The sequence below is a fragment of the Pseudophryne corroboree genome, chromosome 5 (assembly GCF_028390025.1).
Source record: "Pseudophryne corroboree isolate aPseCor3 chromosome 5, aPseCor3.hap2, whole genome shotgun sequence".
NCBI lineage: Eukaryota > Metazoa > Chordata > Amphibia > Anura > Myobatrachidae > Pseudophryne > Pseudophryne corroboree.
The window spans coordinates 110508974-110581062 of NC_086448.1; positions in this window are offsets into that span (position 1 = coordinate 110508974).

Here is a 72089-nt window from a genome sequence, read left to right on the forward strand (position 1 = left end):
TGACAGATAAAGTCTGCTTGTGTTCGCTAGTGCGGATATGTGGAGGAAGGACGAGGCTCCAATTGATAAAGCTAAATATTTATCTTATAACATTCACTATATATTGGTAAGAGACTCAGTACGCACTTAGCGTAGCAGATGCTAGGCCGTGGTCGAGACGCACGAGCGGCACGTTCGCTCACGGCTTACGCTGGGTATCGAGCACGCTATAGGCGGTCCGAGTACCGTAATGCTACGCTACTAGCGTAGCGGACGCTGTGCCCACAAGAGGAACACGAGCGGCGCAGACGCTCACAGAATGACACACAGTAAACCTTGTATGCAACACAATGTAACACTGATTAACCTCTATTATATAAAAGCCGCTTGAGCGATTGAGACGCTCCGAGTACCCTTAGCAATGTAATGTTAAACACACAATACCTTGTAAGGTTCCAAAACCTTTATCTAGATGATTTTAGTATGTAAAAGAGGAAAACAGTTACAGCTTATACACTACAGCACTAACATAAACACCTAAACAGAATAACAGAAATTATACAATATACAACAGCGTAAAAATAACAGAGAGAGAGAGTATGGCAAATACAAACAGAGAATAAGTTGGTTACAGAGAAAAACTTACACACTGGGAATTACTTCACCGGCGCAACCTGGACCAGGGCTCTAGCCTTCAGCGTGAAAACCTTGCAGAGTCTTGTGTCACCAAGCCTATTGCAAGCTATATTTATTTACTAACTCAAGACATACTACAATAGATACTGTGTGCTCTCTTTCCATTGGTTAGGGGGTGGGACATGTACTGCACCTGGGATCATTGATCAGTTCAAGAAGTGGGCGATGGCTCGGACTTGTTAGTATTCTAAATTCCTCTTTGTCTGATTATATTGAGGAAAGCTATTGTTTTGGATCTTCCAAACAAACTCTCTCTGGGCTTTGTTTACCCCACCTTCAGTTGAGACAATTGACAACTCAGCACTCATTATTCTGGAGAGAAACCTGGTTCTATTCATAAACAAAGGTGTAAGCCCTCTTCATAGAATCTCAAAGCTTAGTGTAAATAAGGCTATTGTATTCAGTCTGTGGGAAAGAAATGACTGAATTCCATTCACCTACCCTGCACTATTGTGTAATTTATTCGGAATGCAATTAATCTTATTTTCTACTTCTGTGCATAACCATGAGCAGGAACTATGCGAATCCCTCCCAATTATCATAGGCACAACACCCCTTCAATACCTCACAGCTGGACACCATACACTACCCTCCAACCTTTGTCTGAGCCCTCCCAGCATACAAAGAGGAATCTCTCTGTCCCTGAACCAGTTACACTAATCATACTTACAGATATTATTAAAGGGAATATTACCTATAAAATACATTATTTGGATTAAATATGTAACGATCGAGTCGCCCACCAGACGCACACAAACTCTACCGTAAATACACATACCACGCGCCTGAGCGCACGACCATGGAGGCGCCGTCACGCAACTGCGAATATGCGCACGCACGGGAGAGAATGTGCACGTGCAGCGGGCAAGCGCATGGGGTTAGTACAAGGCATCATAGGTCGCTATATTTTTCGACTTTGACAGTGGCACAGGCGTTCACCCCCCTGGAGGTGCTGTCTCATCAGCCTCCAGGGGTAGGGGCACAATTAACTCCACACATGCTCGGCCTGCAGGGGGGGGCAGGGCCTGTCTCCTGGAGGTCATAATATGTCGGCCTCCAGGGGCTCATTCGCTCCCAGTAATGCTTGGGCCCTGTCTGCTGAGGGGTCCTTTGGGGGTCGCGCGGTACATGTGGGGGCTGCGGCACGTGCGCCCATCTCGTCACGCGGCGCCCGGGGAGGGCGTGCCGGGAGCCGTGCTGCTGCTGTGCACAGTCTAGGGGTTACCCCAGGGTATCATGCAGCTCGCTCTCCTGCTGTGGGTGCTCGGGTATCGTCTCCCTCTCTGGGTCGCCCTTACTTGGTACCCCCCCATCAGGCAACGAACCCCCCGGCACATGTTAGCCTGCAGCGGCCGAGCACTGGGCGCAGGACTATACGGCCAGCCTCAGGTCCTGCACATCCAGCAGGTCGTGCAGGGCCTTTGGCCAGCAGCGCCCCTTCAGCGAGCAGAAGCGTTCTCCCTATTGCACCTGTGACGAGACCCGCGCCTGCGGACGGGGACACGGCGGCTGTTTCCGCACTGCTGGTCTCTCTGGTAGGGATTTTTACTCCCCTATTGACGGCGCGGGCGTCGGTAGGTGCATCGGTGGGCCAGTTCGGTGACTTGCGGTCTGCGCTGACCCCACTTGTCGCTCAGCTGACGTCGATATGCGCCGCCCCCGGTTCGGCTGCGGGGCAGCAACCGTTCCTCACCGATGGGTCCTCTGCGAATGCGCCTGCACTTAACCAATTGCCGGCCTCTTCGCGGGCACCTTCTGTTCCCTCTCCCGTTGCAGATCCGGTGGACATGACGGAGAGTGATTCCGACAACAGCGACCAGTCTTTCGCATCGGCTGCCACGACACGGGATGCCCAGACCTCCTCGTCCGGCGAGACTTATGGTAATGGCGCGTTAGTTCAGCAGGGCGCCGTGGCCGAGGCTGCTAGTGGCAAAGACCAGACGGAGCTTGCCAAGGGAAAACGCCGGAGGCACGGACGTTCCCCAAAGCGCAGTAAGCGTTCGCGCCGGCATAGGCACAGGAGCAGTAGCAGCAGTCCGGAAGAGGGCAGCCCCAGCGACGTCGTGCGTTGCCCATACACCAAAGTTTTGTGGGGTCTCCGCCCACGGATACGAGATCGCATCACTAATGGTTCTTACGTCGATGTCTTCGCATTAACGTCCAAGTCCCGCAAGGCTTCGGTGGCGGCCAAGAAAAAGAGTGGGATAGGTGAGGACGCCTATAGGTCCTATGTTAACTGGCTCAAGGGGTTCTACACATTCTCAGCCTGTTACCTGGAGACTCGCCCGGAAGAGGCCATGAACATCGTGCGCTATCTGCACATGCTTCATGGTTTATTCCTTTCTAACAGGCCTCTCGCATGGCTTCGGTACGACACGGAGTTCAGGCGAAAACAGCACGGCCTGCATATCATGGCTTTCGGAGTCAAGGACGTTGAAGTTTGGCTTGAGGTTTCGGAGGGCTCTCTTGGGCTTCCGGAAGTCTCCCCGGCCAAGCCCGTTAGTATGTCCGCTAGGGGTTCCTTTCGGGCCAACGCGGGTCGAGGGTCCAAAGGTCGTTGTTTTGCCTTTAACAACGGCAATTGCGGATCTGGGCCCAAATGTCGTTTCCGGCACAGCTGCCTGCGCTGCGGAGCGGCCCACCCGGCTACGGAATGTCCCAAGCCTGCCAGTGCGGGTTCGGGAGGCAGATCCTCCGGCGTTACTAGTGCTCAGTAAAGCCCCTTCCCCTGTCCGGCTGGAAGCCATGCGCCAATGGCTTACTTGGTATCCGCTTCGCCCCCAGGCCCAATTTTTGTTGGATGGTTTGACTCAGGGATTTCGCCTTCCCATTAGCGGCGAGGTCCCTTGCTCAGCTCCTCGGAACTTACGTTCGGCCAGAGAGCTTCCCCACGTTCTGAAGGGTAAAGTGGCCAAGGAGGTGCAGCTGGGGCGCATGGCCGGCCCCTTTACTGCACCCCATTTTGGTGTTATCCCCTGTCGGAGTCGTCCCTAAGAAAACTCCTGGCAAATTTAGGCTAATCCAGCACCTGTCTTACCCTCATGGCGCGTCTGTTAACGATGCGATCCCCGAGGCGCTGTCCTCGGTTACGTATCAATCATTTGATGACGCTCTGAAATTAGTCAGAGCGGCGGGCCCCCATGCGTTGTTGGGTAAAGTTGATGTGGAATCTGCATTTCGTCTTTTGCCATTGCACCCTGATTCGTTTCGTTTCATGGGCCTTAGGCTGGACGACGGCTTTTACATCGACACATGCCTACCCATGGGTTGCTCAGTCTCCTGTGCTTTTTTCGAGGCTTTTAGTTCATTTCTTCATTGGTGCGTTTGCGCTGGGATGGGCGAACTGGGAGTCGCACACTATCTGGACGATTTCCTGTGCGTCGGGCCTTGTGGCTCAGACAGATGTGCTCGGCTGCTATTCTCCTTGAAAGCACTTTTTTCCGAGTTCGGGGTACCGATCGCTCCGGAAAAATGTGAGGGTCCCTGCACTCGCCTCTCGTATCTAGGCATTGAAATGGATACTGAGGCGGGATGCTGCCGGTTGCCCTTAGACAAAGTTGCCAAGTTGCGTGAGAGTATTGAGAGGGCATTGGCAGGTGGCAAGGTTACCTTGCGCCAGTGCCAATCCCTGCTCGGTCTTTTCAATTTTGCATGCAGGGTCATTCCCATGGGTAGGATCTTTTGTCGCAAATTGGAGCGGGCGACGGCTGGCGCACGCAGGCCGCATCACTTCGTTAGATTGTCATCCGAGATTTGCAGGGATCTGCGAGTTTGGAATGCCTTTCTGCAGGAGTTTAATGGTGTGGCCATTTGGCTGTCTGATGCGGTCCACAGCCCAAGTATCCAGTTGTTCACCGACGCGTCGGGTTCCTGGGGATACGGTGCGTACCTCGATGGTGCGTGGTCCGCTGCCCCTTGGCCGGATTCCTGGTTCCAGCTGGGCTTAACCCGCAACCTTTTGTTGCTGGAACTGTTTCCCATCGTCGTTGCATTGGAGCTGTGGGGGGACCGGATCAAAGACCAGCACGTGGTCTTCTGGTGTGACAATCTGGGCGTGGTTCAGGCGATCAATGGGCAGCGATCTTCCTCGCTTCCAGTTCTTCGCTTGTTGGCCCGCCTAGTATTGCGCTGTTTGCGTCTTAATGTTCACTTCGTTGCACGGTACGTCCCAGGGGTTGACAACAGCATTGCCGCTGCTCTTTCTAGACAACAGTGGGCTCGGTTTCGCGCGTTGGCTCCTGCTGCAGCGCTTACAGGTGACGTTTGCCCTTCTCATTGCTGGCGGTTTATATGGCTGGGCTAACTGGGGCGTGGGCGTTGGATTACCTTGCCTGCCTGCCCTAACATTAGCGTCTGTCCCTTCACCTTAGCACCCGTGTATGGTGACTCCCGGCCACGTGGTGGCGGAGCGTGGCTTGTCCACCTCGATGGGTCTCCTTTGCCATTTAACCAATTCTGGTGGGTATTTCAATACTGCATCCTTGTGTTGGGGTTGTCGCTATCACTGCCTGGCACACATTCCTTTCGGATTGGTGCGGTGACAACAGCCGATTTATTGGGTTTTTATGAGTCTGAGGTTAAATCGCTTGGTTAATGGAAATCCAATGCCTACTAGCGCTATGTCCGGTAATAGGATTTTTCCAGTTTCCGGCAGGCCTCCTTCTGGTTGCCTCCATTTTTTCTTGTTCTACTTTGGTTTATTTTCAGTTCACTCGAGGGACGATGGGATGGCGGGCCGGCAGGTCGGTGTTGGGGTGCCTTCGCTTGCCGCTACATTTTAGCGGTGTTCTGCGGGAGTGCCTCGGCTCTGCCTTGTTTCCCCGTCTTTTCGTCTCTCCTCGACTGGACTCGACCTGTAGCCTTTTTTGGCCACTCGTCACTGTTGGATTTTGCCCTGCTTTTCTCCTGAGAACCCGGAGGGTGCTATTGGCCTGCGCCCTCTGCGGCAGGTTTTGCAGGTTTTCACTTCGGGACAGGTCGTTCTCCTCCCCGCCCCTTCCTCGTTTTAGGACACCCATTTCCCTGGACCTGATGGCGTCCTTTTTGACTTATGAGGGCATTTGTTTAGGTTGGAGTGTAGTTTTCAGGTTAGTTTTAGTTAGTCAGCAGTTAGGCCGTTGTTAGTCAGGGTATGGTGGCGGCACCGGCTCCTTACAGGCCGGTGTGTGGCGGGAAAGAACGGCAGTTACAGTGGCTATTGCGCCGCTGTTTGTGGGTGCGCTTTTTGACCAATACATCGTTTACTCTGGCCCTCCTTACCGGGGGTCATTGGGGCTCGGCTGTCTGGTCGGCTCTATTATGGTGTATTGGGGAGAAAGTTGGAAACTCAGCACTTATTGGCGTAGCCAATGAGATAAAGCAAGTCATGTCGTGGACATGCGTAGCGGCAATAAGTCATAATGTCATTGTTGGTCTGGCCGTTCTTTCTTATTTGCCACCATACTTAGTTAAAATATATCATAATAAATAACGGTTGACCGATTTTAATGGCATTTCAGTGGTCTGTGCCGTTACTTCTCCGTGTCATTTATTTCTAGATAAGTTAAGTTAGTTCATATTTATTTGTAAGGTTATTGTGTAATGATGTCATGCGGTCCGACATCGGCCGATAGAAAGTTTATGTATCTGCTCCTTTTCTTCCAGACTCAGCTTGAGTAACAGACTCAGAAGTTGGAAAGGATCAGAGCAGAGGTCTAAGATAGGGGTCAGACCGCCACCTAGGCACAATATTATTGGCTGCCCACCCCCCAAAATAGTTTGGGCCCTCCATAGTATGATGTACCTCTCCCAGAGGCGTAGTGAGGGCGGCGCCGGTGGAGCTCATGCTCCAGGCGCCTGCCTCTAGCAAGAGCGCTGCAGTTCCGCCAGCAGCTAACACTGCGCTCCCAGCGGCATCAGTGTTCTGTCGCTGTGCTGCGGGAGGAGGAGGGACGGATGCTCTCAGCTCTCCCCGGCGTCGCCGACATCAGCACAATAAAGTTGTTTTTTTTTCTTTTGGGCACAGCGCACGACGTTATGACGTCCGTGCGCTGTGACTGAAGAACAGGAGGAGACGCCCACCGCCGCAGCGACGAGGAGCTCAGGACGAGGGCAGGAGAGGTAAGTGTATTTGCTGGAGAGAAATGGGGGGAGGAAGCCATGGGGAGACACGGGGAGTGGGTGCAAGCTGCCATACGTACGGAGACAAGACACAGGGGGGACAGCAGCCATGGAAAGACACAGGGGGGAAGGAAGCCATGGGGACACACAGGGGGAGGGGGGGAGGAAGCCATGAAGACACACAGGGGGAGAGGCAGCCATGGGGAGACACAGTGGGGAGGCAGCTTTGGGGAGATACAGGGGGGTGGCAGCCATGGAAAGACACCCCTTTAGTTTAACCCCACATATACACTTGGTGGGGCGGCATAGCACGGGTGTGCTCCGGGCGCCGCGGCTACACGCTACACCTCTGACCTCACCTCTCTCTATGTATAGCACATAATGTGCCTCCCCCCTCCCTCTAGCATACAATATAATGTGCCTTGCCCCTCCCCATAGTATAGAATGTAATGAGCTCCCCCTTATAGTATACAATGTAATCTGCCTCCGTCCTCCGTATAGTATAGAAAATATTGTGCCTCTCCCTCCCTATAGTATAGAATATACTGTACCTCTCCATAGAATCAAATGCAAGAGCCCCCCCCCCCTTAAAGTATAGACTATAATCTGCCTCCCCCCCTCCTAGTAGGTACTGTAATTTATCTGGCCTCTACTTGTCCTGTTACTTGGGCAGCTTACCCGACTCCTCACACAATCCAGCAGAATCGTGCAGAAACAAGTCTCTAGCGACCAACGGTGTCTACTAAAAAATATTAGTATAAAGAAAAAAAGGATACGTATATATAAAAAATAATATATTTATTTATACAATAAGAGGTATAAAAAATGGGGGTATAAATGAGAACCGGCTAAACAATTGCGGTATATGATAATATTAAAAAATCACATGCAATTTAAAAGCTGGAAACATTCATTAAATAATAAATACGTAAAAAAACTTAAGTTAAAAGAATAAAGCTTATCTTAAAATGGAGAGTCAATTGAGGAATATATATACTATACTTTAGAAATACAGTGGCACTGTATGTAGTGTACTGTACTATGGCTGTAGTTACATGGTTATTCATTGCTAGTACCAGACAAAACTAAATAGAAAGAAGGCTTAGCTGCATTAAACAATACAAATCTTACAGTATAATAGCAAAACAGAGAATATTAGCAAAATAATAAAAGTTTTATTATTTGGTTGACTAGCACAATGCTAAATGTGCCCATGGTGGGATTCTGGATGTTTTTGTACTTTAAAGACATTTAACTAGTGAGCAGAGAAGGGGCAGCTGTCAATCAGTCATCAGCTGCATGAATTGATGAAGCCTAAGGGATCAGTTAAAAGTTGTTTTTTTGTCTGTAAAATAGCATATCATATTGCATAGTATAGATGCAGTATAATGGCAGAGTTCATGTACTCTCACCACTTCAGCAAGATGAGACATGGAAGAGGGACCTTAGCAAACCACTGTATCATATCCAAAAGCAAAAATTTACCTTAGCGAGATTGAATGTCTTAATTGATGGGCATGCACAGTGGAACTGGGAAAGCGATAGATTGGGAGGAGGAGATATTGAAGTGACAGGTGTGAAGGAGATATGGAAGCGACAGTTTGGGAGGAGGAGATGGGGAAGTGAAATGTCGGTAGGAGGAGATAAGTACACTCAGTATTATATTATGGCCTCTGTGATGCTTTTTGCATATATGTCAGTCAATGCGATATTATATGCCATCTCTGTGATGCTCTTTGTATTATATAGAGGTCACTGTGATGCTTTTTGTATTACATGTGGGTCACTGTGTTGTTTTTACTATTATATGGCTGTCACTGGGACATACTTGCCTACCTGACCCTCTCCATGAGGGAGAAAATGCTCTGTTCCTGGACTTTCCTGGTAATGTATGATTGCCATCACCTGTGGTGAGCTAATTGATAAGAAGGGTGTTTCACCACAGGTGATGGCAATCATACATTACCAGGAAAGTCCAGGAACAGAGCATTTTCTCCCTCATGGAGAGGGTCAGGTAGGCAAGTATGCACTGGGATGCTCTGTGTGTCATATGTCTGTCATTCGGATAATCTCTGTGTTCTATGGCGGGCACTGTTATGCTATCTGTATTGCATTGTGGTTTCTGGGAAGTACTTCTTTGACATAACATTTATATCTTTCTTAAAAGACATTTCCTATTTAAGCCACAGCCGCATTATAAAATACATATCTATGTAGTTTTTTACACCACCCATTGTTCCATGGCAGTGCACCAGGGCCATTTGCTTCAGGTTGCTCCCCAGTCTGACGGTTGCCAGCCAGATACATACAGAGAGAGAACAGCTGGTTATATGCCCCGCCCTAGCTCCAGATCTGAAGAGTTGGGGAGCAAAGTAGGTAGCAATCAGTGAGGGGTTCTATGTGAGGCGGAATGAAATGTGCAGCTGCTGCTGGAGGCAAAGGCAGGTATGCACCAGGGATGTGCAGTGAGGTAAATGGCTCAGGAGGCACTGGCTACGTATCAGAGCCAGATTTACACACAATATATAATTATGAGCGCAAGGGTGCATGTGGGCATTATACACAGGTGCAGCAGTATTTACTGCTAAAAAAAATTTGATCAAAGATGTGCGGAAAGGATAGGCACTGCCTCACCTGCCATAGACTTTTTACTCCAGAGTTCTGACTATAAAAATTATTAGAATAATACAAATAAGATATTTATAATGTATTCTTTGTATTTTTTATATACCTTATATAGCAAAAACTCTGGTGTACATGTTAGTATGACAAAGGCTTTGCCTCATCTTCCCCACCCCACTGCACATCACTGGTATGTACATGGCAGCCTGGGCAGCACTAGCTGTGCCCATCATCACACTGCAACATAGTACATACCCCTTCACCAAGCTCATACTCACTCAACACTTCCATGCTAGTGCAGGGTCCCTGAAACCCCTTCAAAATAAAATTCTTTATTTTTCTTGTTGAGGGCAGGTATATTTTACTTGTTTTTCTGGTGGTGGCTAATGTGTTTTATTTCTTTCCTTTTGGGTATCATTGTGTTTGTTTTTTTCTTGTCTGGGCCAGTGTGTTTTATTTTTTCCTGTAGGGGTCAATAGGTTGTGATTTTCTGTGGGGACCAATGTATTTGATTTTTTTCCCTGTGGGGGCCAATGTATTTAATGTTTTCCTTTTAGAGTAATTGTTTGTGGTTTTTTACCTGTGGGCGGCCAATATTTTTGTCTTTGCCTATTAGGGACAATGTGTTTTATTTTTTGCTTGTGCGGGATATTATGTGTTTCTTCCTGTAGTGTGTTTGTTGTTTTGCTGTTTGGGCCACTTTGTTTTATTTTATTCTATAGTGATGTTTTTTGCCTGTGCATGTGTCGGAGTTACACTGCACGTGTTCCAATTGTGCTTGTACAGAGTGACAGTATAGATTCAGACACACATACAAAAAAGTGTATTAGAAATATGTTGGGTATTCCTGGGTGGCTATAGGGGGTTGTCTTATCAGGCGCAGATGTAGCTTAGTATGAGGGTGTTATTGGAATGACAGGGGCGTGTTACTGGAAGTGGTTGCATACAAAGATGCTGAATCACTCACATTGGATACCGTGTGAGTATTCAATCAGCATAGGCCACAGGTTTTTAAACTTGGTCCTCGGGACCCCACACGGTGCATGTTTTGCAGGTCTCCTCACAGAATCACAAGTGACATAATTAGCTCCACCTGTGGACCTTTTAAAATGTGTCAGTGAGTAATTAATACACCTGTGCACTTGCTGGGTTACCTGCAAAACATGCACTGTGTGGGGTCCTGAGGACCGAGTTTGAGAACCACTGGCATAGGCTGATGCAAGTTTCAAATATACAACTGATGGCAGCGTATAAAAACATACAAAGCGTGATTGCAGCATCTGTAGACACTGACAGTTGGCGTCTCAGTACTTGCTCAGTTGAATGCATGGATGTACACCAGGAAGGTCATTGTAACAGCAATATCTTAAAGTCGCAGACACAACTGAAGCAAAATACATAAGAAAGGCAGCAACTGCATCCAACTCAGAATCAGATCCCATAATGGGGGTTCTGCACCCCCTTGATAGACCCCATCCCCAACAGACCCTGCTCCCATTTGGAATGCTTCCAGAAATGTTGTGGGCTGGTTTTCCATCCCAATCTGCCCCTGAACATCAGTTTGATCTCACTGATTTTCCGCCCATCCTTTACTGCCCGCCCTAATCTCTACTTGTAAGGTTCAATTAAACATTTTAAGTGAAACAAGACTGTTATGTTGTACAGACAGGCGTAGTATGGTATGCCGGCGGCCGGGATCCCGGCGGCAAGCATACCGGCATCGGAATCCCGACCACCGGCATACCGGCAGCTGGGTGAGTGCAAATGAGCCCTTTGAGGGCTCGCTGCGCTCGACATGTTGTGCTCGCCACGCTATTTTTTTTCCCTCAATGGGAGTCGTGACTCCCCAAGAGGGAGAATAGTTGCCGGTATGGTGGGTGCCGGATTCCGGCGCCGGTATACTGAGCGCCGGGATCCCAACAGCCGGCATACTGAAAACCACCCGTACAGACAATAACACACAGCACAAATCTCTAATGGAATGTAGAGAAAATGTCAAATCCCACATTATGCCAAGAAGTTACAAATGCAAGAAGGGGCAGAACATTCACCTGGTAATAGCCACAAACATGTGTGGGCCAGATATACTAAGCAGTCAAAAGTGATAAATTTCATGGTGATAAAGGGGTCTATTCATAAAGCAGTGTAAGAGTGGAGAACTGAGCCTGTGGAGAAGTTGCCCATGGCAACCAATCAGCTGCTCCATACAATTGTATAGTATGCATATTATAAATGTTACTTCAATGCTGATTAGTTGCCATGGGTAACTTCTCCACTGGCTCACTTCTCCGCCCTTTTCACTGCTTCATGACCCTAAAGAACCATCCAATCAGCTCCTATCTGTCATTTTTCAAACCCAGCCTGTAACATAGCAGTTAGGAGCTGATTGGTTGGTACTTTATCACCGTTAAATATATCACTTTTCAAGGCTTAGTACATCTCCCCTGTGTATGTGTATTATACTGTACCAACTATACCAATACCTTTATTATTAATCCAGACCCGTTTCATTGATCAGTAATCCTTATTGTGCTTACATTATAGAATGCTGGGAATGCATAATATTCCAATGATGACCATGAGTGGCTGAGTGCCCACCTTGGTTACTTGGTTGATGCCAGTGCTTCTAGTCGCATGGCATATTTGCCATGTCTCGCTTTAATATAATTGTCAGAAACATGTTTTGTGGCTATAGTTCTCTGCAGCCTGTACTCCCAGCATTATTACTGAATTCAAGATCACTGGACACCTTGTTTATAGCCACGATATACTGTTCCCAGAAATTGTTGTAGCCACAAAAACCACTAAAGCAAAAAAAAAAAAAAAAAAAATCTAAAAAAAAATAAAACAAAAGGATAAGAATTAGACAGAAATAATAGGAAAGCATAATACATTAAATCATAGCGCTGAAAGAAAACTAGTCTTTTAAGGTGCCCATACTGTACATACTGAGAAAGTGTTGGCAAAGTCAGGCAGGTAAGCCACATTGCATTCCCCATACTTATAATGGGAAATGCAATCTGACCACATTTACTAAAAAAAAAAAAAAAGTGAAAAAATACCGCAGTGTGCCCTGTGATAATCTCGCCAGCTCAGGCAGAGAAAGCTGAGCAGGGACTGGGCTCCAGTGATCAGCTATGTGTGTCCGATGGACACACAGGCAGATCACAGTGTAAAAAACAAAAAACAAAACATACTCACCTGTCCAGGGAGCCGGTGTCCGCTGCTCCAGTGTGCGTTGCCAGACACCGGGTCCCCCATATGCTGAAGTGTGACCCCGGTGCAGTAAAGTGATGCTGCAAAATGGCTGCGCACTTTACATCACCGGTGGTCATAGCGCAGGAGAAGGACCCGTCGCCCAGCAGCCCTGCAGAAGCAGTGCGGACCGGCTCCCTGGACAGGTGAGTATATTTTCCTAAAACAAACAAAAACTGCTGAAAGCGCCTCGTAATAAATTGTTCTATATAATAAAAAAAAAATCCCCAATTTCAATGCGCTGCTGTGTAGGCACTGTGTATTTGCCTAATTAAAGGAAACTAGATTGAAAAAAGAACTCAGCTGCGCAATGAAATTGGAAACATGAACAAAAACTGACGTATGTTGAGATAAATTATAAAGAAAATTTAATATGACAATAAAATAAATTTCATACAATAAAACATATAGTCTGGACTTAATCCTTATAAGGAAAATCGTAAAATACCCTGTACTGGATATCAGATAAAACACGCACTTGTGGTGTGAGCAGTAACAATATGCAACATTTGTATCCAACAAGTAGAAACAGTATTGTATCCTGGATATGAATGAATTGTTAGAATGTGGCGTAATTCATAAGTTTTAAACTGGTAACTGCAGTCCCATGAATGTATTAATGGAGCTCCTTTATGTAGAAATGCTCCGATGTCAGATGAAGTCAAAATTACCTCTCCCGTGGGCTGGTTTCTAACCGAGCGTCCTCGGTTAGATTATCCTGCGTTGCCCACCACGTAGCTGTCACTGGGAGGGAGAGTGCAAAGCTTGCACCGGGCGGAGTCCTACACGGAGATGCTGATGGAGGTATAAAGGAGCCACTATGGAGACTGAGTTGCCAATGCTGCTCAGCAGGCCTTGATGTCAGCTGCGGCGTGCAGAGAATAATATGCCACTGCAGGGGCTGCAAGGCCAATATCGGTCTCTTAGTATAGATGAAAGTGCTTGTCGTGCAAAATGCTTGTTAGGCAGAGTGTAGAAGTCCAGTTGGTAAAAAAGAATTGAGGACTCCTCAATTCTTTTTTACTAACTGGACTTCTACACTCTGTAGAAACCAGCCCATGGGAGAGGTAATTTTGACTTTATCTGACATCGGAGCATTTCTACATAAAGGAGCCGCAGCTGTCAGCCAGACGTGAACGGACTCCTGCTGTGTGGCTGATACAATGCCGGCTATTTGCGGCTCCACCGCTACTCACCGCTACCGCCAGCCAAACTGACCACGTCCTCCGCTGTGAGGCTCCCAATGCAGTTTTATTCTGTGGTCATCCGACGGCTGCTTTGACGGAGATCTTGGATCTTCAGCGGGTTCGCTATACAACTGACATTGAGGCATCAAAGTTTCTTCTTTTACCATGTGCAGTTGCACACAGGACCCTGTAGTAAATTTCAGGAACCAGCACGAGGGTAATTATTATTGTCTGTATGCCTCAAATAATTTATTAGCCATTGTGGAGCCATCTGTGGATATTATTTAGGTTATTACATTGGGACGCCAGTGTTAAAATCAATTGACATTTTATTTAAAGAGAGCCTTCTTTTTATGTTTCAAAAATCCTTTATTCAGACACATTGTATGTTGCCTTAATCAGCACGTTCTCAGAGACAGATACAGTGTCTCTATCTATTGTGCATACAAGAGGTTGAAACTTCTGATATTTTTAATTGCAACATATATTAACTGTTTGTTTGTTTTGTGTGTCTTTAACATTTTGATATGATAAAATAATCTTTGTCTAAAAGTTGAGTTTCATTGAGTCAATTATTCTCCCTGCTAGACTGCACTTAATCAATGAATCAATTAATTTAAAGTGTTTTCTGGAGCACAGAGCAATCCTCTTTTTTGTTCAAAAAGGGTTGAGATTACCTAAAGCAGAGGTTCCCAAACTGTGTGCTGTGGCTCCCTGGGGTGCCTCGGGACACTTGCAGGGGTGCCCTGGGTTGGTGGTCAAGAACCAATTCAAATTATTCATGGTCAATATAATAGGCAAAACCAGTGCTGGTGGCTGCCAGTCATAAAATATGTGGCCAAACAGAAGCAAATCTTGTCCCTCACCACACAACTGACCCTAAGGATGACGGAAAAAGTAAACGCGCTCTACTTAATGTAATATTTCTTTCTAAATTTCTCAATAAGACATTTTTGGCCTAGGGGTGCCGTGAAAAAAATTCTGATATTCTAGGGCGCCGTGATTCAAAAAAGTTTGGAAACCACTGACCTAAAGGATAAAAAAAAGGGCAGACAAGCGGTTCTTATCTGCCATCAAATTCTATGTTTCTAACTCTCTATATGTTGATGTTTGTACTTGCCTGTGAAAAAATCCATTTATTTTAAACCAACTCAAAAAACATATTTTTCATATAAGAGTGCCCCCCCCCCCCAAAAAAAAAAATATATGAGACTTTCTTTTCTCTCCCCTTTCTAAAACTAATATAAAGCATAAGGTGGTTTATATAAGTGAGCGAGTGCTACTTGGGTAGCTGGGATTTCTGTGTCATAATTATAGAATCGCTAGGTTTATTGTTAATGATTAGTGGAGAAAGAGCTGGAGGCTGCATAGCAGGGTGAGCAGGTTAAAGACTTGTATTATCAAAGCAATATTCCCTCATTAAGAAAAAAAAACCCAGATGGAGACTCATAGCAAACAGAAAAATGAAACTCTAAAAAATAGTATGCACTTTGGGTAGAAAAACCTTTGTAAGCCCTTAAGATAGTGTAGATAGAGTTTCTGCTTCTACTATTAGGGGAATTAGAATATGCAGTCTGACATACTAGTTGAAATGTATTAGCTTGTATAATCCTCCTCATTGTTTTCTTGTCCCAGCAGTGTACGTGTTTACAGGCCGATGAGAGATTTTATACTCCATAAGCCTTTGGCACATTTCTCCGAATAAGAGGCCACTGCTTACAGAGAGCAATCCTGTACATCAAACGTTCCATCTGTTTAACAAAATAAAATAACAACATACACTGTACATTCTAATGTGCATACATATAAACCCACTATCACACACACACACACACACACACATGTACACACACATATATATATATATATATATACTTATACACACAGATGTATGTATTATACACACACATACAAGCATATATTGATATATAGATAGATATAGTGTCACAGGGATAGCATAAGCACACCTGACATAGATGTGGAGCAGCAGGGTGTGGAATTTAGTCCAGGTATTAAGTTTGATTGTGTCTGAGAAACAGCAAGCATTATTGCAGACACCTGTAACTTGCTGTTAAAATGGTTTCAGACACAAGAGACAGGGCACCTGATGGTGAACTAGTTGTCCAGGTGGTAGGCCAGAGGGATGGCTACTGTTAGGGGTCCTGAATCAATGGTCTCTGGAGAACTTACACTCTGTATGCTAAGAACTGCTATGAACTACTCTGTAACCTGTGACTTGCTGGCAACTGCTGTTCAGTTGTGAATTGCCTACATGTGGAAGAGCTGTGGAAAATAAATCTGCAGTGTGGTACATTGACCCGGTGTATATGATTCTTGTCACGATAGATATACAGTATATGAGGATGGTTCAATAAGCAAGGTAACAAGACCTCTATGCTTCATTCTAATTTCCTGCCAGGCCAGAGCAGGTAGGTGTCATGTCACAGAAACAATTTTGGGTTAGTGCACTGCACTGGGTTTGACAAAGGCAAGGATATGCAAAAAAAAAATAAAAAAAAAATCAACAGTTCTGGACACAACACATAGGCATGCATTTTTGTGTACGCAGTAACAAAATGTGTATTTTATGCACAAGACTCAACATCCATAGGCAAATGATCACCATATTCTCAAAATAACCTCAAATTATTAGCATAATGAGAGGCAAAATTGCCAAACATTATTGAATTTCTAATCAGAACTTATTCGGTCAAAATTTCACCTTTTTCATTCCATTGTCATTGAAAGTGAGAGCCACTTCCCTATACAGCAATTGTAGTGTCTGAATGCCATGTTCCTTTCAGTAAACATCTAAAACCTTCCCATACAGTTTAGTACACTCCCTGGTACTGCATTGCTGCCAAGGCATTAATATAATGTTTTAGGTGTTTATCATTCAGAACGCTGATACTAGGAAAAAAGGAGAAAGGAGACAAGGTGTGGAATAGAGCTCTAATGGATATCTGGATCCTCTGAGCAACCCACAACCATCAGAAGTCAGATAGAATAGACTCTAAGCTCACTCAGTGGCAGTGCTATGTGGAAGTATCAGTCAGGAGTTTACAGGTACCAGGTTCAGTATAAATGGCTGATATCAGAAGTACGAAATAATAAACTCATATTTCTCTTACGTCCTAGAGGATGCTGGGGACTCCGTAAGGACCATGGGGTATAGACGGGCTCCGCAGGAGATAGGGCACCTAAAAAGAACTTTTACTATGGGTGTGCACTGGCTCCTACCTCTATGCCCCTCCTCCAGACCTCAGTTAGATCTTGTGCCCAGAGGAGAATGGGTGCACTACAGAGAGCTCTCCAGAGTTTTCTGTTGAAAAAGAATTTTGTTAGGTTTTTTATTTTCAGGGAGTCCTGTTGGCAACAGGCTCCCTGCATCGTGGGACTGAGGGGAGAGAAGCAGGGCTGGCTTAACGGTTGGGCTCTGTTTCTAAGGCTACTGGACACCATTAGCTCCAGAGGGAGTAAGAACACAGGTCTCACCTGGGGTTCGTCCCGGAGCCGCGCTTCCGTCCTCCTCACAGATGCCGAAGATAGAAGCCGGGTGAGTATGAGAAGGCAGAAGACATCATAGGCGGCAGAAGACATCAGATCTTCATGAGGTAAGGCGCGCAGCGGTAAGCTGCGCGCCATTGCTCCCATTCACACACACAGAGCAGCACTGAAGGGTGCAGGGCACAGGGGGGGCGCCCTGGGCAGCAATAAACCTCACAATTGGGCACTGACAAGGTAGATTAGGCTGCTGGGCAGTAATTCTACGATCCCCCGCCATTTTCTATAAAAAAATCACCGGGACCGAAGCCCGCCGTCGGGTGGGCGGAGCTTGATCCCCAGCACTAACCAGCGCCATTTTCTCCACAGAAGCTGCATGAGGAAAACGCTGGCTCCCTGGTCTCTCCCCTGCTGAACATTCAGGCTGGAAAAAAGAGGAGGGGGCATTTTGAGCGCAGTGAGTGGGAATCTGGTCATTTTATATATATATAAAAGCGCTATCTGGTCATATCTTTCCAGTGTTATTAAGCGCTGGGTGTGTGCTGGCATACTCTCTCTCTGTCTCTCCTAAGGGCCTGGTTGGGGTTTTGTCCCCTTATAGGTTAATCCCTGTGTGTGTGGGGTGTCGGTACGTGGTGTCGACATGTCTGAAGCGGAAGGCTTTTCCAAGGAGGAGGTGGAGCAAATGAGTGGTGTGTCCCCGTCGGTTGTGCCGACTCAGGAATGGATGGACATGTGGCATATGTTGAATGCAAGTGCAGCATCCTTACATAAGAGGCTTGATAAGGCTGAATTAGGGGGGACATCAGGGGGTCAATCCTCGGATTGGACCGACTCACAGGGCCCGTCAGGGTCTCAACAGCGTCCCTTAACACAAGACACTACTATCGACACGGACTCTGATTCCAGTGTCGACTATGACGAAGTGAAATTGCACCCTAGGGTGACAAAAAGCATTCAGTATATAATTGTGGCAATAAGGGATGTGTTGCATATTGCGGATGAACCCTCGGTCCTCGACACAAGGGTGCACATGTTTAAGGGAAAGAAACAGATTATAAATTTTCCCACATCTCATGAACTAAATGATTTCTTTGAAAAAGCTTGGGAGACTCCGGAAAAGAGACCGCAGATACCCAAAAGAATTTATATGGCATACCCCTTCCCTAAACAGGACAGGGAGCGTTGGGAATCACCTCCCACTGTGGACAAGGCCCTGACGCGCTTGTCCAAGAAAGTGGCGCTACCGTCTCCTGACACAGCTGCCCTTAGGGACCCTGCAGATCGCAGGCAAGAGACTACCTTAAAGTGTATTTATTCTCATACTGGAGCAGTCCTTAGACCGACAATTGCGTCGGCATGGGTGTGTAGCGCGATTTCAGCTTGGACAGATGAGCTGACAGTTGATTTTGATAAGATGGATAAGGATACTATATTCTTAACTCTAGCCCATATTAAAGACGCAGTCTTATTTATGAGGGATGCTCAAAGGGACATTGGTTTGCTGGCTTCTAGGGCCAATGCCATGTCTATCTCTGCGAGAAGATCCTTATGGACTCGCCAATGAACGGGTGATGCAGATTCCAAAAAACATATGGACATTCTACCCTATAAGGGAGATGTATTGTTTGGGGATGGGCTGACGGACCTGGTTTCCACAGCTACAGCAGGTAAATCAAACTTTTTACCATTTATTCCCCAACAGCAAAAGAAAGTACCACCCTATCAGATGCAGTCCTTTCGGTCGCACAAGTCCAGAAGAGGTCGGGGATCCTCCTTCCTCGCCAGAGGTAAGGGCAGAGGCAAAAGAGCACCTGCTTCGGCAGGTGCCCAGGAACAAAAGTCCTCCCCGGCTACTCCAAAGCCCACAGCATGACGCTGGGGCTCCCCTGAGGGAGTCCGTACCGGTGGGGGCACGTCTTCGACTTTTCAGCCAGGCTTGGGTCAGCTCAGGCCTGAATCCCTGGGTGTTGGAAATAGTTTCCCAGGGTTACAAACTGGAATTCGAGGAGGTGCCCCCGCGCCGATTTTTCAAAGCGGCCCTACCAGCTTCCACATCGGAACGGGATGTAGTCTTAGCTGCAATTCAAACGCTGTGTCTACAGCAAGTAATAATCAGGGTTCCCTTGAACCAGCAGAGAAGAGGTTACTACTCAACCCTATTTGTGGTCCCGAAACCGGACGGTCCGGTCAGACCTATTTTGAATCTGAAGTCCCTAAACCTGTACATAAAAAGATTCAAATTCAAAATGGAATCACTCAGAGCGATAATTGCCAATATGGAGGAGGGGGAGTTTATGGTGTCTCTGGACATAAAGGATGCGTACCTTTATGTCCCCATATATTCCCCCCATCAGGAATACCTGAGATTCGCTGTACAGGATTGTCATTACCAATTTCAGACGTTGCCGTTTGGGCTTTCCACGGCCCCGAGGATTTTCACCAAGATAATGGCGGAAATGATGGTGGTCCTGCTCAAGCATGGAGTCACAATTATCCCATACTTGGACGATCTCCTAATAAAAGCGAGATCCAGAGAGAAATTGCTGAGCAGCGTGGCGCTCTCTCTGAGAGTGCTCCAGCAACACGGTTGGATTCTAAATCTACCGAAGTCACAGTTGAATCCGACAACTCGGCTAACGTTCCTAGGTATGATACTGGATACGGAACAAATGAAGGTCTTTCTCCCACTGGAGAAAGCCCAGGACATCCAGAACATGGTCAGAGACCTGCTAAAAACGAAAAGGGTGTCAGTTCACCAATGCACTCGAGTTCTGGGAAAAATGGTGGCGGCCTAAGAGGCCATTCCCTTCAGAAGGTTCCATGCAAGGACTTTTCAATGGGACCTTCTGGACAAGTGGTCCGGGTCCCATCTGCACTTACATCGGAAAATAACTCTGTCCCCAGGGGCCAGGGTGTCTCTGCTGTGGTGGTTGCAAAGTACTCACCTGCTGGAGGATCGCAGGTTCGGAATTCAGGATTGGATCCTGGTTACCACAGACGCGAGCCTCCGAGGATGGGGAGCAGTCACACAAGGAAGAAATTTTCAGGGACTGTGGTCAGACCAGGAGTTCTGTCTACACATCAATGTGTTGGAACTCAGGGCCATTTACAACGGCCTTCGACAAGCGGAGAGTCTTCTTCGAAACCTACTGGTTCTGATTCAATCAGACAATGTCACAGCAGTGGCTCATGTGAACCGCCAAGGCGGGACAAGAAGCAGAGTCGCGATGGCGGAAGCCACCAGGATTCTTCGCTGGGCGGAAAATCACGTAAGCGCTCTGTCGGCTGTCTTCATTCCGGGAGTGGACAACTGGGAAGCAGACTTCCTCAGCAGACACGATCTCCATCCAGGAGAGTGGGGACTTCATCAAGAAGTCTTTGCAGACGTAACGCGTCTTTGGGGAACTCCTCAAATAGACATGATGGCGTCATGCCTCAACAAAAAGCTTCGGAGGTATTGTGCCAGGTCTCGGGACCCTCAGGCAGTAGCAGTAGACGCTCTGGTAACACCGTGGGTGTTCAAATCGGTCTACGTGTTTCCTCTCATCACAAAAGTGTTGAGGATCATAAGACGAAGAAGAGTACAGTCGATACTCGTTGTCCCAGACTGGCCTCGAAGGGCCTGGTACTCGGATCTACAAGAGATGCTCACAGGAGATCCCTGGCCTCTTCCTCTGAGGGAAGACCTGTTGCAACAGCGGCCCTGTGTATTTCAAGACTTACCGCGGTTACGTTTGACGGCATGGCGGTTGAACGCCGAATCCTAGCGAAAAAGGGGATTCCGGAAGAGGTCATTCCTACTTTAATAAAGGCTAGGAAGGAGGTGAGGGTAAAACATTATCACCATATCTGGCGAAAGTATGTGTCTTGGTGTGAGACCAAGAATGCACCTACGGAAGATTTTCATCTGGGTCGTTTTCTCCACTTCCTACAGACAGGAGTGGATATGGGCCTGAAATTAGGCTCTGTTAAGGTACAGATTTCGGCCCTCTCGATTTTCTTTCAGAAGGAATTGGCTTCTCTTCCAGAAGTCCAGATGTTTGTAAAGGGAGTGCTGCACATCCAGCCCCCTTTTGTGCCTCCAGTGGCACCATGGGACCTGAACGCGGTGTTGCAGTTCCTAAAATCACACTGGTTTGAACCGCTTAACAAGGTTGAGTTTAAATTTCTTACCTGGAAGGTGGTCATGTTGTTGGCCTTAGCATCAGCAAGGCGAGTGTCAGAAATGGCAGCTTTGTCACACAAGAGCCCCTACTTGATTTTTCATGTGGATCGAGCAGAATTGAGGACACGTCCGCAATTTTTGCCTAAAGTGGTTTCTTCATTCCATATGAATCAACCTATTGTGGTGCCTGTGGCTACAAGTGACCTTGAGGATTCCAGATCCCTGGACGTAGTCAGGACCTTAAAGATTTATGTAGCCAGGACGGCTAGAATTAGGAAAACAGAGGCTCTGTTTGTCCTGTATGCTGCTAATAAGATTGGCGCACCTGCTTCGAAGCAGACTATTGCTCGCTGGAGCTGTAATACGATTCAGCAGGCTCATTCTACGGCTGGATTGCCGGTACCAAATTCGGTTAAGGCCCATTCCACTAGGAAGGTGGGCTCTTCTTGGGCGGCTGCCCGAGGCGTCTCGGCATTACAGCTTTGCCGAGCGGCGACTTGGTCGGGGTCAAACACTTTTGCTAAATTCTACAAGTTTGATACCCTGGCTGATGGGGACCTAGCGTTTGCTCAGTCGGTACTGCAGAGTCATCCGCACTCTCCCGCCCGATTGGATGCTTTGGTATAAACCCCATGGTCCTTACGGAGTCCCCAGCATCCTCTAGGACGTAAGAGAAAATAAGATTTTAAACCTACCGGTAAATCTATTTCTCCTAGTCCGTAGAGGATGCTGGGCGCCCGTCCCAGTGCGGAAACTCTGCAAGACTTGTATATAGTTGTTGCTTACATAAGGGTTCTGTTACAGTTGGAATCGGTCTTGGACCGTTACTGTTATTGTTCATATGGTTAACTGGTTATGTATGATCCAGGTTACATGGTATGATTGGTGTGGGCTGGTATGAATCTTGCCCTTGGATTTCTAAATCCTGCCTTGTATTGTCCATCTCCTCTGGGCACAGTTCTCTAACTGAGGTCTGGAGGAGGGGCATAGAGGGAGGAGCCAGTGCACACCCATAGTAAAAGTTATTTTTAGGTGCCCTATCTCCTGCGGAGCCCGTCTATACCCCATGGTCCTTACGGAGTCCCCAGCATCCTCTACGGACTAGGAGAAATAGATTTACCGGTAGGTTTAAAATCTTATTGTTAGTGCAGGTTGCAGGTTGCAGTAATTAGATACTGAGGTTAGGGCAGGCAGCTGGCGAGGTCAGTCATGTAACAGGTAGAAAGTCAAGGTGTGAAGAGTTCAAATGTGGAATCTGCTAATATCACACCAAGGATGGAAGAAGCTTGAACCTATAATGGGAAACAGCAAAGGGCCCCTGTTACAAAGGAAACATATTGTAGGACAATCTTGAGGCTTCGGTCATTCATCTGTACAATTGTCTAGTCCTGACACATCAGATCCACACTTAAAAAATAAAATTAAATACTTTGGGGCTTATGTATCATTTTGGCCTTATTTTTCAAAAACAATCCTATTATCGTGGAGTTTCACAATGCGTAAAACATTTTTATTGGTGGAATGTAAAAAAAGAATTATGAGAAACATCACATTGCGGAAACCACTGTGGGTTGCGAAACTAGCTTCAAGATGCAGTTATTTATACTTATTGCAAATTTGTTGACCAACACCCTGGAATCTAAAGCACTGTGCATGTCACAGGAATGAAGCAGAGCATGCAAATTCATCAAAGCCGCAAGCAATTCTCCCAAAAATATTTTGTTTAACCATTACCATATATGTGGTGGTGGATGGGGGAGGTACCTTGGAATGCACACCCTAATTCCAAACATAATAAGAGGTGCTATCATACTAAGACTTGTAGTTCCACAAAGAAAAAAAATAAAATACAGATGCACACTCTATAGTACTAAGCACTGCTAATCAAAATAATTACAATAAACTTGGCAATCTAACATAGAGAAAATTGAGGTGCTTAGCATAATTTATGGACAAAAATATGGGCCCACCAACAGCGACCAGGTGATTAACCATTACCAGTAATATAGGATTACAATTAATCAATTAAAATATATAAAAAATTGTGGATCCATTAACTTACATGTGGGAAATAATTGAAAGTTCAATTGAACTGGACTGTGATGAAGCGGTGCCGTAACTAGGCCTTTTAGCGCTGTGTGCAAGAAACAGCATTGGCACCCCCCCCATGCAAGAGAGGGGCAGTGCGTGGCGTAGGCGCGGGCAAAATATATAGGGGCGTGGCTTCATGGGAAAGGGGTGTGGCCACAAAATAATACCAATTCATACTACGGTGCACAGTAGTCTCCATTATTCAAATTACGCTGCACAGTAGCGCCACTACACCAGGTAGAGCCCCTTTTACACATTACAGGAGACAGTCCCCCTTTTTACACATTACAGCAGACAGTGTCCCCTTTTTACACATTACGGCAGACAGCGTCCCCTTTTTTACACATTACGGCAGACAGAGTCCCCTTTTTACACATTACTGCAGACAGAGTCCCCTTTTTACACATTACGGCAGACAGCATCTCCTTTTTACACATTACGGCAGACAGCGTCCCCTTTTTTACACATTACGGCAGAGTCCCCTTTTTACATATTACGGCAGACAGCGTCCCCTTTTTACACATTACGGCAGACAGCGTCCCCTTTTTTACACATTACGGCAGACAGCGTCCCCCTTTTTACACATTATGGCAGACAGTGTCCCCTTTTTACACATTACGGCAGACAGCGTCCCCTTTTTACACATTACGGCAGACAGCGTCCCCCTTTTTACACATTACGGCAGACAGCGTCCTCCTTTTTACACATTACGGCAGCCAGTCCCCCTTTTTACACATTACGGCAGACAGCGTCCCCTTTTTACACATTATGGCAGACAGCGTCCCCCTTTTTTTTTTTTTTTTTTTTGAAAATATGTTTATTAGTTTTTCCACATAGAGACATAAAGAGAGAAAAAGGCAGAGAAACAATGCAGTACAAAGTGCATGTAAAATGCTTATACTTATGGATTACATAATAGGCAACAAAGGTGTGGCATAGTATCAAACATCACCACTACCCCTGGTGGTGTGTATAGGAGCGAGCAGTGCAGAGGACCATATCAAAGCATCAGCAGTGATGATTATAAACAGCATTTTAGGCCTATAATATATTATTGAAGAAAAACTGCACATTGTCACATATGTGCCAAACCAAAATCAACTAGACAATCATAGAGAAAAAGAAAGAAGAAAGAAAGACAACAAAGACATGGATAAGAAGTGTGAGGGAGGAGGGGGGGGGGGGGGGGGTTGCAGATGCCTAACAAATATTCATCGTACATGATAAGGCACATTCCTAGGGACTGTGGGGATCAAATCGCTCAGTATCAAGGTACGAAAGCGAGCATCACCCTGATGCCGAAGGTGGATCATCACCAATAGGGATACCTAGTCTGCGGTAAGAATCCCAACTAAGGGAATCAAACAATTTCAGTATATGAGTTCGTTGTGGGGGTAGAAGAGAGTCAATGTATAGTCCCCATTTCTTATAAAAGCGCAAAGCGTTGCGGTCAAGGTCTGGGAGAGTTGATTGGCGTTCAAAGTATAGTGTATTAGTAAGTAAAGACTTGAGGTTACCTAGGGAGGGGGAGGTTCGATATATCCAATGATTCAGAATTAACTTTTTCCCCAGGGTCAATAGTACATATAAAAACGGAATGCAGTATGTCTGGGATGGATGTAAACGCCAGGTTGTAGTATTAAGGCCGAGGAGTGCCGCTGGGTCCATAGGGAGAGAGATCCGGAAGGTGGATTTTATATACCATACTACTTTATTCCAGAATCGTTTAATTTTCGGACAATGCCAAAAGTTATGCATAAAGAGAGCATTTGGTGCTTTACATTTGGGGCAACGACCAGAGTCTGTAGAGACCATATATTTGCGTTGTCCCGGGGCAATATATGCCCGATGTAAAAATTTGAAGTGGATTTCCTGAAGCTGGGCAGAATGCAGGGCTTTCAGTATAGCAGGAAGGGGGGAGAGGAAGCACTCCACCGATGGGTCCCAGGACCACTCACTCGACCATTTTGACAACATGGGGGGCCAGAATACCTCCGGCTTGCCGGGCAACAAGTCCCGGTATAACCAGCATATCTTATATGAAAAGGTAGGTAACGTGACCAGCAGGGCGGACAAGGGATCCTTTCTCCGCTCGTGCACAGGAGGGATGGGGAGAGTTTGCACAAAATGGCGTACTTGTAGGAACATGAAGAAATCAGATGAGGGCACACCGTGTCTCTCGGCTAGATCCGCGAATGACAATACATGGCCACCCGGGTCGAACACATCACGAATGAGGGCTATGCCCCTAGATTTCCATGTGAGGAATTTGGTATTGTCAAGGGGAGGAGTGAAGCAGGGGTTTCCGCACAATGGGATGAAAGGAGAGTATTCCGGGTTGCGATGTAGGGCCTTGTTAATGGCCCACCAGGAACGATAGGCGTCCCAGAAAAGAATATTAGGGCGTACCATTGGTGGGAGCAAAGCTTTCGGGGTATGTAGCAAAGCCCTTAAGTCGTAAGGGTGTACAAGGCTCTGTTCCATGTCATAATTAACATATGAGGAGGTGCCCCTTAGCCAATCCGAGATATACCTAAAGTTCGCGGCCTGGAAGAAAGCCAAGAGGTCTGGTACAGCCAAGCCACCCTGGGCACGGGGGAGTTTAAGTTTAGGTAAAGAAATCCGAGACCTCTTGTGATTCCACAGGAATTTGGAGAACATTCTATCACATTCTTTTAAGTCTTTAGTAGGGGGCTGGATAGGAATCATCTGGAGTAGATAAGAGATCTTGGGGAATACAATACTCTTCAAAATAGCTACTCTTCCTAGTAGGGACACAGGAAGAGATGACCAGGTGGATAGCAATTGGGAAACTTTGTTAAAAACAGCGGTATAGTTGACTGAGTATAGGTCTAAGATATTCACAGGGATATATATACCCAAGTATTTAAGGCCTAAGGTGTTTCTCTTAAATTGAGTGAGAACTGGCACCGGGGGGCGCTGACAGGCAATCGAGTTGAGTGGGAAGAGTTCAGACTTAGAGGCATTAACACGATATCCCGCAAAAGCACCAAACTCAGAAATAGCCAGCATGATCGACGGGACAGAGGTCTCAGGTCGTGAAATAAAGAGGAGCATGTCATCTGCAAACAAACTCACACGGAGCTCGTGGCCATGAACCAATACTCCGGAGTATTCTGGGAGATGCCGCAGTTTAATAGCCAGGGGCTCTATGGCGATAGCAAATAATAGTGGGGAAAGGGGGCAGCCCTGCCTTGTGCCTCGGTGAAGAGGAATAGGAGCCGACAGGTAGCCATTACACATGATGCGAGATGAGGAGGGGGAATACAAATTACGTATCATGTTGATCAGGTCCAGCGGAAACCCAAACTTATCCAGCGTCGTGTATAGGTGATCCCAACTGACAAGATCAAACGCTTTCTCCGCGTCCAGGGAGAGGATGTATTGAGGGTCAGGGTCTCCGCTGGAGTGTAACCAGGTGGCCGCGGCAAGAACTTTACGGATATTGTTAGTGGAGTGTCGGCCTGAGATGAAACCAGTTTGGTCAGGATGGATAATGGAGGGGAGTAATCCTTTTAACCTATCTGCAATAATTTTCGTAAAGAGTTTATAGTCGACGTTGAGCAAGGAGATGGGGCGGTATGAACCGGGGAGATGGGGATCCCTTCCCGGTTTGGGAAGGAGACGTATCAGGGCTTCGTTGAAGTACAGAGGGAGGGAATGGGAAGATAAAATGCTATTAAATACCAGGGTCAAAGGATCCAGCAATTTAAGTATGAGCATTTTGTAGAATTCCCCAGAGAAACCATCGGGTCCAGGTGCTTTCATGGGCTTAAGATGTTTAATTGCCGCTTCCACCTCCTGGGTAGTAATCGGCAAGCAAAGATCCCCCTTCACCGATGTTGATATTTGAGGCAAGGAAACAGAGTCCCAGAAAGAAGTTTTAGCTGCTTGATCGAGGGGAGGGGGGGAGTAAATATCAGTATAAAATTCTGAGAGGATCTGCGCCATGTCCACAGATCTGGTAGCCAACGAGCCATCGTCTCGTTTCAATGTCTGGATCACCGAGGACGGCACTGAACCCCGCAGAAGATTTGAAAGGAGACGGCCCGTTTTATTGCCGTACCTATGAAAACGGTGATTTCTGCTAAATGTATGGCGGTCGCCCATTAATGCCAGTACAGCACCAAACTGAGACTTGCAATCTAAATATACCTTCTTTGAGGCAGGAGACGGGGACTGTTTGAAGTGTTGGTAGGCATCAGTTAGGCAGCGTTGTGAGGTTTTAAATTCAGAAAGAAATTGTTTCTTTCTTGTGGAGGTGTATTCCACAAGCCTACCGCGTATAACCGCCTTTGAGGTCTGCCAGAACAATAAGGGATCGGTTTCAGCAATAGCTGCATTATCCAGTCTGAACTCCTCCCAAAATGCCTCCAACCTGTTCCGAAATTGTAGGGAAGAGGTAAAGGAAGTGGGGAAACGCCAGCATTTAAAGGAGCCATAGTCTAATGAGGTGGTAAGGGAAACCCAAACTAGGGCGTGATCAGAAAGAGAAATTGTTTCCATCTGTGCTTCAGCATTTTGGGGAATCAGGGAATCTGAGAGCAATAAGAAGTCTATTCTGGACAGTGTGCCGTGAGCAGCCGAGAGACACGAGTACTCCCTGTCAGTGGGATGAAGAAATCTCCAAGCATCAGTCAGATGCAGTTGTTGTGCAAAAAAGGTGACACCTAGGGTAGGAGGGGAGCGTGCACGAGCGGAGGAGTTCGAATCCATATAAGCGGAGGCCACAATATTGAAGTCTCCGCCCACAATCATTGGACATGGCATAAACGGGCACAGTGTTGTTATGAGACTCTTAAAAAAACCTTTTGAATAAGAGTTTGGAGCATACACAGAACATAAAACATACTTGGTATTATGAAGTAAAATTTCAAGTATTAGGAATCTACCAGCAGGATCGCACAGGGAAGTAATGACTTCAATGTGCAAGCTACTTTTAGCGAGGATCAATACACCCCTAGCCTTAGAAGAATAGGGAGCGTCTAAGAGTACCTGCCAGCCCAAAACACCCAATTTTTGGGCCTCTGGGGTGAGAAGGTGCGTCTCCTGTATAAACACCAAATCCATATGTAATCTATTTAAATAGAGTAGAATCTTCTTCCTCTTGATAGGGGAGTGGATACCCCCAACATTCCATGTGCCCACCTTAATAGAAGACATGGGGCTTTGAGTAGTGAGTAATCATACAGGAAGACATCTTACAAACCCATAAGCAGTGTAGGGTGGGAAAAGACACAAGAGGAAGGAGGGGAGGGGGAAGACACAAGGATAGTAGAGACATAGAGATGAGAAGAAAATATTAGACCCACCGGGGGGTTCCACAACAATATTCGTGTAAACAACTTCACGGTATTATAATTAAAGTAATAACCAAGAGCAGCAAGGAGGGCAGTGCTCCTAGCCAGCGACCACTATAATGAGCAGCATAGGGGATGGGGGGGGGGGGGGGGGAGAGAGAGAGGGAGAAGGGTAAGGGGAGTGGGGTATAGGGGAGGGAGAAATAGGGAGTGGAAGGGGGGAGGGGGGGGGGGAGAGGGATAGGGGATATGAGTGAGCGGTCAGGATGACATCAGCCTACCCCTAAATGGATGGGCAAAACAGGCATCCAAGCTTATAGAACTATATAAAACTAGAAACAGGCATATAGGTATACATTGCTTAGAGGAAGCTTATGTCACTTTAAGATTATATATACATCACCCAGAAGACCACTGAGGGATTAGCGAGAAGGTCCAAATAAGACTAACAGAGGAACTTATAGTCCATGGGGTGGGGATAAGAAATAAATGTATGTCGAGGGTGACTAAGTCCAGGCAACAATGAAGCAGGATAGTTACAGAGCAGTGTCTGTAAAAGACGGCTATTTCGGCACTTGGTCGGAGGCTTCGGTCTCCGAAAGATAAGCGGCAGCATCCTCCGGGGTGTGGAAGTCCTTAAAAGACGTGCCATCGAAAATCCTCAGGCGTGCAGGGTAGAGTAGAGCAAACTTTCGGCCCTCTTGGGCTAATTTTGAGCATGTGGGGGAGAACGCCTTTCGTAGCCTGGTAAGCTCCGGGGAGAAGTCCTGGAAAATTAATAATTTGGCATCTTCCCAAACAAGGTCTCTTATACGGCGGGAAGCAGACCACAGGGCCTCTTTATGGAGGTAGTTGAGACACCGAAATAGCACAGCTCGTGGTCGGTTGGATGCAGCGGAGCGACCAGGGCCTGTTCTGTGTGCACGTTCTACCACGAGATCCGAGCAAATATCTTGAATTCCAAGAAGATCAGGAAGTGTGTGTCGAAGGAAGTGATAAAGAGCTTGGCCCTTAATCGTCTCTGGGAGCCCAATGAGCCTGAGATTGTTTCTGCGCGATCTATTTTCTAGATCGTCGATCTTAGACCATACCAGGTTTTCTGATTTCTGCAGTTTAGCGGAGATGTCGGAGAGTTCAGCGATTTGCTGAAAGTTTTCACCAGCAGTATGTTCCACTTGTAAAACACGCTTGGACAGTTGTTTATACTGGCTTTTAATATCCAGGACAGCTTGCTGTAGTGCAGCAGCATGCAGCTGTGCTTGTTCTTGAAATAACGGCTGGACGGTCTCTTTCACCGCTCTAACAATGTCCTCATAGGACAAGGAATGCCCCGGGGTAGAGGAGGGCAGTAACGTGCCTAGGGCAGCGGACCCAGCAAGGGATGGAGAGACGCTGGGCACAGGGGCCGAGGGAGGAGCTGAGGTACCCGCCGTTCGAGCTCCGGTCTCCAGAGAAGCTGCGGCGGCCATCTTGGAAGCCGGGCCGCGGCTTTCAGATTTGGCCCGTGGAGGCTTTCCCTGCATCGTAGGAGCTAGGAATCGGTCCATAGAGGGGGGCCGGATGTGCAGGGAGCGGGCCGGTGTGAGTGACCGCTCAATGGACGCCCAAAATGGGCGATATGTTAGAGGTCAGTGGCCGCGGGCACCGGAGCTTCTAAGCAGCGTGTCACTCCATGCGGTGCCGGAACCGGAAGTCCCAGCGTCCCCCTTTTTACACATTATAGCAGACAGCGTCCCCTTTTTACACATTATGGCAGACAGCGTCCCCCTTTTTACACATTACGGCAGCCAGTCCCCCTTTTTTACACATTGCGGCTGACAGAGTAGATAGAGAAATAGAGAGAGAGAGAGATACTTACCATCTCTCCCCACTGGCAGTCAGGCTCCTCATGCTGGCAGATGATCAGATCCCTCGGTGCAGGCAGCGAAGAAGGAGGAGGAGGGAGGGGGACTGGGGCCGCAGCAGCGCTATGTAATTGGTAGTAGCGCCGCTGCAGCTGTCCCCTCTCCTTCCATATTGGCTGCCCGCCGCCGCTGTGAATGCTGGGATGAAGGAACTGCTTCACAGCAGCACCGGGCAGCCAATACGGAAGGAGAGGGGACTGCTGCAGCGGCGCTACTACCAATGACATAGCGCTGCTGCGGCTCCAGTCCAGTCCTTCCTCATCCTTCTCCGCTGCCTCCGGTGCTGCTCTCTCCTCCCCAGCGCGGTGCACACAGCAGAGGCGGCATGTAATGAGTCAATTTGACTCACTACATGCCGCTGGTCATTGCTTCCTCAAGGAAACTGCGCTGTGTGCCAGGCACACCTGGCACACACATAGTTACGGCCCTGTGATGAAGGCTCCTGCTCACTAGTAAGTAACAATTAGGCCAAGGAAAAGGAGGAGCTGGAAAACATGAGAGGTCTTCCCATACATGGGTGGGCTCTCGCATCCCTCTCTCCTAAACCTTTTTCTTATGAAAAAGCTATTTCTACACCATCTGAGGCATGCGATAAACATAAGCAATCTGATAAATATTTGCAAAATTTGAATGCTACATATAAAAATATTGCATTATCTTGCAATTGCAAGGCAGAGGTTTTGTGATCTTCAAGAAAAAGAAAATCATCTACCATGAAAAACCTTTCATTTCCTGCTTCATACATATGACTGATACTACATTTTCACATTTATTAGGCACTTAGGCAGTAATTAAATGAATTAGGGGGGTCATTCCGAGTTGTTCGCTCGGTAAAAATCTTCGCATCGCAGCGATTTTCCGCTATATGCGCATGTGCAATGTCCGCACTGCGACTGCGCCAAGTAAATTTGCTATGCAGTTAGGATTTTTACTCACGGCTTTTTCATCGTTCTGGCGATCGTAATGTGATTGACAGGAAATGGGTGTTACTGGGCGGAAACAGGCCGTTTTATGGGCGTGTGGGAAAAAACGCTACAGTTTCCGGAAAAAATAAGAATTTACTTACCGATAATTCTATTTCTCGTAGTCCGTAGTGGATGCTGGGGACTCCGTCAGGACCATGGGGAATAGCGGCTCCGCAGGAGACAGGGCACAAAAATAAAGCTTTAGGATTAGGTGGTGTGTACTGGCTCCTCCCCCTATGACCCTCCTCCAAGCCTCAGTTAGGATACTGTGCCCGGACGAGCGTACACAATAAGGAAGGATATTGAATCCCGGGTAAGACTCATACCAGCCACACCAATCACACCGTATAACTTGTGATCTGAACCCAGTTAACAGTATGACAAACGTAGGAGCCTCTAAACAGACGGCTCACAACAATAACAACCCGAATTTGTTTGTAACAATAACTATGTACAAGTATTGCAGACAATCCGCACTTGGGATGGGCGCCCAGCATCCACTACGGACTACGAGAAATAGAATTATCGGTAAGTAAATTCTTATTTTCTCTAACGTCCTAAGTGGATGCTGGGGACTCCGTCAGGACCATGGGGATTATACCAAAGCTCCCAAACGGGCGGGAGAGTGCGGATGACTCTGCAGCACCGAATGAGAGAACTCAAGGTCCTCCTCAGCCAGGGTATCAAATTTGTAGAATTTTGCAAACGTGTTTGCCCCTGACCAAGTAGCAGCTCGGCAGAGTTGTAATGCCGAGACCCTCCGGGCAGCCGCCCAGGATGAGCCCACTTTCCTTGTGGAATGGGCCTTGACAGATTTAGGTTGTGGCAAGCCTGCCACAGAATGTGCAAGTTGAATTGTGCTACAAATCCAACAAGCAATCGTCTGCTTAGAAGCAGGAGCACCCATCTTGTTGGGTGCATACAATATAAACAGTGAGTCAGACTTTCTGACTCCCGCCGTTCTTGAAATATATATTTTCAATGCCCGGACCACGTCCAACAACTTGGAATCCTCCAAATCGTTAGTAGCCGCAGGCACCACAATAGGCTGGTTCAGGTGAAACGCTGACACCACCTTAGGCAGAAAATGAGGACGCGTCCGCAGTTCTGCCCTGTCCGTATGGAAAATCAGATATGGGCTCTTATATGATAAAGCCGCCAATTCTGATACTCTCCTGGCTGAAGCCAGGGCCAGTAGCATGGTTACTTTCCATGTAAGATACTTCAACTCCACCGATTTGAGCGGCTCAAACCAATGGGATTTGAGAAAATCCAAGACTACATTAAGATCCCACGGTGCCACTGGGGGCACAACCGGGGGCTGTATATGTAGTACTCCTTTTACAAAAGTCTGGACTTCAGGAACTGAAGCCAATTCTTTCTGGAAGAAAATCGACAGGGCCGAAATTTGAACCTTAATGGACCCCAATTTGAGGCCCATAGACAATCCTGTTTGCAGGAAATGTAGGAATCGACCCAGTTGAAATTCCTCCGTGGGGGCCTTCCTGGCCTCACACCACGCAACATATTTTCTCCAAATGCGGTGATAATGTTGTGCAGTCACCTCCTTCCTGGCTTTTACCAGTGTAGGAATGACCTCTTCCGGAATGCCTTTTTCCCTTAGAATTCGGCGTTCAACCGCCATGCCGTCAAACGCAGCCGCGGTAAGTCTTGGAATAGACACGGTCCCTGCTGAAGCAGGTCCCGTCTTAGAGGTAGAGGCCACGGATCCTCCGTGAGCATCTCTTGAAGTTCCGGGTACCAAGTTCTTCTTGGCCAATCCGGAGCCACTAGTATCGTTCTTACTCCCTTTTGCCGTATAATTCTCAGTACTTTTGGTATGAGAGGCAGAGGAGGGAACACATACACTGACTGGAACACCCACGGTGTTACCAGAGCGTCCACAGCTATTGCCTGAGGGTCTCTTGACCTGGCGCAATACCTGTCCAGTTTTTTGTTGAGGCGGGACGCCATCATATCCACCATTGGTTTTTCCCAACGGTTCACAATCATGTGGAAGACTTCTGGATGAAGTCCCCACTCTCCCGGGTGTAGATTGTGTCTGCTGAGGAAGTCTGCTTCCCAGTTGTCCACTCCCGGAATGAATACTGCTGACAGTGCTATCACATGATCTTCCGCCCAGCGAAGAATCCTTGCAGCTTCTGCCATTGCTGTCCTGCTTCTTGTGCCGCCCTGTCTGTTTACGTGGGCGACTGCCGTGATGTTGTCCGACTGGATCAACACCGGCTGACCCTGAAGCAGGGGTTTTGCCAGACTTAGAGCATTGTAAATCGCTCTTAGCTCCAGTATATTTATGTGAAGAGACATCTCCAGGCTTGACCATACTCCCTGGAAGTTTCTTCCCTGTGTGACCGCTCCCCAGCCTCTCAGACTGGCATCCGTGGTCACCAGGACCCAGTCCTGTATGCCGAATCTGCGGCCCTCTAACAGATGAGCACTCTGCAACCACCACAGAAGAGACACCCTTGTCCGTGGCGATAAGGTTATCCGCTGATGCATCTGCAGATGCGATCCGGACCATTTGTCCAGCAGATCCCACTGAAAAGTTTGTGCGTGGAATCTGCCGAATGGAATCGCTTCGTAAGAAGCCACCATCTTTCCCAGGACTCTTGTGCATTGATGCACAGACACTGTCCCTGGTTTTAGGAGGTTCCTGACAAGTTCGGATAACTCCCTGGCTTTCTCCTCCGGAAGAAACACCTTTTTCTGAACCGTGTCCAGAATCATTCCCAGGAACAGCAGACGTGTCGTCGGGGTCAACTGAGATTTTGGAAAATTCAGAATCCACCCGTGTTGTTGCAGCACTAGTTGGGTTAGTGCTACTCCGTCCTCCAGCTGTTCTCTGGACCTTGCCCTTATCAGGAGATCGTCCAAGTAAGGGATAATTAATACGCCTCTTCTTCGCAGAAGGATCATCATTTCGGCCATTACCTTGGTAAAGACCCGAGGTGCCGTGGACAATCCAAACGGCAGCGTCTGAAACTGATAATGACAGTTTTGCACCACGAACCTGAGGTACCCTTGATGTGAAGGGCAAATTGGGACATGCAGGTAAGCATCCTTTATGTCCAGGGACACCATAAAGTCCCCTTCTTCCAGATTCGCTATCACTGCTCTGAGTGACTCCATCTTGAACTTGAATTTTTGTATGTACAGGTTCAAAGATTTCAGATTTAGAATAGGTCTTACCGAGCCGTCCGGCTTCGGTACCACAAATAGCGTGGAGTAATACCCCTTTCCCTGTTGTAGGAGGGGTACCTTGACTATCACCTGCTGAGAAAACAGCTTGTGAATGGCTTCCAATACCGTCGCCCTGTCTGAGGGAGACGTTGGCAAAGCAGACTTTAGGAACCGGCGAGGGGGAGACTTCTCGAATTCCAACCTGTAACCCTGAGATACTACCTGCAGAATCCAGGGGTCCACCTGTGAGCAAGCCCACTGTGCGCTGAAATTCTTGAGTCGACCCCCCACCGCTCCTGAGTCCGCTTGTAAGGCCCCAGCGTCATGCCGAGGGCTTTGCAGAACCCTGGGAGGGCTTCTGTTCCTGGGCAGGGGCTGCTTGCTGCCCTCTCTTACCCCTTCCTCTGCCCCGAGGCAGATATGACTGTCCTTTTGTCCGCTTGTTCTTATAGGACCGAAAGGACTGCGGCTGAAAAGACGGTGTCTTTTTCTGTTGGGAGGGGGTCTGAGGTAAAAAAGTGGATTTTCCGGCAGTTGCCGTGGCCACCAGATCCGATAGACCGACGCCAAATAATTCCTCCCCTTTATACGGCAATACTTCCATATGTCGTTTGGAATCCGCATCACCTGACCACTGTCGCGTCCATAAACTCCTTCTGGCAGATATGGACATCGCATTTACTCTCGATGCCAGAGTGCAAATATCTCTCTGCGCATCTCGCATATAAAGGAAAGCATCCTTTAATTGCTCTATAGTCAATAAAATACTGTCCCTATCCAGGGTATCAATATTTTCAGTCAGGGAATCCAACCAGACGACCCCAGCACTGCACATCCAGGCTGAGGCGATGGCTGGTCGCAGTATAACACCAGTATGTGTGTATATACTTTTTAGGGTAGTTTCCAGTCTCCTATCCGCTGGATCCCTGAGGGCGGCCGTATCAGGAGACGGTAACGCCACTTGTTTTGATAAGCGTGTGAGCGCCTTATTCACCCTAGGGGGTGTTTCCCAGCGCGCCCTAACCTCTGGCGGGAAAGGGTATAATGCTAATAACTTTTTTGAAATTAGCATTTTTCTATCTGGGTTAACCCACGCTTCATCACATACAACATTTAATTCCTCTGATTCAGGAAAAACTACAGGTAGTTTTTTCACCCCCCACATAATACCCCTTTTTGTGGTACTTGCAGTATCAGAGATATGCAAAGCCTCCTTCATTGCCGTGATCATATAACGTATGGCCCTACTTGAAAATACGTTTGTTTCATCACCGTCGACACTAGATTCAGTGTCTGTGTCTGGGTCTGTGTCGACCGACTGAGGTAAAGGGCGCTTTACAGCCCCTGACGGTGTCTGAGACGCCTGGGCAGGTACTAACTGGTTTGCCGGCCGTCTCATGTCGTCGACTGATTTTTGTAATGTGCTGACATTATCACGTAATTCCATAAACAAAGCCATCCATTCCGGTGTCGACTCCCTGGGGGGTGACATCACCATTATCGGCAATTGCTCTGCCTCCACGCCAACATCGTCCTCATACATGTCGACACACACGTACCGACACACAGCAGACACACAGGGAATGCTCTTATCGAAGACAGGACCCCACTAGCCCTTTGGGGAGACAGAGGGAGAGTTTGCCAGCACACACCCAAGCGCTATAATATATATGGGAACAACCTTATATAAGTGTTGTTCCTTATAGCAGCTTAAATATATCCAATATATCGCCAAAAAATGCCCCCCCTCTCTGTTTTACCCTGTTTCTGTAGTGCAGTGCAGGGGAGAGTCCTGGGAGCCTTCCTCACAGCGGAGCTGAGCAGGAAAATGGCGCTGTGTGCTGAGGAGAATAAGCCCCGCCCCCTATTTCGGCGGGCTTTCCTCCCGTAGTTTTAGATAACTGCCATGGGTTAAATACATACATATAGCCTCAATGGCTATATGTGATGTATTCTTTTGCCATAAGGTATTAAAATATTGCTGCCCAGGGCGCCCCCAGCAGCGCCCTGCACCCTCCGTGACCGCTTGGTGTGAAGTGTGTGACAACAATGGCGCACAGCTGCAGTGCTGTGCGCTACCTTCATGAAGACTGAAGAGCCTTCTGCCGCCTGTTTCCGGACCTTCAATCTTCAGCATCTGTAAGGGGGGTCGGCGGCGCGGCTCCGGGACGAACCCCAGGGTGAGACCTGTGTTCCGACTCCCTCTGGAGCTAATGGTGTCCAGTAGCCTAAGAATCCAATCCATCCTGCACGCAGGTGAGTTGAAATTCTCTCCCCTAAGTCCCTCGATGCAACTCTTTCTGGCAGAACTTGGGGACCTTCTCACCAGGGCCATGAATGATGACATTATCTCCAAGGAGGAATATAATTTCCTATATTGCACGCACCCGACAGTCCCCATTTATTATCACCTCCCTAAAATACACAAATCCCTCACTTCACCTCCAGGGCGTCCTATTATTTCTGGTATAGATTCTCTCACGTCTAATCTTTCATTTTATGTTGATTCTTTTTTACAACCACGGGTGTCAACACTGAGATCACATATCAAAGATACGTCACATTTTCTTAATTTAATCAAAGACATCAAGTGGAGGGAAACCTATGCGTTCCTCACACTTGATGTCCAAAGCCTTTACTCAAACATTCCACACGAATTGGGTATTCGCACTATAACAAACAGATTACACATGGATGGAGATCTCACTGATAAACACCAAAGTTTCATAACAGATTCAATCTTATTCATTCTACAACACAATTATTTTCTTTTTTTAGACACTTTTTATCTACAGGTGATGGGGACGGCCATGGGAACCAGGTTCGCGCCGAGTTACGCCAACCTCTACATGGGTGAGGTCGAGGACCGACTCGTGTGGGGGGGGCGGATTCGGCGCGAGCCTGGTTTTCTATGGCCGTTACATTGATGATCTTTTTATTATTTGGGATGGGGACCCCATTTCTGCACAAAAATGTGTTGATCACTTAAATTCAAATGATTATAATTTAGTATTCACTCACTCTTTTCAGACACAGTCCATTTCATTTTTAGACATCTCCCTGGAGATAAAAGATTCAAAAATATATACAAAAAACTTCTCTAAGGAGGTTGGCACTGATGCCTACCTACATTTCAAAAGTGCACATCACATGCCCTGGAAGAGGAGTATCCCCAAAAGCCAATTCCTACGAATTCGTAGGAACTGTTGTGAAGACAGTTTCTTTGAAATACAGGCAAAACAGATGTACGACTCTTTTATAATGAGAGGTTACCCAGAGTTAATTCTTAAAAACGCACTAGATGAATCAAGAAAATTAGATAGGAATCAATTGTTAGGTCCCACTAAAAAAGATAAGAAAGTTGACCTTAAACAAGAAGAAGTAGCCTTTATTTCCACCTATAATAATTGCTCTTCAGAAATTAAAAATATTGTTTCTAAAAACTTTAATATACTGAAACAAGATATTCATTTGTCTTCCCTTTTGCCAGAAAATCCACGGTTCATCTTTAAGAAGAACCAATCCTTAAAAAATCTGTTAGCACCAAGCCACCTAAAAGCCATCATGCCATGTGCAAATACAGGTGCTGGGAATGCTAATTGGCTAAATAATTTAAAGGGATGTTACAAATGTGGAAAAAATAGGTGTATTACTTGCGATTTTATTCAAAATAAAATTCACAAGATTCAGCTAGATGAGCCAAGAAAGTTCTATGAAATTAAACAATTCATTAATTGTGAGACCCCCTATGTGATCTATCTACTCAGTTGTAGTTGCAACAAAAAATATATAGGTCGCACGACACGGACTCTAAAAACACGATTCTTAGAACATCGCAGAAATATAATAAAAAAAGTGCAGACACACAGTGTATCTAAACACTTCAGTATATATCACCAGGGAAATCCAACAGGTTTAAAACTTCATGGTTTAGAACACATTTCAAAAACTTTACGAGGAGATAGATACAAAAAGTTATGTAAACAAGAGGCCCTATGGATGTTTAAAATGAACACCATATTCCCAGATGGACTCAATGAGTCGATAGAATTAAATATGATAATTTAATATATGATTTATATTCTGTTTTAAAAATTAATTCATCCTTCCATCCTACCCTCTTCCCCTCCCCCCCCCCACCCTCCCACTCCCCCTTCCCCCCTCCCCCTTCTCCCCTCCCCCCCCCCCCTTTTTTTGCTGATGTCTGTACTTTTACACTATATATAGGTCAATTAGTTTCCTAATTATATCCCTATTATAATTCATTAGAATTAGAATTATATAAACAGATCCTTAATACAGTGTCCTCTTAGTAATAGGGTTTAGATAGCCAATTGTCTTTATGGCTGTCTAGTTACGGATTGAGAGTAACCTCCGTAACCAGGAAGTGATGTGTTCCCCTTCTCTTTTGACATTTTTTATGCCTACAAATGGGGACTTCCCCAGTTTAAAATAAATATCATATTTCCAGATGTACTCAATGAGTTGATAGAACTAAATATGATAATTTAAAATGATCTATATTCCGTTTCAAAATAATTCATCCCTCTCCTCCCTCACCCCTCCTCTCTTATCCTTATAACAACAGGTTTCCTAATTATGTATATATATATTTTTATTATAATCCAACAGAAAGAGAATTATAAAGAGATCTTCATTACTGGGTCCTCTTAACAATAGAGTTGAGATATCCATTTGTTTATGGTTGCCTAGTTGTAGACTAAGAGTAACCTCCGTAACCAGGAAGTGATGTGTTTCACATGCCAAAAAATGGGGACTCCCCTAAGATGGTCCGTGATCTAGCAACAACCACTTGTTTATGGTTGCCTAGACACGGATCAGGTGTTTTTTGCCGTAACCGGAAGAGATGCAATTTATTCTCCATCCCTTCCGGCAATATACAGGCTTGAAAATAGAAATCCCCCACGACGGTCCGTGACCTAGCAACAGCCACTTGTATACGGTTGCCTAGACACGGACCGGGGATTTTCTCCGCGACCGGAAGTGACGCAATTTGTATACAAATGCGGTCGCCTCCCATAGATAGCAATCGCGGACGTGACCCCGGACTCCAGACATTTATATGAGTCGGGAGAGAGATCTGGAGGAATAACTGGAGATATTGCTTCAGCTAATAGTGTGGTATGAGCTTTTGTTATAACCGGAAGTGACGTTTTCTAAAGAGATAATGTATTCAGACAAAACGATACTACAAATACTGCCACAGTAGAGAATAAAAACAAGTAGTAAACAATAAAAAATAAGGATTAACTAAGATAAAACTAAACTTAGATGAAATATATATTATAAAGCTTAAGATCATTAAAGATGATAACATGTTTAATATGGTTGCTAGGCAACAGTGTGATATGACCTGGAATTAAACCACTGTTACAATAACCTGGATGTGATTTATATACACAAAAAGAACAAAAAATCACTATAAATCTGATTATAGAGATATAGAAATATGTAACCAATTATGTATTATGAAAATGTTCTGTTTTTAATACATTATGAACTCAAAATGTTTGTGTTTTGTGAATTGGAACAATTAATTGGAGATGAGTGGACTGAACAGGTGTGGACCAATCAGCAGCCATTTTAAGGTATAAATATGGCAACCTTGGGACTGACCAGATCACCTTTGAAAAAGCTGCAGGCTCTGCAGCGAAACGCGTTAGGCATTCCAGATCACCTACTATTGGGAAGCTGCATGAGACGTATCCGGACCTTTAGTGGACTACTACTACCAGATGATCAGATGATCCATTCCAGCACATTGATGACACCGCAATTACCAACTCAGCAGTGAGGGATCCGCAATCTGGTGAGGATTAAGGACCCCAAAGATCCCATCCATCTAAAGGGACGTTATTCAGAGGACTCCTTTTCCTCCAGCGGTAATTATTGTGGTAACTATCACCAACAGAACTGTGCCACCAGTTCCAATGTTTATTCTGATCCTATCATCTGACGTCCACACTAATTAAGGAACGGACATACACAAAATAGCTCCCCGGTGATCAGTATATTGATTTTATCATCATTTATCAATTTTATATTGCTTCGGCAATGCTGTGCACTTTTAATTATTCATGTCAATAAATAATTTGGTACCTTTTCTTTTCAGTCCATTCATCTCCATTTGTTCCTAGTGATATATATCGTTGTGTTGAATTCACATTTAATTTTTTTGATTCTAGCGCTGCTATTTTGTTTGTTATTTGTTGTTTCCTCGATGCAGTGAGCCTGTTGCCAGCAGGACTCACTGAAAATAAAAAACCTAAAAAACTTTTTCTAAGCAGCTCTTTAGGAGAGCCACCTAGATTGCACCCTGCTCGGACGGGCACAAAAACCTAACTGAGGCTTGGAGGAGGGTCATAAGGGGAGGAGCCAGTACACACCACCTAATCCTAAAGCTTTATTTTTGTGCCCTGTCTCCTGCGGAGCCGCTATTCCCCATGGTCCTGACGGAGTCCCCAGCATCCACTTAGGACGTTAGAGAAAACGCAGGAGTGGCTGGAGAAACGGGGGAGTGTCTGGGCGAACGCTGGGTGTGTTTGTGACGTCAAACCAGGAACGACAAGCACTGAAATGATCGCAGATGCCGAGTAAGTCTGAAGCTACTCAGAAACTGCTACGAGGTGTGTAATCGCAATATTGCGAATACATTGTTCGCAATTTTAAGATGCTAAGATTCACTCCCAGTAGGCGGCGGCTTAGCATGAGCAAATCTGCTAAAATCCGCTTGCGAGCGAACAACTCGGAATGACCCCCTAAATTTTTTATGCGAAATCCTGCATGATACATCAGCCTATTTGTCTGATCTTGAAACCAAAAGGGCCCCATACACTAGACCGATAATGCCCGATTTCAGCCCAATTTGGGCATTCGGCCCGATATATTGGTGAAATCGGGCATTTTCTGTGTGCTTTTCCCCCGATCCGATGCGCATTCTCGTGTGCATCGGATCAGATCCCCCTAGATCCAACATATCACGAGTGCTGCACTCGTAATATGTTGGATCCCGCAGTAATGGATGGGAAAGTAAAAGATACATTGTATGCAAAAAAAAATTGCGTACGATATATCTAATACTATCCTGCCAATGGGGAGGCGGCTGGGAGGTTGGAGGAAATCTTATATGACATGACGGACTGTCATGTTGTATAACCCATGTCTCTGAATACCATACCTCTTGCTTTATTTCTGACATTTTGATCAATTAAATCTATAACTTGATTAAAACTTTTAAAATAACTCCTCAGCCCAAGACCAGTGGTCCAAATGATTACTAATATACCCATATTGCACATTTTGTTCAGTGCAATATTACATGGAAAAAACATTGAATTAGACACTACCAGGAAGACGTTGTAGTCATCCCTCAAAAAGGGTCTAGCCTTACACCTACTGTATATCTCTCTTGAACATTGTTCTTAATCTTTTCACAAAGATTTTAGCAAGTAGATTGGCTTGTTTCAACCCATCTCTGGTTTCCCCAGGCTGTGGTCCATTTGATGATGTATCTGGGGTTCCATACCTGGTGCAGATGACTTGATTCCTGTGGTAGGCCCACTAGTATAGATCACAACCGGTCACCACCATTGCTCACCAGCTCAGAAACTCCACCCACAAACTGGATCTCTAGTGCAATGGGGCTTGCGTACCATTCAGGTCCATTATTCCCTCTGTCACTGACAGCGCTGTAAATATGGCGGTACGGCGTACCGGTAAGAAATTCCCAGCCAGTACGCTGTACCGCCGGGCTGTCCACCATACTTCATCCCGCTGGCTTCGTTCTGTATGAGGGGAGGAGAGCGCAGCGCAGCTCCTCTCCTGCCCCTCAATTCTCTTTGATGCCCGGTCTCACTCTCCAGCGGCGGTGGCAGCGGGGTTAATCTGAATAATGCACTGGTTTGCTAGCCAATCAGAGCTCGTGGACCGGCAGCTGTGGCTCCTGATTGGCTGACAGTCTGCGAGCTCTGATTGGCTAACAAACCGGCGCCTCACTTCAGATTGACCCCACCGCCGCCGCTGGAGAGACCGGGCATCAAAGAGAATTGAGGAGCAGGAGAGGAGCTGCGCTCTCCTCCCCTCACGCAGAAGAAACAGAGCCAGCGGTAAGGGGTGTGGGGGGGAATGAGTGCATAGTGGGGCATTGTATATCTGGCACAGGAAGGCATTGTATATCTGGCACAGTGGGGGCAATGTATATCTGGCACTGTGGGGGCATTGTATATCTGGCATAGGGGGGCAATGTATATCTGGCACTGTGGTGGCAGTGTATATCTGGCACAGGGGGGCAATGTATATCTGGCACTGTGGGGGTATTGTATATCTGGCACTGTGGGGGTATTGTATATCTGGCACTGTGGGGGCAATGTATATCTGGCACTGTGGGGGCATTGTATATCTGGCACAGGGTGGCAATGTATATCTGGCAATGTAGATCTGGCACTGTGGGGGCATTGTAGATCTGGCACAGTGGGCGCAATGTATATCTGGCACTGTGGGGGCATTGTATATCTGGTACTGTGTGGGCAATGTATATCTGGCACTGTGGGGGCATTGTATATCTGGCACAGGGGAGCAATGTATATCTGGCAATGTAGATCAGGCACTGTGGGGGCATTGTAGATCTGGCACAGTGGGCGCAATATATATCTGGCACTGTGGGGGCATTGTATATCTGGTACTGTGTGGGCAATGTATATCTGGCACTGTGGGGGCATTGTATATCTGGCACAGGGGAGCAATGTATATCTGGCAATGTAGATCTGGCACTGTGGGGGCATTGTAGATCTGGCACTGTGGGGGCAATGTATATCTGGCACTGTGGGGGCATTGTATATCTGGCACTGTGGGGGCAATGTATATCTGGCACTGTGGGGGCATTGTATATCTGGCACAGTGGGGACATTTGTGTATCTGGCACAGTGGGGGCATTTATGTATCTGGCATAGTGAGGGCATTTGTGTATCTGGCACTGTGGCAGCATTTGTGTATCTGGCAATGTGGGGGGGCATTTGTGTATCTGGTACATTGGGGGCAATGTATATCTGGCACTGTGGGGGCAATGTATATCTGGCACTGTGGGGCAACGTGTATCTGGCACTATTGGGGTCATATGTGTATCTGACCCCCCCATATGTGTATCATGCCCCCATTTTCATTGGCAACGCCCCATGTGGCATTTGACCATGCCCATTTTTTTGACGCGCTCACACAGTACCTATGAGACATTTTTTCTACTTGCACCACTGGTCACTTATTAGTGATGAGCGGATTCGGTTGCTCATCACTATCACTTATATCCCTAATTATCAGACAATTTAGTGAGGACCAGTTTATCCCATAGTGATTGACTATTACAAGTGTTTCCTTGTGCCCAGACTGTGTCCCAGATAGTTCCCTCATTCTTCAACCATTGGCTCTGCTCTGAACATATCTTCCAAGCTTGCCATACTGCCTTTTAAAGACACACTGCCTAATGGTCTTTGCTCACATTCACTGACTACACTTCCTAAATGTCCCTTGCCTGTTGTCCTGCCCTGGGAGGACAACCTGTGTACCAGCCTCTGCTCATGTTACTAACCATAGAAAGTGCATATGAGTGCTAAAAAAATGTAGTGTCAGTGGTGGCACCTGTGGAAAAAATATGTTTTCAAAGCTGGGCTATAGAAATACAAGGCAGCAGTATCTGTTGGGTGCTGTAGTCAACTACCTGTGGATGATAAGAAGTGAAGAGTCACATCACATTCCCTTGCAGCCCAGGAATTAAACACAGGAGGAGAAGAGGAAACAACATCAGGACCTTCAAAGTAGAGACAGATAGAATGAGTGCTCTCTACCGCATCCTGGCAAATTTACATCCTGTGCATACAGGAGAATACACAGGGACTCCACTAAAACATCTCCAGAAGGAATGCTAAACATATTGATAGCTTTTTAACATATCATTTTTTCCACGGGTGCCACTGACACTACACTACTTTGGTGCTCATATGCACTTTCTATAATGATCACTTCTATTTGAGCCGCTCTTGCAATTAAATATAAGTGCAGAGTTACTTCATTATTTTTATCATGTTACTTACCATGCCTCCCATATTCCTGTATTCATCTTGAATGCTGCCCTGTCTTGAGCCACCGCTCACTGCAGTATTAGTCCATCCTTGTATCTTGTATCCAGAAATTGGAATCCAACTCCGGGTACAACAGATACTTTTGAGAAAACAAGTGTTGTGAGAAGGGCATCAGCATTCACTGTGACTATCCTCATTCTCCTCATGATAATCAGTTGAGATCCAGTAGCAGGAAATGGGAAAAAATCACTTGGTGCGGCCACAGAAGAGGAACTCTCACTACCCCCTGGGCTGGATTAAGGTTTGCGGGGGCCCCAGGGCAAAAAACTTATGGGGGCTCCTACCAATAAAATTGTGAAAATGTAATTTAAAAGTATAACGTGTAATACTCCCAGGCAAAACGCCCCGACCATTGGCCCAATTGGCCATTGTTCTAGTATGTACCCAGCCTAAGACAACTTTTATCTGCATTACCTTTATGCACGTTATACCTGTAGACGTGAAATTCTGCACAGAGGACTGATACCGAGCATTCTGTGATATTTGTCAGATATCATTGGAGAGGCGGTGATTATAATAACCCCTCCTTTTTCTGATGAAACGGATTCAAATATGTTCAAAATCTTCTGTTTAATGTGTACAGTATATATAAATATGCGTCAGCATATCAATGGTCATAGTGTTGACATTCATAATGTCAGCAGTACAGTGTCAACAGTTATGATGTGAACATTGTTAAAATGTTGACAGCTAACATGACATATGCAGAATGCCAATATATTCACAATGTCGACATCTTAAATTTCGACAAAAGAAATGCCGACATTTTGCAAAATGGCATTAGGTTTATGGTTAGGATTAGGGTTAGGGACATACAGTATTTACCTCTATAACTGCAGGAACATTAAAGCCGGAAAATAACCCTCAGCCATTAGGGTTAGGGATAAGCTTAGAGTACTTACCCCTGGAACATCCACATTGCCGCACCGTTGATTGTCGACATTGTTAGTATATTTTATGAGTGTAGACATGCCCAATGTCTCTGTTAAGAACTGAAGGGTGTACCTGGATGGAGACTTGCGGAGAACTGGAGGAATGATGAGAACCTTGACACGACGATAGCCCTGGACGCCGGGGTGTAAGTCTCGTAGAGTAACAAACAGTAGGTCTTCTTGCCTATAAGAGCCGCTTTTCCCTTAAGACTTTATACATCTACCGGTACTGGGATGCCCACCAGGACTTACGTCACTGGCGACAGTACAAACTTACCCCTGAGATGACCAGAGCTATCAGTCAGTGGTGAAGACTAAATAGGTGTATAGAACTAATCTAATATTTGGGTAGGGAACTAGGCTGAGGACAGTATGGAAGAGTATAATGGTAGTTATTGAGGTGTAATGATTATTGCAGCAGCAGTATGTGAGCTAAAGAAAATGGCAAATGATAACAAGAAACGTACAAAAGAATACGGAATGGGAATAACAAAAGATTGTGTGGAAAATCCACACAGCACCTGAGGCAGTGTCAGACAGGAACAGGGCAGGACTAAATCAGGCAGAGTTTCATAGAACAGGAGTTCAAGGACCGGCAGTTTCTTCAATGAAGCAGGAATTATAACCAGCAACCATGGAGTGACCAGGAAGGGAATATAAATGGTGCTTGCACCAATCAATCAGAGACCTGCTGTGATGATAACCAAGTCCCTGCAGCTGATATGCACGTACACTAATTACCTCCTAAACAACGGGGAACGCCGTCTGCCTCCGGCGACCCCATTGCTGGGTGCCCGGCGGCCCTATCATGCATAGTGCCCGGCGTCAGCCTGTTGCTATGAGCCAGGCGGGGACCAGCAACCTTGGTGGCCGGGAGAGACGTGGCATCCCAGTCACCAGGCAACCGCTGGGACCCGCGTCTCCCTGCGGCCGCCGTGCAGCCGCCAACAGTCTCTCATGCTAACTATGGGCTTAATTCATGTTTGTTCACAAATGTTACATACACAGCCACAATTTCTTAGGTTACAGAGCTGCTAATCGTTGCAAGTGAAGCTTCCACCGGAGCCATCACAGAGTCCTGAGCAATTGCGTACATATACGTAGCATTGTTGCGATAACTGGTGGGTGGGGCAGATGTAACATGTGCAGAGCGAGTTTGGGTGGGGCGTGTGCAAACTTCTCCACTGGCTCATTTCTCCATTCTTATCACTGCTTAGTACCTCTCCCCCACATCCAGTAACATGGCAGTTAGGAAGCTGATTGGCTGGTCATTTATCACTCTTTATCCATCTCCACTTTATTACTTTTTAAGGCTTAATACATTTGGTCCTCAATCTCTCCGCTATAGGAACGTGGGTGCTTTGTGTGGTTTGCAAGCACCTACGAATCAGGGCTTTATTTTTACACTGCAATTTAGATTTCAGTTTGTACACGCCCCACCCAAACTCGCTCTGCACATGTTACATCTGCCCCACCTGCAGTGCAACATGGTTTTGCCCAGTTGTTGGATTTTTTCATGATATGCAATAATTTTTTCCCACTTTGCGAGGCCCAGAAATTGTAATTGGTGACAGCTGTACAATTATTTTTATCTTCCATTGCTCTGCATGACTTATATCTGAGCAGTGTTCTATGATTATGATATATTAGAGAGGCTTCGTATGATGTCTTTCAATGGTCTTATATGAGAATAAGGAAACAGCTCATGCATGGAGACAGAACATTCCAATGAGTATATTGCTGGAAATTCTGGGTCTCATACAGTTTTCACAAGCTGCTCTCTTCATAGTGTTTTCATAGTGTATGTGGTACCAAAGAATATCAGCCAGCGGCAATGTACAGTATACTGTTGGTGATAACAATTAACTTATTTCCAGGAGTTTGCATTTTACTCTTTATGGCACATTCCTTAAATGTTTCAAACAAATACTGCTTATATGTAAATTTTTCCAAGTAATAATTATGAGACACACAACAGGTAATGAATATTGTTCTTGCTGCAGACGCTTCTAGTCTGTACGAAATGGTTTATTTTCTGTGGTTTGAAATGAGAATGATCCTGTAACTTACCTAATCTAAAATCTTTTACTATACAATTTTATATGCAGCATAAAAGTATATGTAATGTGACACTATGTCACCCCCATTTCCCAACCATTTTCAATAATTAATTCAAATTTTCATGTCAAAATAGTGTTTTATCTAGAGCTACTCAAAGGAATGTACCCTATAACATGAAAGGCTGCCTTTGCTTTTATGCCGTAATCATTCCTGGCCAGTACTCTCCTTGCATTATACTTAAAAGCTCATTTAGCTAAAGATCAACTTTTATTATGCATCTGCAAGGCATGATGGGAACTTTGTAGCTTCACTTCTGAGCCGCCTTGTTACAAGACTTTGCAGTCAGCTATTAACCATACTTACGGGGATATTTATCAAAAATACTGTATGTTATTATTATCACCTGAATGTATTAAAGGGCTTTTGGAGCAGTTTTTGTGAAAAACTATTCCAAGCCCTTTAGTTTGTATATTTTAAGTAGAGATGTGCGGGTTTGGATTTACCCTGATCTCAAAACAGCTCTCGGATGTCACTTGTTTTGGATAGCCAATAAGAAAAATCCAGATAAATCCAAACTTGCGTTAATTTTGGCGTTAAGAACTGAGTAAAAACGAACCCACACATCTCTAATGTTAAGTAGGCAGATTGTATTCCCAAGGTTTAGTAGCATACTTGCTGACTTTGACAAGCTGCTCTCTGGGAGGTCAGTGGACAGGGAGGTCCAAGTGAGTGGGGTTGGGGTGTCATGAATAGTATCATCACAGCCCTACTCCCTGCGTCTCTTTGATAAAGCTTCAACCCAGGAGCAAAATGCATCAGAAAAAAGGACACCTTCTGTATCACTCATTATTTGGCACCTCTGTTGTCCGCCTGTCCGCTTGTCTGCCTCAGCCGGTCTGGTGATCGCTTCAGTGAGCTCTTAACACACACTCCACACCTCTGGCATTACACTGCATCAATGCTGGACTAAACACTGGTGTAGGGATGGCCATTGACCATTGAGGATAAAAATCATTGATGGTCTATGGCCGATGTCTATTACTTTTACCATCAATGGAGAAGAACCAGATGGTTTCCCACCATCGATGGTTCAGTGCTACTGAATTTTTTTTTCTTCTCAAAGTATCAGGGCACTGAGCTTAGCCCCGCCCCCTGACACCCACAAAGCCACACACCAGGCTCTGATTGGTCTGCATTTCATTGCACAGTAATGCAGGGATGACAATCGATGGGTAAACCCATCGATGGATCCCTTCCAGGTGGCTTTACACCATTGAGGTTATCTATCAATGGTACCAGCGGTGGAGACCATCAATTGATAACCCGCTGATGGCCATCCCTACATTGGTATTGGTAATTAATACTACTTAATGTGGTTGAATCACATATATATCTATTCATAAGCAGCTATAGTCTTGAATAATAACAGTTGGACATGTATGCCAGCACAATAGGGTAGATATTGCATGCCAGCACAATAGGGTAGATATTGCAGTTATTAATATCAAATTGTTTTTAATAATAATACATGTATGTACCCACGTCATTTTACATTTATTCCTAACCGTTAGCAATTAATCAGACCCTTGGATTCATTATTATTTACCTTGATCTTAGATCAAATAAAGTAATTTATTTCCTGGTTCCAAGTGGTCACTGTCTCTGGTTATCATTTTAAAAGGAAGAACTAAGGCCCTATAAACGAATGATATAATACACAATAGCATATCTTGCATTATTATCTGTAGACTGAGCCAAAAAGATGTTAAATCATGATTGATACTTTGAAAATGACACCAGACAAGGGTAGGTAGAGGTTTGAATTATGATTTATAAGTCGGGGTACGATTGCTTATGTATGAGGGTAAAATTGATTTCTCTGACAGATGTTACGGCAGCAGTTTTGCCAATAAATAACCAAACTTATGTCAGTGTTTTTGACACTGGGCAAAATCGATGCTGTCACACTTAACATAAGAATGCAGAAAGTGCATCTATCAACCAAAAATATTCTTATATTTTTATTTGCTATGTGCTTCGGAGCACCTAATATAATATACATCAATATAGCAGCATGGAGAAAAATAGATAGCTTTAGTTGATAGGGTTAGTAAAAATATAAATATAAAATTCCACTCACAAAAATAGGATTAGATTAAACCTCTTGCCAACCATCAATACATTTGCTAATAGTCAGTAAAAAATATCTCAGGCAATAGACACCCTAAATTATGGTGTAGACTCTAGGGGGCAAATTTTCTAAGAATAGTACGTCAGGTGAGCTCAATCAGACACGGCTGATTTTTCTAAACTAAAACACAGCAATTTATTGTGTTCTCATGTTGTAGTTAATTGTGTTTTCAAATGGTATATGTGTCCGTGCTTAGCTGATGTGTTTGCCGACAGCCAAACACTCCTGTACATGAAGCCTGCACAGATCGGTGAGATCTGTGCAGTGCTACGGTGTGTAAATGTATAAAAAAGTGTCCCCCTCCACAAGTATAATCAGCCCCGGGCTCTTTGAGCCGGTCCTGCTTTAAAAAATAATAGATATACAGATGGGTCCACATTTATCTTGACCTTTAATAGGATTAACAGAGACTGGCCAGTCGGACTTAATCCCCTGCTGTAATGACTTAATCCCCTGCTGTATTGTTCTCTGTATTGTATTGCAGCTGAGAACAATAGATGAAGGGTTTATGATAATAAGTCATGTTGTGCCAAGGCACAGAAAACTAGTCAAGATAACCGTGGACCCATCTGTAATAATAATAATAATAATAATAATAATAATAATAATTTTATTTATATAGCGCTTTTTCGACAATAGGACTCAAGGTGCTTAACAGATACATAGCATAATATAGTACAGAAAATAATGAAGTACAGAACAGCTTTTCATAAAATACAGAAGCATGAAGATATGAGCGGGTTCGGTTCCCTGAGAACCGAACCCTAACGTATTTCAATACCTGAGCCCGGATACGTGTCCGGCTCGGGTTTTCTGGCCTGACTCGGAAACCAGAATGAGGCAAAACGTCATCATCTCGTAGCTGGATTCTTGTGGGGTTTGGAGAGTGTAGAGAGAGAGGACGTGTCTCCGTCCTCAGTGTCCTGCAACAGTTCAGTGGTAGCGTCTGGTGCTGCAACATTCTAGACACAGTGGTTGTGTCCTCTGCTGCCATATGTCCAGTGCTGCTGTATAAGTCCAGTGGCAGTGGTGCTGTCTTGTGCTGCATCAGTCCAGTGGGGATGTCTTGAGCTGCATCAGTCCAGTCACAGTGGTGGTGTCCTCTACTGCCATATGTCCAGTGCTGCTGTATAAGTCCAGTCCAGTGGTGCTGTGTTGTGCTGCATCAGTTCAGTGGTGGTATGTCCAGTGCAGCTGTATAAGACTACACTGATCATACAGAATGAGAAAAGTGATACTGTGCAGTGTCACATACAGATAGTAGGAACATGTATCTGCAGTATAATTACACTAATCATACAGAATGAGAGAAGTGATACTGTGCAGCTGCCACATATAGATAGTAGGAATGTGTATCTGCAGTATAATTACACTGATCATACAGAATGAGAGAAGTGATACTGTGCAGGTGTCATATACAGATAGTAGTAACATGTATCTGCAGTATAATTACACTGATCATACAGAATGAGAAAAGTGATACTGTGCAGTGTCACATACAGATAGTAGGAACATGTATCTGTAGTATAATTCCACTGATTGAACAGAATGAGAGAAGTGATACTGTGCAGCTGTCACATATAGATAGTAGGAATGTGTATTTGCAGTATAATTACACTGATCATACAGAATGAGAGAAGTGATACTGTGCAGTGTCACATACAGATAGTAGGAACATGTATCTGTAGTATAATTACACTGATTGAACAGAATGAGAGAAGTGATACTGTGCAGCTGTCACATATAGATAGTAGGAATGTGTATTTGCAGTATAATTACACTGATCATACAGAATGAGAGAAGTGATACTGTGCAGTGTCACATACAGAAAGTAGGAACATGTATCTGCAGTATAATTACACTGATCATACAGAATGAGAGAAGTGATTCTGTGCAGGTGTCACATACAGATAGTAGGAACATGTATCTGCAGTATAATTACACTGATCATACAGAATGAGAGAAGTGATACTGTGCAGGTGTCACATACAGATAGTAGGAACATGTATCTGTAGTATAATTACACTGATTGAACAGAATGAGAGAAGTGATACTGTGCAGCTGTCACATATAGATAGTAGGAATGTGTATTTGCAGTATAATTACACTGATCATACAGAATGAGAGAAGTGATAGTGTGCAGTGTCACATACAGATAGTAGTAACATGTATCTGCAGTATAATTACACTGATCATACAGAATGAGAGAAGTGAAACTGTGCAGCTGTCACATACAGATAGTAGAAACATGTATCTGCAGTATAATTACATTGATCATACAGAATGAGAGAAGTGATATTGTGCAGGTGTCACATACAGATAGTAGGAACATGTATCTGCAGTATAATTACACTGATCATACAGAATGAGAGAAGTGATACTGTGCAGCTGTCGCATATAGATAGTAGGAATGTGTATCTGCAGTATAATTACTCTGATCATACAGAATGAGAGACGTGATACTGTGCAGCTGTCACATATAGATAGTAGGAATGTGTATCTGCAGACTAATTACACTGATCATATGGAATGAGAGAAGTGATACTGTGCAGCTGTCACATACAGATAGTAGGAACATGTATCTGCAGTATAATTACACTGATCGTACAGAATGAGAGAAGTGATACTGTGCAGGTGTCACATACAGATAGTAGGAATATGGATCTGCAATATAATTACACTGATCATACAGAATGAGAGAAGTGATACTGGTCAGGTGTCACATACAGATAGTAGGAACATGTATCTGTAGTATAATTCCACTGATTGAACAGAATGAGAGAAGTGATACTGTGCAGCTGTCACATATAGATAGTAGGAATGTGTATTTGCAGTATAATTACACTGATCATACAGAATGAGAGAAGTGATACTGTGCAGTGTCACATACAGATAGTAGGAACATGTATCTGTAGTATAATTACACTGATTGAACAGAATGAGAGAAGTGATACTGTGCAGCTGTCACATATAGATAGTAGGAATGTGTATTTGCAGTATAATTACACTGATCATACAGAATGAGAGAAGTGATACTGTGCAGTGTCACATACAGAAAGTAGGAACATGTATCTGCAGTATAATTACACTGATCATACAGAATGAGAGAAGTGATTCTGTGCAGGTGTCACATACAGATAGTAGGAACATGTATCTGCAGTATAATTACACTGATCATACAGAATGAGAGAAGTGATACTGTGCAGGTGTCACATACAGATTGTAGGAACATGTATCTGTAGTATAATTACACTGATTGAACAGAATGAGAGAAGTGATACTGTGCAGCTGTCACATATAGATAGTAGGAATGTGTATTTGCAGTATAATTACACTGATCATACAGAATGAGAGAAGTGATACTGTGCAGTGTCACATACAGATAGTAGTAACATGTATCTGCAGTATAATTACACTGATCATACAGAATGAGAGAAGTGAAACTGTGCAGCTGTCACATACAGATAGTAGAAACATGTATCTGCAGTATAATTACATTGATCATACAGAATGAGAGAAGTGATATTGTGCAGGTGTCACATACAGATAGTAGGAACATGTATCTGCAGTATAATTACACTGATCATACAGAATGAGAGAAGTGATACTGTGCAGCTGTCGCATATAGATAGTAGGAATGTGTATCTGCAGTATAATTACTCTGATCATACAGAATGAGAGATGTGATACTGTGCAGCTGTCACATATAGATAGTAGGAATGTGTATCTGCAGACTAATTACACTGATCATATGGAATGAGAGAAGTGATACTGTGCAGCTGTCACATACAGATAGTAGGAACATGTATCTGCAGTATAATTACACTGATCGTACAGAATGAGAGAAGTGATACTGTGCAGGTGTCACATACAGATAGTAGGAATATGGATCTGCAATATAATTACACTGATCATACAGAATGAGAGAAGTGATACTGGTCAGGTGTCACATACAGATAGTAGGAACGTGTATCTGCAGTACCTCATTGCACCTCTTTTTCTTCTTTGCATGATGTGCTGTTTGGGGACTAGTTTTTTTAAGTGCCATCCTGTCTGCCATTGCAGTGCCACTCCTAGATAGGCCAGGTGTTTGTGCCACACACTTGTGTCGCTTAGCTTAGTCATCCAGCTACCTCTTTGCACCTCTTTTTTTCTTTGCATTATGTGCTGTTTGGGGCCTAGTTTTTAAAACTGCCATCCTGTCTACCACTGCAGTGCCACTCCTAGATGGGCCAGGTGTTTGTGCCGCACACTTGTGTCGCTTAGCTTAGTCATAAAGCCACCTTGGTGCAACCTTTTGGCCTAAAAACAATATTGTGAGGTGTTCTGAATAGACTGGAAATGAGTGGAAATTAATGTTATTGAGGTTACTAATACCGTAGCATCAAAATTACCCTCAAACTCTGTGATTTTAGCTGTTTTTATGGGGGGGTTTCAAAAATTATCCAGATCCAAAACAAAACACGAAAGGGTGGTTTTGGCAAAACCAATCCAGATCCAAAACACGAGCATGGAACCAGAACCAAAACCAAAACCAAAACACGAAAAGTGCCCGTCGCACATCTCTAAAACATACAGGGGGGAAAACTGTGTGAGGTCCCCCTGCATTTTAAGAACCAGCACTGTGATCTTGGACTGGTCCTTTTTCCAAAAATGTGGGGGGCAAAAATGTAGGGGTCCCCCTGTATTTTTGAAACCAGCACTGGGCTCCACTAGCCAGGGAAGTAATGCCAAAGCCAGGGGACATGCTTATATTGGCCCTCTGGCCATAGCATTAACCCCCCGTATCTAGTCAGCCCTGGCTGTTATCTGCTGGGGATCCCACCAATAAAGGGGTCCCCTCACCAGGCACCCAAGGCCAGTGCTGAAGCCCAGGGCTATCCACAGCACTCCTGGGTGGTGGGTGCTGAGTTGATAGTTCATTAGAGAGTGTGAAAAATAGAACTTATATTGTCTTTTACGGGAGGGACTACAGGTCCCAGCAAGCCTCCCCTGCATGCTGGTACTTTGAGAACCACAAGTACCAACATGCTGGGCATTGAAGAGCTCGCTGTTATAGGGACTAATTCAGACCTGACTGCAGCAGCAAATTTATTAGCTAATGGGCAAAACCATGTGTACTGCAGGGGGGGGGGGGGGGGGGGGGGGCAGATATAACATGTGCAGAGAGAGTTAGATTTGGGTAGGTTATATTGTTTCTGTGCAGGGTATATACTGGCTGCTTTATTTTGACACTACAATTTAGATTTTAGTTTGAACACACCTCACCCAAATCTAACTCTCTCTGCACACGTTATATCTGCACCCCCAAAGCCGGATTAAGGTATGTACCCCGGGCCCCCTTTTTTAAAAGGGCCCCCCGCGGCCCCGCCACCTAGCACAGATCAGATCTTTGATCCGATCTGCGGTGCTGTGCTCCGGCCAGCGGCTCCCCACTGCACTGCCAGACGCTTGTGTGGCCGCGCATAAACAAGCAGGGCAGGCAGCTGGGGGATGGCTGTCCCGGCTCTCCTGGCTCCTGGCTCCCGTCTGCACTTACAAAACACTGGCGCGGTGCTGATCTACAGGGACTACAGGCAGGGCAGCTGAGACGGCTCAGCTGCCCAATCATCTGTGAAGCAGCAGCCTGCGGCTCAGCCATTGGTTGGGCGCGCAGGCTGCTGGGTACAAGGACGACAGCCTCTGGAGTGAGGATTTGTGGTATGGAGCCAGCGCCCAGCGGAGTCGGAGTGTGCTACTTGGAGGAACAAAGAGAGAAAAACTATCGCTCTTCTATGTGTGACAGCAGCCTGTCAGCAAAGTAAAAGAAAGTAAGGCTGGCTGCACTTCAAGTTTAGGCTCTGGGTTATGTATAATATATATATATATATATATATATATATATATATAAAGTTCCTGTATAGAGTGCACTCACCAGACGGATACTGTAGCCAACAGGGTTTTATTGAGACATCATACACATTGTCATGCCGACGTTTCGGTCCTTATTAGGACCTTTGTCAAGGTTCAATAGATACCCATACAGCTTATCTATATACAGTATAGCCATCACCTTAATTGCTCAGTATGTAGAAAAACCCGACACAGAACATATATAACATATATAACATACACACAAACAAACATTTAGTATAGTGTTTAATCAGGCCCACTTACACTCTCAGGTATACTTCTCATCCATCCCGTGTATTAACCGGGAGGGTTGTTGCTCATTGCTTACCGCCTCGCCCGTTGTCGCCGCTGGACCGCACGCTGGAGGAGGCGGTAGTACTAGCAGCACTGTTTGGATCGCACCCACGTGTTCCCATCACGTGGTGCACCAAACAACCAATCGCGTCTTACACATTACGTGCGCGTCGTCACGTCTAGCGTATCTCACCGCATCATGTGACCCACTCGTCACACAGCGACGCCATCACCTAGCAACCGGAGTAGTATATTTTGCACAACAACTGAGAGCCGGTATACCTATCATAAATACTTATTGCACATTGTAAGTGGGGCTGAAGGCCACTAGATAAAAACGATTGGAGAATGTAATCCACATTAAGATCACTCTGGAACACATTGGTTACTAAACATAATATGGATCATGTACAGGAATAAGTAACACAGACCGGAACACACCACCGTCAAATCAAGACAAAAATAATAATAAGAATTTACTTACCGATAATTCTATTTCTCGTAGTCCGTAGTGGATGCTGGGGACTCTGTCAGGACCATGGGGATTAGCGGCTCCGCAGGAGACAGGGCACAAAATTAAAAGTTTGACCACTAGGTGGTGTGCACTGGCTCCTCCCCTATGACCCTCCTCCAAGCCTCAGTTAGGATACTGTGCCCGGACGAGCGTACACAATAAGGAAGGATTTTGAATCCCGGGTAAGACTCATACCAGCCACACCAATCACACTGTACAACTTGAGATCTGAACCCAGTTAACAGCATGATAACAGAGGAGCCTCTGAAAAGATGGCTTCCAACAATAATAACCCGATTTTTGTAACAATAACTATGTACAAGTATTGCAGACAATTCCGCACTTGGGATGGGCGCCCAGCATCCACTACGGACTACGAGAAATAGAATTATCGGTAAGTAAATTCTTATTTTCTCTGACGTCCTAAGTGGATGCTGGGGACTCCGTCAGGACCATGGGGAATAGCGGCTCCGCAGGAGACAGGGCACAAAAATAAAGCTTTAGGATTAGGTGGTGTGTACTGGCTCCTCCCCTTATGACCCTCCTCCAAGCCTCAGTTAGGTTTTTGTGCCCGTCCGAGCAGGGTGCAATCTAGGTGGCTCTCCTAAAGAGCTGCTTAGAAAAAGTTTTTTAGGTTTTTTATTTTCAGTGAGTCCTGCTGGCAACAGGCTCACTGCATTGAGGAAACAACAAATAACAAACAAAATAGCAGCGCTAGAATCAAAAAAATTAAATGTGAATTCAACACAACGATATATATCACTAGGAACAAATGGAGATGAATGGACTGAAAAGAAAAGGTACCAAATTATTTATTGACATGAATAATTAAAAGTGCACAGCATTGCCGAAGCAATATAAAATTGATAAATGATGATAAAATCAATATACTGATCACCGGGGAGCTATTTTGTGTATGTCCGTTCCTTAATTAGTGTGGACGTCAGATGATAGGATCAGAATAAACATTGGAACTGGTGGCACAGTTCTGTTGGTGATAGTTACCACAATAATTACCGCTGGAGGAAAAGGAGTCCTCTGAATAACGTCCCTTTAGATGGATGGGATCTTTGGGGTCCTTAATCCTCACCAGATTGCGGATTCCTCACTGCTGAGTTGGTAATTGCGGTGTCATCAATGTGCTGGAATGGATCATCTGGGGATTATACCAAAGCTCCCAAACGGGCGGGAGAGTGCGGATGACTCTGCAGCACCGAATGAGAGAACTCCAGGTCCTCCTTAGCCAGGGTATCAAATTTGTAGAATTTTACAAACGTGTTCTCCCCTGACCACTTAGCTGCTCGGCAGCGTTGTAATGCCGAGACCCCTCGGGCAGCCGCCCAAGGTGAGCCCACCTTCCTTGTGGAGTGGGCATTTACAGATTTTGGCTGTGGCAGGCCTGCCACAGAATGCGCAAGTTGAATTGTGCTACAAATCCAACGAGCAATCGTCTGCTTAGACGCAGGAACACCCAGCTTGTTGGGTGCATACAGTATAAACAGCGAGTCAGCCTTTCTGACTCCAGCCGTCCTTTAAATATATATATATATTTTTAAGGCTCTGACAACGTCGAACAACTTGGAGTCCTCCAAGTCGCTAGAAGCCGCAGGCACCACAATAGGTTGGTTCAGGTGAAACGCTGATACCACCTTAGGGAGAAACTGAGGACGCGTCCGCAGTTCTGCCCTGTCCCAATGGAAAATCAGATATGGGCTTTTGTACGATAAAGCCGCCAATTCTTACACTCTCCTGGCCGAAGCCAGGGCCAGTAGCATGGTCACTTTCCATGTAAGATATTTCAAATCCACCGATTTGAGTGGCTCAAACCAATGGGATTTGAGAAATCCCAAAACTACATTGAGATCCCACGGTGCCACTGGAGGCACAACCGGGCTGTATATGTAGTACTCCTTTGACAAAAGCTTGGACTTCAGGAATTGAAGCCAATTCTTTCTGGAAGAAAATCGACAGGGCCGAAATTTGAACCTTAATGGACCCCAATTTGAGGCCCATAGACAATCCTGTTTGCAGGAAATGTAGGAATCGACCCAGTTGAAATTCCTCCGTCGGAGCCCTCTCCTTCAGGATCCGGCGTTCAACCGCCATGCCGTCAAACGCAGCCGCGGTAAGTCTAGAGGTAGAGGTAGAGTGCACGGATCCTCCGTGCGCATCTCTTGAAGTTCCGGGTACCAAGTCCTTCTTGGCCAATCCGGAGCCACGATTATCGTTCTTACTCCCCTTCGCCTTATAATTCTCAGTACCTTGGGTATGAGAGGCAGAGGGGGGAACACATACATGGTGTTACCAATGCGTCCCCAGCTATTGCCTGAGGGTCTCTTGACCCGGCGCAATACCTGTCCAGTTTTTTGTTGAGGCGGGACGCCATCATGTCCACCTTTGGTTTTTCCCAACGGTTCACAATCATGTGGAAGACTTCTGGGTGAAGTCCCCACTCTCCCGGGTGGTGATCGTGTCTGCTGAGGAAGTCTGCTTCCCAGTTGTCCACTCCCGGAATGAACACTGCTGACAGTGCTATCACATGATTTTCTGCCCAGCGAAAAATCCTTGCAGCTTCTGCCATTGCCCTCCTGCTTCTTGTGTCGCCCTGTCTGTTTACGTGGGCGACTGCCGTGGTGTTGTCCTACTGGATCAACACCGGCTGACCCTGAAGCAGAGGTCTTGCCAGGCTTAGAGCATTGTAAATTGCCCTTAGCTCCAGTATATTTATGTGAAGTGAAGTCTCCAGGCTTGACCACACTCCCTGGAAATTTCTTCCCTGTGTGACTGCTCCCCAGCCTCTCAGGCTGGCATTCGTGGTCACCAGGACCCAGTCCTGAATGCCGAATCTGCGGCCCTCCAAAAAGGTGAGCACTCTGCAACCACCACAGAAGAGACCCCCTTGTCCTTGGAGACGGGGCTATCCGCTGATGCATCTGAAGATGCGATCCGGACCATTTGTCCAGCAGATCCCACTGAAAGGTTCTTGTGTGGAATCTGCCGAATGGAATCGCTTCGTAAGAAGCCATCATTTACCCAGGACTCTTGTGCATTGATGCACTGACACTTTTCTTGGTTTTAGGAGGTTCCTGACTAGCTCGGATAACTCCCTTTATTCTAAGCAGCTCTTTAGGAGAGCCACCTAGATTGCACCCTTCTCGGCCGGGCACAAAAACCTAACTGAGGCTTGGAGGAGGGTCATAGGGGGAGGAGCCAGTGCACACCACCTAGTGGTCAAACTTTTAATTTTGTGCCCTGTCTCCTGCGGAGCCGCTAATCCCCATGGTCCTGACGGAGTCCCCAGCATCCACTTAGGACGTCAGAGAAAATAAAAATACAAAATAAGATAAAAAATGAATGAAGGACTCCATTCCACAGCGGGGCCTTAAGTCCAACAGAAGATGTCCATAGCCAACCTTTATAAAAAGATGCTGTAATGTACTACGTCATTGAGACCCTTTGGGTAGACAGTATCCAATCTCTGTATCCAATATGCCTCACGGCGTAGAAGAATCTTGGCACGGTCACCACCCCTAGAGAGTGGTGGTATTCTATCAATCACCATATATCGTAAGGCTGTCAATTGGTGTTGATGTTGAACAAAGTGACGTGCTACTGGTTTATCCGATCCACCAGCTTTTAATGCCAATCTGATATTTGAACGATGATTAGTGATTCGTTCGCGAAATGACCTGATCGTCTTACCCACATATACAAGTGAGCATGGGCATATCAGAATATAGATGACATAATCAGATGTGCACGTCAATCGATGTTGTATTGATATCCGTCTGCCATCATGGGGGTGTGGAAAACTGTCTCCTGTTAACATACTTCTACAGGTTGTACAGTTCGGACACTTATAGCATCCCAGTTTCTTAGTAGGTAGCCAATTATCTATTTCTTTGCCAACCGACTGTTCAGGGCGCATGAGCATATTCCGTAGGTTTGGTCCCCGCCTGTATGCAATCAAAGGTTGCTTAGGAAGTGCCTCCTTAAGTACACCATCAGTAGCCACAATGCCCCAATTTTTCTTAATGGCAGATCGTGTGGCAAAACTGCCAGTATCATATGTGGTAAGGAACACAAACGGATTTTTACCGTTATCCGGCACTGATCTCTTACCAACCTTGTTCAGCTATTTTCAGACATCGTTCAATAACGTCGGGGTGGTATCCCCTATCCAAAAAGCGATGTTGCATTTCTAGAAGTTGACCTTTAAGGATCTCTGTATTCGAATTGTTCCTCATTACTCTGATAAACTGGGAAATTGGTAGGCTTTCTTTGAGTGGCTTTGGATGGTAGCTACTGTAATGTAAAAGTGTATTCCGGTCTGTGACCTTCCTATACAATTTAAATCCATAACCCCTATCTGTGGTGAACACGGTAACATCCAAGAAATTAATACTTTTGGAATCACATTCCATAGTAAATCTAATCGGTGTATCTAGTTGATTGAGATGCGATACCATACTCTCCAATGCAGTTCTGTCACCAGACCATAATAGAAATATATCATCGATATAGCGTTTATAGTAACCGATACTACCGATACTACCCCCAAACATCGGTAATATGTAATGTTGTTCGTATTCATCCATATATAGATTTGCATACGCCGGGGCTATATTACTCCCCATCGCGGTCCCAGATGTCTGGAGGTAGTATCGGTCACCAAACTTGAAATAATTACATGTCAGTGTCATATCGAGTAACTCCAGCAGAAATTCAATCGGTGGGTTGTGTTGTTGAGTTCTCACTAATGCTTTCTTTACGGCAGCCATACCTGCTTGGTGAGGTATGACCGTATACAGGGAAGACACGTCCATAGTCACAAGTAACCAGTTTTCATCATACCCTTTAATAGATTTTAATCCAGCAATGAAGTCATTAGTGTCCTTAATGTAACTTTCTATTTGTCTCACACATGGTTGCAGGTAGGTGTCAAGATATCGTGCTACTGGTTGGAATAATGATCCCCTGGCAGATATGATTGGTCTGCCAGGGGGAGCATCAACACATTTGTGCACTTTTGGTAAAGTATACAAAATCGGACATATAGGGAACTCAGTATGCAGAAAGGATGACACAGTTTCAGTGATGACACCCATATTGGATGCCATGTCCAACACCGTATCTAATTTCTTTTTAAACAGTGGCATAGGGTCACTATCAAGGACCCTGTAGGTACACTCATCACCCAACTGTCGTAAAATCTCTTTATTATATGCCACTGTATCCTGAAGCACAACCGCCCCACCCTTGTCTGCTGGACGTATCGTAATCATAGGATTTTCTTTCAATTGTTTAAGAGCAGTTTTTTCTGCTTTACTGAGATTTGGTCTACCCTTAATAGAATTAGTCATAGAGTCAGTCACCGATTGATCCATCATACGTGTAAAGGTCCACGTATATATAGACGTCCACGTAGTCGGCACTCCAGACTGTAAATGTGTAATGCCCGGTGCCTTCTCATGCAGAGCCGTCCGCTGTATATACATACAGAAGTGAGCGGCACTCCCAGGACTTATGGTAAAGAAAGGGTCCTCAACCCATCAATTCATATGCAATGTTTCGGTAATTTTATTTCAACCGTCGTCAGGCTTAATTAAGCCTGACGATGGTTGAAATAAAATTACCGAAATGTTGCATATGAATTGATGGGTTGAGGACCCTTTCTTTACCATAAGTCCTCGGAGTGCCGCTCACTTCTGTGTGTGTATATATATATATATATATATATATTAGTGATGTGCACCGGAAATTTTTCGGGTTTTGTGTTTTGGTTTTGGATTCGGTTCCGAGGCCGTGTTTTGGATTCGGACGCGTTTTGGCAAAACCTCCCTGAAATTTTTTTGTTGGATTCGGGTGTGTTTTGGATTCGGGTGTTTTTTTACAAAAAACCGTCAAAGACAGCTTAAATCATAGAATTTGGGGGTCATTTTGATCCCATAGTATTATTAACCTCAACAACCATAATTTCCACTCATTTTCAGTCTATTCTGAACACCTCACACCTCACAATATTATTTTTAGTCCTAAAATTTGCACCGAGGTTGCTGGATGACTAAGCTAAGCGACCCAAGTGGCCGACACAAACACCTGGCCCATCTAGGAGTGGCACTGCAGTGTCAGACAAGATGGCACTTCAAAAAAATAGTCCCCAAACAGCACATGATGCAAAGAAAAAAAGAGGTGCACACAGGTCGCTGGATGGCTAAGCTAAGCGACACAAGTGTATTAATGGTGTTCCTGTAACCAATACAAAGAAGGCGCAAGGGAAATGCTGCCTGGGGAAAACGGACTGACTCGAAACAGGATATCACCTATATCCAACAACGTATGCAAAAGAAGGGGGGTGAGTCAGTTATCTCCTTTGGCGCATAGGAAAGAAGGGGGGGGGACAGGAGGGGCCTATGAAAACAATACAGATTGGTTCCCTCAGTGTACAGATTATGAGATTGAAGGGAATCGTTCGCATACCCCCACTCATACTGTACAGGGATGAGATGTATCCATAAAGGTATCTTTCTTAAACGTGCACCAGGGTTTGTATGTATCTGGACCTTCTCTCAAAATGGCAATCAGAATTGTAGAGAAGAAGAAACGACAGATCGTACCCCAACTCACATTCCACGGAACTTGATGACTCCTATCAAGGTATCTTTAAAATATTCAATGTAGATCTATGGTGTAGACAAGAGAAAATGGGGTGACTCTCATCAGGGTATCTTTAAACCACCAAACACATCTAATAGGCGTACCCCAACTCACGAGTAGCGGTGTAGACCAATTCTTATCTGGGTTTCTTTATTGTCTTGATATCTTTCTTGGTCGTTAAAAAATTTAGGAGGCTCTTCTTATAGTATATAATCCATAAAAACAGTTTATTGTCTCCAAACAGAATTCTATCAAACTGATAGAATAGGTGCAAAGTCCATAAATATCAAAAAATAACAGTATTTTCAGAAACCTTCCCACAAGTCAGGTCCAGATACATACAAACCCTGGTGCACGTTTAAGAAAGATACCTTTATGGATACATCTCATCCCTGTACAGTGTGAGTGGGGGTATGCGAACGATTCCCTTCAATCTCATAATCTGTACACTGAGGGAACCAATCTGTATTGTTTTCATAGGCCCCTCCTGTCCCCCCCCTTCTTTCCTATGCGCCAAAGGAGATAACTGACTCACCCCCCTTCTTAAGCGACACAAGTGGCCGACACAAACACCTGGCCCATCTAGGAGTGGCACTGCAGTGTCAGACAGGATGGCACTTCAAAAAAATAGTCCCCAAACAGCACATGATGCAAAGAAAAAAAGAGGCGCAATGAGGTAGCTGTGTGACCTAAGCTAAGCGACCCAAGTGGCCGACACAAACACCTGGCCCATCTAGGAGTGGCACTGCAGTGTCAGACAGGATGTCAGATTTAAAAAATAGTCCCCAAACAGCACATGATCCAAAAAAAAAAGAGGTGCACCAAGGTCGCTGGATGGCGAAGCTAAGCGACAAAAGTGGCCGACACAAACACCTGGCCCATCTAGGAGTGGCACTGCAGTGTCAGACAGGATGGCACTTCAAAAAAAATAGTCCCCAAACAGAACATGATGCAAAGAAAAAAAGAGGTGCAATGAGGTAGCTGTGTGACTAAGCTAAGCGACCCAAGTGGCCGACACTAACACCTGGCCCATCTAGGAGTGGCACTGCAGTGTCAGACAGGATGTCAGATTTAAAAAATAGTCGCAAAACAGCACATGATGCAAAGAAATAAAGAGGCGCAATGAGGTAGCTGTGTGACTAAGCTTAGCGATCCAAGTGGCCGACACAAACACCTGGCCCATCTAGGAGTGGCACTGCAGTGTCAGACAGGATTTCAGATTTAAAAAATAGTCCCCAAACAGCACATGATGCAAAGAAAAAAAGAGGTGCACCAAGGTCGCTGGATGGCTAAGCTAAGCGACACAAGTGGCCGACACAAACACCTGGCCCATCTAGGAGTGGCACTGCAGTGTCATACAGGATGGGAGATTTAAAAAATAGTCCCCAAACAGCACATGATGCAAAGAAAAAAAGAGGTGCACCAAGGTCGCTGGATGGCTAAGTTAAGCGACACAAGTGGCCGACACAAACACCTGGCCCATCTAGGAGTGGCACTGCAGTGTCAGGCAGGATGGCACTTCAAAAAAATAGTCCCAAAAAAGCACATGATGCAAAGAAAAATGAAAGAAAAAAGAGGTGCAAGATGGAATTGTCCTTGGGCCCTCCCACCCATCCTTATGTTGTATAAACAGGAAATGCACACTTTAACGAACCCATCATTTCAGCGACAGGGTCTGCCACACGACTGTGACTGAAATGTCTGGTTGGTTTGGGCACCCACCAAAAAAGAAGCAATCAATCTCTCCTTGCACAAACTGGCTCTATAGAGGCAAGATGTCCACCTCCTCCTCATCGTCCGATTCCTCACCCCTTTCACTGTGTACATCCCCCTCCTCACAGATTATTAATTCGTCCCCACTGGAATCCACCATCTCAGGTCCCTGTGTACTTTCTGGAGGCAATTGCTGGTGAATGTCTCCCTGGAGGAATTGATTATAATTCATTTTGATGAACATCATCTTCTCTACATTTTCTGGAAGTAACCTCGTACGCCGATTGCTGACAAGGTGAGCGGCTGCACTAAACACTCTTTCGGAGTACACACTGGAGGGGGGGCAACTTAGGTAAAATGAAGCCAGTTTGTGCAAGGGCCTCCAAATTGCCTCTTTTTCCTGCCAGTATACGTACGGACTGTCTGACGTGCCTACTTGGATGCGGTCACTCATATAATCCTCCACCATTCTTTCAATTGTGACAGAATCATATGCAGTGACAGTAGACGACATGTCAGTAATCATTGGCAGGTCCTTCAGTCCGGACCAGATGTCAGCACTCGCTCCAGACTGCCCTGCATCACCGCCAGCGGGTGGGCTCGGAATTATTAGCCTTTTCCTCACAGCCCCAGTTGCGGGAGAATGTGAAGGAGGAGCTGTTGACGGGTCACGTTCCGCTTGACTTGACAATTTTCTCACCAGCAGGTCTTTGAACCTCTGCAGACTTGTGTCTGCCGGAAAGAGAGATACAACGTAGGTTTTAAATCTAGGATCGAGCACGGTGGCCAAAATGTAGTGCTCTGATTTCAACAGATTGACCACCCGTGAATCCTGGTTAAGCGAATTAAGGGCTCCATCCACAAGTCCCACATGCCTAGCGGAATCGCTCTGTTTTATCTCCTCCTTCAATGTCTCCAGCTTATTCTGCAAAAGCCTGATGAGGGGAATGACCTGACTCAGGCTGGCAGTGTCTGAACTAACTTCACGTGTGGCAAATTCAAAGGGTTGCAGAACCTTGCACAACGTTGAAATCATTCTCCACTGCGCTTGAGTCAGGTGCATTCCCCCTCCTTTGCCTATATCGTAGGCAGATGTATAGGCTTGAATGGCTTTTTGCTGCTGCTCCATCCTCTGAAGCATATAGAGGGTTGAATTCCACCTCATTACCACCTCTTGCTTCAGATGATGGCAGGGCAGGTTCAGGACTGTTTGCTGGTGCTCCAGTCTTCGGCACACGGTGGCTGAATGCCGAAAGTGGCTCGCAATTCTTCGGGCCACCGACAGCATCTCTTGCACGCCCCTGTCGTTTTTTAAATAATTCTGCACCACCAAATTCAATGTATGTGCAAAACATGGGACGTGCTGGAATTTGCCCAGATGTAATGCACGCACAATATTGGTGGCGTTGTCCGATGTCACAAATCCCCAGGAGAGTCCAATTGGGGTAAGCCATTCTGCGATGATGTTCCTCAGTTTCCATAAGAGGTTGTCAGCTGTGTGCCTCTTATGGAAAGCGGTGATACAAAGCGTAGCCTGCCTAGGAACGAGTTGGCGTTTGCGAGATGCTGCTACTGGTGCTGCCACTGCGGTTCTTGCTGCGGGAGGCAATACATCTACCCAGTGGGCTGTCATAGTCATATAGTCCTGAGTCTGCCCTGCTCCACTTGTCCACATGTCCATGGTTAAGTGGACATTGGGTACAACTGCATTTTTTAGGACACTGGTGACTCTTTTTCTCAGGTCTGTGTACATTTTTGGTATCGCCTGCCTAGAGAAATGGAACCTAGATGGTATTTGGTACCGGGGACACAGTACCTCAAGCAATTCTCTAGTTTCCTGTGAATTAACGGTGGATACCGGAAACACGTTTAACACCGCCCAGGCTGCCAAGGCCTGAGTTATCCGCTTTGCAGCAGGATGACTGCTGTGATATTTCATCTTCCTCGCAAAGGACTGTTGGACAGTCAATTGCTTACTGGAAGTAGTACAAGTGATCTTCCGACTTCCCCTCTGGGATGACGATCGACTCCCAGCAGCAACAACAGCAGCGCCAGCATTAGTAGGCGTTACACTCAAGGATGCATCGGAGGAATCCCAGGCAGGAGAGGACTCGTCAGACTTGACAGTGACATGGCCTGCAGGACTATTGGCTTTCCTGTCTAAGGAGGAAATTGACACTGAGGGAGTTGGTGGTGTGGTTTGCAGGAGCTTGGTTACAAGAGGAAGGGATTTAGTGGTCAGTGGACTGCTTCCGCTGTCATCCAAAGTTTTTGAACTTGTCACTGACTTCTGATGAATGCGGTCCAGGTGACGTATAAGGGAGGATGTTCCTAGGTGGTTAACGTCCTTACCCCTACTTATTACAGCTTGACAAAGGCAACACACGGCTTGACACCAATTGTCCGCATTTCTGTTGAAATAATTCCACACCGAAGAGGTGATTTTTTTTGTATTTTGACCAGGCATGTCAATGGCCATATTCGTCCCACGGACAACAGGTGTCTCCCCGGGTGCCTGACTTAAACAAACCACCTCACCATCAGAATCCTTCTTGTCAATTTCCTCCCCAGCGCCAGCAACACTCATATCCTCATCCTGGTGTACTTCAACAGTGACATCTTCAATTTGACTATCAGGAACTGGACTGCGGGTGCTCCTTCCAGCACTTGCAGGGGGCGTGCAAATGGTGGAAGGCGCAACCTCTTCCCGTCCAGTGTTGGGAAGGTCAGGCATCGCAACCGACACAATTGGACTCTCCTTGGGGATTTGTGATTTAGAAGAACGCACAGTTCTTTGCTGTGCTTTTGCCATCTTAACTCTTTTAAGTTTTCTAGCAGGAGGATGAGTGCTTCCATCCTCAGGTGAAGCTGAACCACTAGCCTTGAACATAGGCCAGGGCCTCAGCCGTTCCTTGCCACTCCGTGTCGTCAGTGCCAGGTTAAGGTCCACATGGGCCTGGAGCTGAACTTTACAAATGGCCTACTGTGACCAGTGGTGTGGGGGTGCGGCATGCATCATGTACCGTGGCAAGTGCCTTCCTTTAATCACCTCAACTGCCCTCCCCACTCCACTTATATCAACAGTGTAATGTGAAAGTCAACAAACAAAAGGAAACCCCACTTGTTAACGTGACAAAAAAAAAAAGGCGCTTAGAAAATCCCTATTTTAAGGTAAAAATGTCGGGAGTTAGTTCAGAACCCCTGGTACTCCCTCCCTTATGACTAATTAGGCACTTAGAATTTCTTTATTTTATTTTGCCCAATAATGACATGTTATTTTTGGGGTGAAAAAGTGCAGAAAAGTGCAGAATTGAGAATAATGTGTTTAAAGGTGCAGGACAAGTATGTGGGGTTTTTAAATTAATGGGACAGGTGATTTTAACATTGCAGGTGTATATTACAGGTGTTTTTCCTTTATTTTTAAAAGTGGATTTAAATGACACAAATATATACGTATACCCATTTTTATGTACACCTAATCTAATGGAGCATTAATATTGAAGAAAAGCTTGCTTTCTTTAAAAAAAATTCACTATTTTAGAAAAATGCATAACACCCATTTGACACATTTGGAGGAACCCCAAATACATTTATTATGGCCACTACCAGAATCCTATACGATTATCCAATATTAGTTTGTCTACTTTTGGGTGTCCAGGTAGATTTCACCATTTTCACCTACACTTAACGCCTTTTATACCAGCAAGAATTATCATGTGAATTCTGTCTTCACACATTTCTAAGTGAATTATGCCATAAATGGGAGTGCGCATACAGACTACGGGGTATATTCAATTGTTGTCGGGTCCTTTCCCCGACAACACTCTATTCAATGCTGGGCCAAACCCGACAGGTTTGGCCCGTTCCCGACAGTGTCAATCCGACTTTTATAAAAGTCGGATTGATATTGTTGGAAACGAGTCTAAAACCTGTCGGGTTTGGCCCCGCATCCAACAATACACGCGGCTCGGCCGCTCGTGTATTCCAACAGCATTCTAACAAGTCGGATTTCCCGACTTCTCGGAAAAACTGAGCCCGGATTGAATAGGTCGGAACCCCGTCCGACCTATTCCAGTCGGAAACTGCCGTCTTTCCGACAAGACGCCAGTTTCCGACTCTAATTGAATATACCCCTATGTAGAAAAACTACTTGTCACCACCAAGTAATGTGATGCCCTGGACTGCCACCTCTCTCTGCTTCCAGTACAATGCTATAAATATGAAGAGCAATATCTTGCCAGCAAGAATGTTTTTCACAAACTTAATATAACCTAACCATTGGGAAAAAAATTAAATAGCTTTAGACGGGATCAAAACTCACACAAACAAACACTTTAATCACCCCAATATAACTATTCACCTCCACCCCCATTAACAACCCACATTTATCCCCAGCTACCCCTCCCCTCATGCAGGAATTTAGGGCAGGCAGGTGTAGGCAGCCGATGCACCACAAGCACGTACCTCCTCACCCTCTTCAATGTGAGGCTCCATGTCTTTCCATGTGTGTAGCGCCATGACGGGTCACTCACACGACACAAGCGATCGCTGGAGGCTGAGCCGGCATTCGGCAGCTGTAATCACAGACAGCCTGCCAGGAGTATTAAGCCAGCACAGCGCTTGGACATGATCTCACAATCCGCCCAGGCAAAGTAAGGGACTGCCTTCCACCCATTTCTGAAATAGGGAAGGCACGCATGCCAAAAAAGGGGAGTAAGCACACAATCGTACCCCCAATTGAAGTGACGCCACATAAGTGCCCTTACAATACACTGCATACTAGTGTCCTTTATTCATGTTACGCCATACAACAGTACCCCTTATTCATGTTACACTAAAAGTAGTACCCCCCTTAAACACATTATGCCACACAATATTGCCCCTTACGCACTGTGTCTGTGCTCCAGCTCCCACTGGGATGTCGTCACCTTCACTACATGCTGGGACATAGATAGTGTCATTCTCCTGTTCTCCCTACTCATCCCATGGTTGTAGCAGCACCAGCCCGCCATCGGCACTAAGCTGTGGCTGTAAAGCAGGGTTGAGCAATTATTCCAGCTTGGGGGGTGGGGGCATTTGGCAGGTTTGGCGAATGGTTAAGAGCCGCAAGTGTTGAGCCAGACCTGTAGGGTCCACATGCATTCCCCCGTCAATATGTGTGTATGTATAAATGTAAAAATATATACATATGGCTGCGCTAATTACATATGGCGGGCTCAGTATGATTTCCCAGTGGATGGAATGCCGGCGGTCAGGATACCGACAGTGGCATCCCATCCATCAGAATCCCAACAATACCCTAACTAAAGTACCCTAATCCTCCCCTGCCACCTACCCTAGCCCTCCCTTGTGGGTGCCTAAACCTAACCATCCCTGGTGATGCCTAACCCTAACCCTCCCTTCCCCGCTGGCTAAACCTAACCCTCCCCGCTTGGTGCCTAACCCTAACCTCCCCTTCTATGTGCCTAATCTTAACCCTCCCTCCCCGGTTCCTAACCCCCCTCCTCATGTCTAAACCTAACCTCCGCCAACGTGGCAGGATGCCAGCACATGGACTTTCGTTATTCCGGCTGTCGGTATTCTGACCCCGGTATCTTGTACAGCGTCGCTATTTAGATGCTGGGATTGCGGCGTCCTTCGGGTTCCCAGTGTTGGTATATCGACCTCCGGAATCCCGTCAGTCGGAAAGGTAACTGCTTCCCCATATGGCTGCTCTAATTAGAAGCAGCTGATAAGCATACTGCTTTTAAGCAGCAGATATTCAATTTTCCTTTTAATTTAGTTAAATTATGGTGTGGTAAAGCGTACCTCGGAAGCCCTTTATCATTCTATAGAGACGGCGAGGAGCTTTACTTGTAGCCTTTCTGTCAGTGCAGGTAGGGCCACCGCTGGGGATGTACTGAGTATTCTGTGAAGGATGTGTTCTCCAATACACAAGGTGGAAAGCTGCTCAATCAGATTGTAATGTCACTCAGGTGCTAAAAGGGGAGGGGTAATTCTGTGTAGGAAAAAAACTGTGTTCCCTAATGCACACCGAGTGAATAATATTACTATATAATAATAGTCAGATAATACGGAGATCTTAGTTGCGTATATCTGCAGATATAGGGTTAAGCCCCCAGGCCGATCGACAAGGCTTCTCCGTCACTGGGGGTCCCTAATACTAGGTATGGGCCCGGGGTGCAGGACCCCACAATGTCGGCACAGGTCGGCCACCCCAGGTCAGCACACAGGTGAAAATTAATAGGGGTTAATAAGAAGCACAGAAGTGCTATGTAAGTGATGTGATTAAAATAATATATACAAAGTGATAGGAAAAATAATAAGTGTTAATAAAGTGTTAGGGTGTGCCGACCTGCAGCAGCCCACCCATACCGACACAGGGGCCACTGCACCCCACACCCACCCCATAAATAATTACATATATATATATCTGGGTTAAATTCCCAGTGTAAGGCCACATGGTAATGGCACCTACAGCATCTGAGAGCCAGCTTACCTGGGGATACCCCTGGCTTCCCCTATGGCACTACTAGAGTCAGCAATCCCTCCTAATGCTGACCCATTTGTGCCTCTCTATATACAATACACAAGGTGGAAAGCTGCTCAATCAGATTGTAATGTCACTCAGGTGCTAAAAGGGGAGGGGTAATTCTGTGTAGGAAAAAAACTGTGTTCCCTAATGCAAACCG